The 63,412-nt window shown below is 42.7% G+C and overlaps 1 protein-coding gene and 1 pseudogene across 1 annotated transcript; one reads left to right on the plus strand and one right to left on the minus strand.

The window, feature by feature from the left end:
• Nucleotides 1-41,635: 41,635 nt before the first annotated feature.
• On the minus strand, nt 41,636-45,043 carry LOC114626175 (annotated as a pseudogene).
• A 6,518-nt stretch (nt 45,044-51,561) lies between these two features.
• Slc35g1 (solute carrier family 35 member G1) lies at nt 51,562-60,467 on the plus strand. The gene is made up of 3 exons (XM_028773492.1): nt 51,562-51,748; nt 55,301-55,481; nt 57,693-60,467. Exons 1-3 carry the CDS (start codon nt 51,562-51,564, stop codon nt 58,429-58,431), a joined length of 1,107 nt encoding a protein of 368 aa, XP_028629325.1. The 3' UTR covers nt 58,432-60,467.
• Nucleotides 60,468-63,412: the final 2,945 nt, after the last annotated feature.

Raw genomic sequence — 63,412 nt, forward strand, 5'->3', positions numbered from 1 at the left:
TATCTTAATCAATTAGCGTTTGTGAATGAATGAATGAATGAATGAATGGACGGACGGACAGACAGACAGACGGACGGACGGATGGATGGATGGATGGATGGATGGATGGATGGGAAATGGGAGACAAGGTAATCTTGAGACAGTTTTAGGCAAACTGTCCTGCACATCTTAGGTAAAACTGAATCTGTCACCCCCATGATTAGCTAGAAATTTTTGCATCCTTCAACATTTTTTTTTTTCAGCTCTGGAGGCTTCCCTGTGAGTCACTCATTCACTCTCAGAATTCTTTCTTCTGGGCTGCACTGTGGGGATGAGAATGTCGGTATCTACAAAAATATCCATTGTGAACCAGCTCAGAAGAGCCCTGTGGTGATACAGCATTGTAGGCCAGAGGCTTCCTGCCAAATCAGTGTAACCACCAATTCAGGTATTTATTGTTCCCCCTCAAGCAGAAAATAAGATTGCATGCATTTTTAATGTCTAGAACCCACACTGTCTCCATTTCTAGATCTCAGAGTTAGAGTGCACACGGAGATTCTCTGCCTTTAAGGAAAATGGATCCCTTCCCAGGAAGGACTTGCCTGGCTGCTGGGAATGCTATCAGCAGTCCCTTCAGCTGGTGCCAGAGTGGGTGTCAGAGCAAAGCGCTGCATCTCCGGTGGCAGTTTACATACAATGGATTGGAGCTGAATACAAAGTTCAGGTATGGAGCATCTTTGAGTTTTTCTAGCAGGCACCTATGATTGGCTGGGGCTCCGGGGACCAGAAATAAACTTCTTTCTCCAGTTTTTGACATATGTACATCTCAAGAGTGCCTCCCATAAAACCTTCAGCTCCATCTCAAGCTTGGCTTGCCAGAAGCCTTACATACAGCATCTCCTGTTTTGTGCCAGTTGTTCTTGCAAGGAAAGATAGAGAACACCCAGCTAAATGTGAATTTCAGATTACAATACATAATTTTAATGTAATCATGGCCAGTACTTCTTATGACTCTGAGGTGTTTGGCTTAAGCAACCGTTTGTTAGATGAACAAAGATTTTAGATTCTCAAAATAAAGCTTGTTATAAGAAGGAAGAGATGCTCCCCCACCACCACTCATATAAGCATCTCTCAAAATGTCCACTGATCAGTAGCACACTAGCACCCCAATTTACCTAAGGGTGCTTGTTACAGATGTAGATTTCTGGTAGTTGTTAGATTTCCTGAACAAGAGTCTCTAGGATGATCCCAGAGATCTGTATTGAGGTGGGAGCCCTAGGTAGATCTGCCATGTAAAGTCTGAGAACCTTTCTCACAAAACTGCAGCTTGAACTAAAGGCCTGTTAGGAGGGAGGAGGTACGAGATCAGACCTATCATGCCTCCTCAGAATCCCCCTTGGATAGGAGTAAGTACCTGGACCAGACTGGTCCTCGTCATCTCTGGGAGTTTTTTGAGAATGCAAATCTATGAAGTCAGAGATTGAAGGAAGTGGGCTAAGCTCTGCAAGGGCAGCGAGAAGCCTCCAGAGGACATGGATCTGTATCATCAGGAGTTCTTGGAGTGTGGTTCTGTGGGTTGAGCATTGTATAACACTAGAGTCTACAGCACATACAAGCATAAATCGGTTCTTGCAGTGTGGTTCTGTGGGTTGAGCATTCTATAACACTAGAGTCTACAGTACACACAAGCATAAATCCTTTGAGAAAAAAGCATGGTTATCTGCTCCTCTCTCCAGAATATACACAGACCATTGTGGGTCCTGAAATGTTTAAAAAGCCCCTGAGTATACAAGGTGATCAAGCTGTGGCACAGTACCTTCTGATTTGACACAGACATAAAAGCAAGGCAGTTTCTATCCAACATAAACCCAGAAGTAAGAAATATTTCTAACTCTTGCTTTTTAAAAACTCTTTAACATGAAGAATCTTAAGACAAATTAATGAATTTTCCTATTTTATTTTTATGATATTTCATGTCAGAAAAAGTATATTTGGGTGAGCCTTTCTAATAAATAAAAATCAACTTTCAAAAACATGTAATTCCGGTACCTGGAAGACAGAGGCAAGTGGATCCCTGTGAGTTTGAGGGCAGCCTTGTTTACATGGGGTGGTTGAAAACCAGCCAGAGCTTCACAATAAGACCTTGTCTCAAAATGAAACAAGAACAAAAGTGTAAGTAAAGCACCCCATAATCTTTGGTTGACAGAGAATTTTAAGTGGGAAGAAATTAAATTGTATTACCCACTAGAAACCCAAGTTGAGTTAACAATAAAGAGAATTAGAAAAAAAAAAGAATTGAAAAACTTTCCACACATTAAAAAAGTGAAGCTTGCCCACCAGTTTCCAATATAGAGATAATAGTGTTCGACATTTTACTTACCTGTTGCAAAGGGTCATCGCTCCACATCAGCAAGCTGTAGAGTTTTTCAAAAGTGAGAAAGAAGAATTTGTTAATTCTTTATCTTCTTCAAATCTATGTGTGTATAGTTATGACCTGGTGTGAAGAAGAAGGCAGCTGAATTATCTATGTCATGTAAAGAAACGTCTAGAATATGCTAGAAGGGCCTGGAAAGGCAGCTCAGTGACTAGGACTGCTGTTCTTCCAGAGGACCCAAGTTTGAGTCCCAGCCCCCCGGTCAAGGCTAATCATGATTATTTGTAATTCTAGCTCAAGGGGATCTGACTCCCTCTTCTGGCTTCCACAGGTACCTGGGCACATATGAAACACACGCACACACAAACATGTAAAAAAAAAAGTGTTTTTAAAAATGAAGAATATGATTAAGATATCAAATTTGTAAGGTGATTAACTAGCTTGACACAGGCTATTGTTCCTGTTTTTTTTATTTAGTCTTTCATTCACCTTTCTTTTGGAATTTGAGTTGTGGGTGTGTTGCTCATAACCAGATGTTATATCTAGTTAAAGATAAATTTCAGAGCCTCTGAATCCACAGCAAAATCTATACACATTAATAAAGATACATTTTCAAGACTATTTTGTTACTCTAATCTACATGCTCCAGTAGACAAAGATCTCTGCCTTTAGGGAACTTGTATGTTAGGGAATCAGCAGACAATAAATTATATAAATTAGGTCTGTGTCATGGTCAGTTTTCTGTTATTATTAAAAATAAATAAGACTCGTAATTTCTAAGAAAAGAAGTGCTGGGCATGGTGGCACACAACTTTAGCCCCAGCATTCAGGAATCAGAGACAAACAGATCTCTTAGAGGCTAGCCTGGTCTACATAGTTTCAGGACAGCCAGGGTTACTACACACACACAAAAAAAAACCTGTCTCAAAACAAACAAAACAAAACCATACAGGCAGTACTTGTCGCACAGTTGTAAAGGCTGGGCCATGAGGGCATGGTACATGCTTCTTCTCTACTTGATAAGGACATTCTTGCCTCATAACTTGGTGAAGGGCATCACTTAGGAAGCCAAAGCAGATTTGCTAGCTCAGGTCACCCTTCCTCTAATAAAGCCACGGATATCACTCTCCTGACCCACCCCCACCCCATCCCTCCTTCCCTCCCACCACATACTCCCACTCTCCTGACTTCTAACCTTGGTTACCTCTCAAAGGCTCCCACCTCTAAATACCTCTGCCTCTCTAAATACCTGTTTGAGGATTAGGCTTCCTGCATGGAGACTTCTGGATACAAACAATAGCACTCTGCTAGGCTAAGATGGGCCCATAGAAAACCTTTATGTGGATAGAGGGGGCAATTTTAGGTAGTGTAGCCAGAAAAGGGCGGTGGGGAGGAGACAGCTTCTGAATGAGGCTGGGAAAGTAGAAAGATATAAACACAGGTGTCATGTGTGAGAGTAACTGAAAGGCAGCAATGGGTTCTTGGCTCTTCACTGCTGAGCCAATGAGCTTATTTGTTGAAGTCAACCGGAAAGAGAATATCGTACGTATTGTATAGCTGCATCGCCTGTCAATTAAAAAGCCTATGGCCTATGGCTTAGGCAGGAAATAGAAGGTGGGGCATCCAGAAAAGATCCCCCTAGGGAGATGTGAGGAGACAGAGGTGGGGTACCTGAGCACAGGTAACCAGCCACGTGGTAGAATGCAGATTAAAATAAATGTGCTATCTTAAATTATGATTCTAGTCAGAGAAGAGCCTAGCTATATGCCCAAGGTATTTGTAAATATATTTTGAGTCAGAGTCTTATTTCTGGGAGCATGGGACGGGGCGTGGGGCAGGAAAGAATTGGACCATAACTTCTACAGCCGAGCCTTCCCAAAGCTTTTGGATGTGCTGTCCTTATTCACAGCCTATATATTGCACACGGTGAACCTGGAGGCAGTTGAACTTCACATCCCTGTCCTCAAGAATGAATGAGTCCACGCTGTCAGAATTCGGATAACCATGCAGGAGTTCTTGCAGCAGCTCAGATTCAGGAAACAGAAGCGACACCACCTGCAGCTGCTGGAAAGGGAACAGTGACTAGAAAGAAAATCGGATGGAAGGATCCCATGACTTCCAAAGACACAGCAACAGGCACACAAGTCTTGCCACTAGGAGCTGAGGGGGTTTTGCTCTGTAGTGTTTTGAGATACAGTGTTACTATGTAACCAAGCCAGCACACCCTCAGACATCTTGCCTCAGCCTTCCAAATGCTGGTCACAGAATGAGCAGCCACACCTGGGCTGGGTTTAGGCTTTACTCACAAAAACAGCGATTCTGAAGCAATGAGAATGACAGAGCTCTTTGCTTGTTGCTGGCAGCTTCTTGCTGCCAAGTCTTCTTCAGCCTTGTCTGATGGGTGGTTCTTTGTAACACTGCTGCACATGCCTTTGCATGTGCTGGGCACACCTGACCTTTTGCCTCCTGCTCATTCTCCCAAGACACACCTCGGAATTTAACCTGCTGTCTTAAAACGGGCTGTTCCAATACGGCCACCTATACTTCAAAATGCAAAAGTTATAAAAGAGAATTTATTTCTGCCTGTCACCACCTCCCACCCTCACCTGCACCTCAGCAAGGCCAGCCATGAAGCTTGGCAGTTCCGGGATCTAGGAGTGACCTTCCCAGTGAGTCAAGGGGGAAAGACAAGTGTAGGCCGTATCTATGTACTGCACACTCTCTTTCAAACCGCAGGCTCTCCTTGGGCTTTTGTCTGTCAACACTATCAAATTGCTAAAAACTAAACATAAGTTTAAAGTTTTCTTTCTCCTTGATCCCTTCTGGGAATAGTAACTCAAACTTTGAATAACAGCTCTGACATGTCTCTCCCTTTGTTGGTATTGTTACTGTTGTTTGTGTTGGGTACAGGGTCATGCAACATATTCCAGGCTGGTCTGAAACCTATGTATCCTAGGCTAACCTCCTAATCATGATCCTCCTGCCTCAGTCTTCTGATTACTACAAGTACAGGCATGTGCCATCACACCCCGACCCGTTCTCATATTTATCTACCTGATTAATTACACAGCCTTTGAACCCAACGACCTAAGCTAAAGCTGTGGCATCATAATATACCAGGCAACCTCGGACAATCTACTAACAGCTTCAAACCCAACTTACTCGTTATGGGGCAGTAATGATCTGTATTTTACAGAGCTTCTCAGAGAAGGAAATGAGTTCATGCATTTAAAATTATGTAATCACTACCCAGTATACAATGAGTGTTCATTGAAGGTAAAGTATTACTAATTGTTTGTTAATCTTTCAAGGCATTGAGTTTGACACCATGGAAATGTGAATAAGGTGAGACCCTAACTTCAAGGAGCTGTGCTTCTGAGAGAAGGCAGACAGACAGACAGACAGACAGACAGACCAACCAGGCTGGTGCCCTGATGAGGCAGGCAAGTCTAAGGGCTTGTGAAGCCACAGAGTGTGAAGGACTCATGGGAGAGCATTCAGTGAACGCCCCCCCCCCCCCCCAAAAGGCAGAGATCGTCAAGCCACGTCCTATTATGTGGCCCTTTCTGCTTGTTTTCCATTTCACCATCATGCTGAAATTTTTGAGTCTGGACTCTGCCATTTGTATTCCTATTTCCTGTCTTGGGTCCCCTGTGACTCCATAGCATCAAGCCCCACCCCACCCCCAACCCCAGGGGTAGGCTGAGAGGACTTCTGCTCTGGTAATATGTTGACCAATGCTATAGTCCTTGTTCCGTTCAAAGCAAAGTCCTTACAACAGCCTTCCCCACATCACCACTATCTGGTCTCCAGTCTCTTCTAGCATGTTCTCCCATCCTTACCTGTCATAGACCTTTCTGAGGTTCTTGAACACACCAGGCACATTCCCGCCCCAGGCCCTTTGCACATGTCCTCCGCTCTCCGCCACACTTTGCCCTAGATATTTTCAAGGCTTGCTCTTTCCCATTCAACTGTTTTCTCAAGACACATCTGTATTGACTTCACTATCTAAAATGGGCCTCTGTAAAAACTGTCTAATGGTTACAAAGTTAAGAGTTAGGAGTAAGAGGTCTTGGTGTGCTATTTTGCAGTAGGATGACTACGGACAATAGTGTACTATATGGTTTTAAAAACAGGGGGAAAGATTTTGAATGTTTTCACCATAAATAACTGATGAATTCTTGAGGATATAGACATGCTTAATTTGATTTAATATTGTATAATGCATCCACATATGGAAATAGTTCATGGTACCCCATTAATACACACAATTTGTATGTTTTTTACATATCAATTAAAATAATTTAAAATTTCTTGGGCATGGTAGCTCATGCCTACAATTCAGGAACTCGCAAGGCTGAGCCAGGAAGATAATAAATTCTAGGCTAGCCTGGGCTATATTCAGCATAGCTATAGCTCACAAAACAATTTAAATAAATAGCTTAATTTTATTTAAATAAGTAAGTGTATTTAATGTAAACAATTTTAATTTAAATAAACACATGGATAAAAGGTATCATCTAGCATATGGTCCTGCTATACTTTAGACCTTAAGCATCCTCCAAAGTCTACGTATTAAAGATGTGGTCCCAGCCTGAGGTGCTGTTTAGAGATGGTGAAATCTTCAGGAGTGGAAGAAAGTTTAGTTACTGAGGATACGACCTGGAAAGACATATATATTAAGAACCTAACCCTTCCTCTTTCTCTTTGCTTCTCAGCTGCCTTGAGGTGAAAAGGCCTCCTCAGCCATGATACACTGCGCCACTACAGGTCCAAAGGGACAGAGCTAAGTGACCATGGACTGAAGCCTTAAACCAGGGCCAACGCTTGCTCCTTGTAAGAGGGCTCATCGTGGACAGCGATTCAGAAATGGAAAGCTAACTAACATCCTGAGCTCCCTGCCGTGTTCTATATTCCCCTAATGTATACACTGTGTTCTATCATTCTACTTAATTTACTTATGTGTTGTTTCTTCCCTCACTGCTCCACTAGGCTGTAAACTTCAGAAGAGGAGCTTGGGCCACCAACCAGTCCACGTCAGGGCTAGCACAATGTGAGTACTCAAATATTTATTAAATAAGAGATCGTCCATCCAGGAATGGAGGCACGCACTTTTCAATCCCAGCATTCAAAAGCCTAAGACAAGAGACCAGGCAGGCATATAGAATGAGACAACTCCCCCTCCCACACTCCACTGCCCCATCCCTACCACCACCAAAAAAAAAAAAAGCTTGGTATTAGAAACCCTAGGGCAAGTTTAACTGAGGTCTCTCACATTAGGAAACACAGAGCTACCTCTTTGCCTTTTAATTATTAAGCTGTTCAAGTGTAGAAACTCATTTTCCTTTTACCCTTCAGTCAACAAAGCACTGAAGGTCCTTGAACTTGCTTAATGAGTCCATGAGAATGATAGCTAATTAACATGAAGTAGTCTAGCCACTAAGTGGCTCAGATCACCCAGAGGCCCAGTCAGGGAGCAGACCTTTCTCAGGGTCTCTGCATATTTGCCTACTTGTCTAAGCCCCTAGGGGCATTTGGGGTCTTCCAAGAAAAGCACGGGCAGATTCTCCAGCTCCCAGTGGTTCCCTTTGGCTATAAGTAGAAACTACTCTCTCAGCCTTGGACAAGGGTCCTGGTTTGCTAGATTCTCCAAATACTGGTCTCAGAGCCATTTAATTGGAATAAGTCCTGTGATTGTATCAGAGGTCACAGGATAATTTGGGTTAGTCCTTGGTCTCTGTTTCTTCCTCTACTGGTTTTTCTGGCTAAGGAATATCTCTGATTGTTCAGATTACAAAGCAAGAATGGATTATACCCAGCAGTCTGGATGTGAATCCAGCCAGGCCACTACCAGGCTGATTGACCTTGAACAGGTTACTCAACTGTGACAACGCTGAATTTTACTTGAGCTCTGAAAACACAAGAAATTCTCCTACCCATTGTATTCTTGAAAACAGCAAAGAGCTACTCTGCCCTCCCATATTTCTTCTTCAACCTGTCTCCGTCCTTCCTCAGAGCTCCTGTATGGCTCAGTCCTTCTTACTCTGATTCTATAAAAGCCTAAGTCCCCTTCCCTTTCTTTGAGATGGTCTTCAAACTGAACATTCTCACTATTGCAATAGCCCGAGTAGAGTTCCACGGGAGCATTCTTTTTATGTTTAAGGCTTGTAAGCCTTAATTTTCTCATCTATTAAAAGAGCAATCATAGCTACTTTTTTGATTAGTTGGTTGGTTTTTGTTTGTTCAGTTATTTGAGACAGCATCTCACTATGTAGACCAGGCTGGTCTTGAACTCACAGAGATCCCCCTGCCTCTGCCTCCAAGTACTGGGATTAAACTCAAGTGCCATCACCACTCAGCTTTGTTTTTTGTTTTTGGAGACGAGATTTCTCTGTATATCCCTGGCTGTCCTGGAACTCATTCTGTAGATCAAGCCTGCCTTGAACTCAGAGATCTGTCAGCCCCTGCCCCTGCCCCTGCCCCTGCCCCTGCCCCTGCCTCCCAAGTGCTACTTCTTAAAGCCAATTATGAAAAGTAAATAATGAACATAAAGCATAATAAATGCACAGTTAATATTTTGATGGAATTATCATTCCTGTTGTCATTTCTGCCCTCCTAGTCCTAGTCTTTGCAGTATTGTACGCTAACCCTGTCTGAAAGAAGTTTAGTTCACATTTTCCATTATTGACAGGATTGTTCTAGATGGTTCTGCAGGAGTTTAGTCACATGTAGCTGACTTACCCACTATGAACACCACATACATCCTAATACCACTTTCTAATGCAGGCCAAGACCAGTGCTTCCTAGGTCCCTGTTCACCTTGAAATAAGGAGACTGGAACCACTTCTTCACTCTGCCCAGACGGTTTTCTTTAAATGCAAGACCTGCCCCTGCTTCTTGTGACTTTGACCCCAGATGGTTTCTATAGCTCTGGTTGCTGCTCACCTGTTCTCAGTATAGAATAGGGCCACTTGGCTTTGAGGGAGTGTTAGAGCTAAGTGTGTCCTTGCTGGGTTTTTGCAGATCCTCAGGACTGGGATCTCCTGGGGAGCTTTTTAATGACACGCCTGATGTCCAGCCAGCTCTCCAGAACCCCTGCTGTGGATACTTCCATTCTTTGGAGCAAATGCCCTCTGGAAAAATTGTCTACCTTTTCCATTAGACCAAGACTCTTAATCTGCAATCCATAGACTACTCATGGCGATAATAAAATATGTATAACTAGAAACTACTAGAGTCATTCTTCCCAAGCCCAGGAACACCTTGAGAACCAACCCTGTGGCTTATCCACTGTAGTGAGCTCTGTGCTAACAACGCACATGATCATTCAATAAGACAGCATCATTCTGCAGAAAAACCAAGTGCTGGAAGACAGCAGCCCAGCAGGCATTGCTGAGACACTGTGGGGAAAATTAAGAACAAGCTGGGCAAAGTGGCTCATGTTGGTAATCCTGGCACTTGGAAGGCTGAGGTAAAAGGAGTAGTTTAAGTTTAAAGTCAACTTGGTATACAGAGTGAGATTTTGGAGGTGTTGTTGTTGTTGGTGGTGGTGGTTTTAAAAAAAGCATCAACAGCATAAAAGTCGGCGAGGAGAATAGAGAGTGTTTTAAAATTCTTTCTGTACATATGCACTAATGAACTGAGGTCTCACAGTTGTCCCTGACCGGGAGTACCACACAGACATCAAAGGCTTGGTCACATCCCCAGCATTTGTTTAGGGACCCCCTTCTGTGTTGAGAGGTGGAAACATTGTTACTACTTCCCTGAATTCTACAGGATCCACGGAGGTGGGAGGAGGGTGGGAGTGAAATCGACAGTCTGGAATCCAGCAAGCTGACTGCAGCCGGCTGTCTGCCAGAGAAGACATTCAGGACGAATAGGAACAAAAACAACAAACAAACAAACAGAAGCAAAGTTAGCAAGTTCACTGACGAACACAGCTGAAGAGTCAAGTAAGTACAAGCATTAGAAGAGATATGACCAACTGCCTCAACTGTTCTGTCTGTGTGTCTTGGAGCTTTAAGACTAGTTATTCTGCAACGGAGTTTAAATATCAGGGGAAATAGGCACTGCTATACTTACTATTCTTCTCTAAAGAATTCTGCCCTTGCAGAGGAGATGCATTAGGAACATTGTCATCAGGCAAAGAAGGGAATGCTAAAGACATAAAAATATCTTACTTGTACCAGGAGATTGGGTTTAAGATATACATATAGTTCCTTAGCCATTTTGACAATCTTGTTTGTGAGATGTTTCTCGATTCTTTTGCAGGTAATCTGACCAGTAATGTCTAAATTCCAGGATGTCATCCAGTGAAACGAATTGGAGCCAGAGTTAGATGTTAAGAGTAAGGGGCCCTCTCCGTCCTCATTCCCCCTCTATTTTCTGATTATCTAGTCGTCACGGGGAAGTTCACGGTAGCCAGAGCAAACAGTCCAGCCTCTACATTTTCTGCTGCCCCTGAATGGAATTTTATTTTTGGTATTCTGATACTTAGATACCTTGGCTCACTGACCCTAGAATGACTGCCCATCTGGTGCCTAACCAATCCCAAAGACAGGAAAACTCTCAGGTAGCATGCCCATCTTATGCAGAATAATCACTCCAGAAGTTTCCTGTAGCCATTCTGAGGTGTTCACACTCAGGATCACTATTCTGAAACGCTAAGCATTCTTAGGTCAGTTATCAAATAATCAGAGATAGCTCCCCTACATCCTAGGCTTTTGAGCCAGCCAAAGTTAGGCCTTTCTACCTACAATAAAAACTAGCATAGTGTAGTTCTGGGCACCATTCACACATATCCATAGGCCCCAATGACTATCAATAAAAGGACTGTCAATCAAACCACCATCTTTGGTGGTTTGAATAAAAATGGTCCCATAGGTTCATAGGAAGTGGCACTGTGAGAAGGTATGGCTTTGTTAGAGTAGGTGTGGTCTTGCAAGAGGAGGTGTGTCATTGGCAGGTGAGCTTTAAGTTCTCAGAAGCTCAAGCCTGGTCTGTGTGTTACAGATCACAACAATCTCGTGCAGCCAGCAGATGGAGATGTAGAACTCTCAGCTACCTCTCCAGCATCACTTCCTGCATGCTAAGCTTCATGCCACTATGCTTTCTGCCATGACGATAATAAACTAAACCTCTCAACTGTAAGCCAGCCTCGATTAAATATTTTCCTTTATAAGAGTTGCACTGGTCATGGTGTCTCTAAACAGAAATAAAACCTAAACTAAGACATCATATTACACCATCTCACCGGAAGTTAAAAGCATGGACCAGACTACCTTGCAGTTCCTACAGTGGCATATGTATAAACTGATGACATGCTGCTCTGAGGTGTGGTTAAGAAGAAGGCTTTAGTGTAGATATGAGGGAGAGACTAGCCAGAGGCATCTGGAAGGTTCCAGAGCAAGGAGGCAAAGTAGTGGACTGATCATGGTCAGCAGACCTGATCTGATCAAGAAAGAAGAGAGACAGAGAGTGTGTGTGAGAGGAAAACAAAGAACATGAGGGCAAAAGAGAAGATCAAAAGAGAGCATAGCCAAATATAACCGGGTTATAAGAGAAATGAGAAACTAGAGAGAGAGGAGGGGGAAGAATTGAGAAGAATGAGGATGCCAACAGATACTTCTGATGCAGATGGAGAGCAATATGCCCCTTAGTATGCTAATAGGTACAGCAGATAGCCATTGGTCCCTTCTGTCAGAGATAAGGGAGATGGTCCCTTTGGTAGAGGGGAACTGGCTTCACAAGTTCCTAAGGAATGCTGGGTTTTGTCTAACAGCCAGAATTTGGGGAAATGGAGTTTCCTTCGGACCCGACAGCATAAAATTAGAGCAGATCTTCAAGAGGTCTGCTCCAGCTGTGAAGAATGCCAGCTTTGAAAAATTTATGAGGAGCTTTGGTTTGCCTCTGTCTGAATGGGTCTTTCTTCCAAAGAGAGGTAGTTCATTAACCCAGGATTGCAGCAGAGAGGAGAAAGCAGGGGTGAGGTGAAAGGGGGTGGGGAGGTGAGGTGGAATGAGGAGTTTTTCTGAATCTGGTAGAGTGGTGTCTGGGCTCAAGAAAGCAAGGCTCACAAAGGGACCCTGGGGTGATCCTTAGTCCGTAAATAACTTAAGACCAATTGATGTCTTGCTTTAGTGCTTTCTTTTTCTGAAATCAAGAGTCCTCATGCATCTCAACATCTCAAAAGCAGCCATTTACCACCTGCAGGTTTGTATTAACATAAACTGTGCAGATAGCTTTTTTGTTCTGGGAGTGAGGGACTTTTTGTTGCTTGAGACAATCAGACATTCTCTTTAAGAAAGGCAGAATTAATTGACTGTGGAAAATAAAACCTAGGTTCTGCTGCAACAGTGCCCTTGGAGAGAAGTGATCTTCAATGGGTCTGTAACTCGCTCACTTACACTATGTTAATGGTTTTAAAAGATTCTGTGAGCTTTTGGGAGTTAGAGGCTGCTAAGTAATGAAGTCTACCCCGGGGTAAGATGTAACCATGTACACACACAAACATCGTCTTTGTTACGTGTTTCTTGTTCCCACTGGCTGTCGAGGGGGCACTAAACTATTACACTTCAAGTTGTATTTTTACATTTCTAGTTCATTTCACTACTCCCTCTTAGTAGAAGATTTTTGTAATTGACCCATCAGCTCCTTGTTAATGGGAAGACTACCAAGACAACTCTGATTTCAATACACCCTAGGATCCTAGTCTACTGGTTGGATAAAGGAAGCCCGGAGACAGTAAAAGAGAGCCTGGGATTAACAAAAATGAGCAGTGGGTGGTCTTAGAACTAAGTGGCTATGAGTTCAAGTGTGTCTCTGCATAAGATAGGGTAATCAGTTAATGTCTCATTCAAACAAGGAGACAACTGCCCTTAGATCTGAAGGCTCATCTAGGACTATGAATGGAAACTCTTGAAAAGAAATTATGTCTGTAGAGACTGATTGATTAGAATTTCAGTGTGTTAGATTGGAATGTTGAAGGGCCAGAAGCTAATTACCTTCTTCTTCTGTTGGGCTAGCTCTAGCCCTCTGGAACAGACATTCCTTACCAGTCTCAGGAAGGACGTTAACCTAATAGATTAACCTTTGAAGACCCACTGGCTTCCATCAACCCCAAAGCTAAGAATGCCATCAGATAGCATCTTGGGCCTAGAAAAAAGCCTACCCAGAGATGGAGAGATGGCTCAGCCGTTAAAGGCTAGGCTCACAACCAAAAATATGAGAGAAAAGCCTCCCCATCTTGCTGTATCTACCTCTCTGATGTATTTTAAACTTGCCTTGACTTATGACTTTCTTTGTTCTGCAAAACTAGGAAGACTTCATGAAACTGCTTCCACATTGGAACATGGGATTTGGGGTAATCTAAAGCTGTTCCTGGGCTATGATCATTCCAAATGGCTCCAAAATAAATAGTCTCTTCTTCCCTTTAAGATGACAGCTGTAGATTTTGTGTTGCAAGGCAGTACTAACTGAATGAGATGTCAGTCATGGTCCAAGACTTAGCAGCATTGTGACTTTAGGAGGTCACAGTGTAAGCATTTGGGGTACAGGTAAAAGAGGCACATCTTCTTACTGTTTCCCTTGGCAGTAGAGGATGGGAGTTCCCTTAGAGTCTTAGGAGTCTCAGCTCAAGCCAGACCAACATTGAAAAGAATTCAGGACTAGCCAGTATGGTAGAGCTGAGCATTTTATGAAAGATCTTTATTGTTACTATTATTTTATTATTATTATTAATTTTTTGAGACAAAGGGTCTTTGTATAGCCTTGGCCATCCTGGAACTCTCTCTGTAGACCAGGCTGTCCTTGAACTCAGAGATCTGTTTGCTTCCTCCTCCTGAGTGCTAGGATTTAAAGGCATGCACCATCACCAACCATCAAAAGAGTTTTTAAAAACAGACTTAAGAATGAAGATGAAGAGAAATGGAAGTCACGTTTAAGATTTTGGTAGAATTTATAGTCACTACCTTATCAGTGGGTGTTTTCACAGTGACACCTGACAGGTTATAATAGATTAACCAAAAGTCGACCCACCAGGCTATAGGAAGGTAGACTACCTTAACTATAGACAAAGTTGTCTATGTTCTAAACCAAGTGGACTAGCTCCCCCTTTAAAAGGTTCGTGTTTCTTCTCTCTGTCTTCCAGTCTCTCTGTCTGTCTATCTTTCTATCTCTGTCTCTCTCTCTCACATTCCCACATCTGGAAAGCCTTTTGTTTTCCTCTTCTCCCAGTAAACCTCTTACATTAGATCTGTTGCACGACATGATCTCTTAGTGACACATCTTGGCCACAACTGTCAAAGGTATCCCCACTGCTGTATCCTACAGTTTGAGATTCTCAGGCAATGATTGACAGAAAGGAATAAAGCCCTGCCCATGCCCATAGTCCTGAACATTCGAGACCTGAGCCTAAGCTGTTGCTACTTTAGCATAAAATAAAATTTATGTATATATATATATACACACACACACACATATATACACACACATATATATATGTGTGTGTGTGTATGTATGTGTGTGTGTGTGTGTGTGTGTGTGTGTGCGCGCGCGCGCATACATGGGATATGCCTACAGCCTTTACAGTGAATGTTGTTATGTGTTAGGATTCTTGCTTCTCAACTGGCTCCAATCCCTCTTGTGTCCCTCAAATCTCCCAGTCTTTCTTTCCTCCCTCAAAATGACTTCCATGAAAAGAAGAAAGTTGTCATGAAAGCTGTGCAGAGAGAGCTTTTCAGAGTCTAGATGCCATTAAGGCAATAGGACTGATTCATGTCTCAAGCTACCCTCTGGCAATGGGCATTCTTGGTTCCCTTCACCTTTGGCTACAGGCATCTTGAATGGCCGGCATTATGCTGTATCAGAGACTCCAGATGGATGCTATGGTGTTTCTGGAGGCTGGGGAGATAGCTCAATGGGTAAAGTGCCACTATACAAGCACAAAGACCTGAGTTTAGGTACTCAGTGCCCAGTGAAAGCAATGTGGCAGTGCATGTCTCTAACTCCTGTGCTGGGGTCAGAGACAGGAGGGGCCATGCCTACCAGGCAGTCTAGCTAAAAGAGCAAGCTCTAGGTTCACTGAGACCCAGTCACAACAACTAAGGTGAATGCATATCTAGCCTTCCTTTGTGTAAGCACACGTGTACACGCAGGCATCCACCTACATACATATATAATTTAAAAAGTTATTGGACTCTAGTAAGACATTTTTACTATGTGTTTGAATTATTTTATTGCTTTATTGATAATTGGTCTGTTGGTTGAGTGAGTGAGTGGGTCAGAGTCTTACTATTAGCCCAGGCTAGTCTAGAACTCAGTATGTACCCAGATTGGCCTTGAACGTGTGATCCCTTGTGATTCAAGTATCCTAAGCACTAGGATTTCAGGAATGTTCCATCATGCCTGGATTCTCTTCTTTTTGTTGTTTTTATTTGAGATGGGATCTTGTGACTCGCCTGGAGTTTGCTATTATAGTTCAGGGAGGCCTGAACAGTGTAGCAGTCCTCTGGTGTCAACCTGTTCAGTGCTAGAAATGGATGCATGAGTCCCATACTGGCCTGCCTTCTTCCTTCCTTCCTTCCTTCCTTCCTTCCTTCCTTCCTTCCTTCCTTCCTTCCTTCCTGTTTTGGTTTTTCAGGACAGGGTTTCTCTTGTAGCCCCAGCTGTCCTGGAGCTCACTCTGTAGACCAGGCTGGTCTCAGACTCAGAGGTCTGCCTCTTTCTGCCTCCCAAGGGCTGGGATTAAAGATCTGCCACCACTTCCCAGTCATACCTGGCTTCTTGTCCTTCATCTTACCCGTCACATAGCCCTGCCCTCTCTCCAGTATTCAATGGGCATTTGCTACAAAGGTAAATTAGCACTGCTTATCTCTATCGGCTCCCACACCCTCCAGTTTTCCTTCTGTAAAACTATTTACTTTTTTCTCAACCTGTGCCTCAGAATTTGCAATTCTAAGACACTCCGCCTCCCAACACATAACCAAAGTTTTTTCATAGTGCTTGGATTAATGTACATTTCTGACCCTACTCCTTAGCGTTAGGATAAAGACACAAAGTCTCGTATTACTAATCACAAGATAAAGACTTTATACATTGTACACACGATAAAAATGTAATGCTGAGATTACTGCTTACCATGGGGAGATGGAAACCTATGACAAAGCATATAACACATAGAAAACTTTAACCCAATGCCTGCTCAGCCCTGTCTACAGCAAATAGCTTTCGAAGTCAGCCTGTCCTACAACCCCTGATGGATTACTGCTACTAATCCCAGAAGGGAAGTCTGACAAGAGCACCTGTATCTACTGCCCAGGTTGCTCAGCACTGACACTTCCTAATCCTCTCAGCTGCCTGCTCTCAGTCCAGTACTGATAGAGGAAATTGAATGTGTGTCCCGGTCAATCACATAAGACGGCTTACTTCAAGGTCGCCAATTGAAGCTTCTGCATGCCAGCAGAATCCGTTTGGGACAGGCCCTTTTTCACTATTTAAAGTTTTCACAACTCCTTGGAGCACAGAAATGATAGTTCACTCTCTTGGGTTGGTAGGACAAAAGAAATAACTTTTGTTTTCCTCTTCTGTCTGCCGCCTGGAAACAACAACAGAACAAGAAAAAGAATAAACACCCAGAGACCACAAAACAGATTCGCTTTACATAACTGCAGTCTTGAGCTTTAACTTGAAGGCAGGTGTGAGCAATGGCTCATTTTGTGATCGATGCTGACATCTACTGGTCAAAGTTGGTAGTTAAAAGTATAATATGTTTTAGCCCAAAATAAAAGATGTGATCCGGATGGTGGAATCAGGAGTCAGGAGGGCTGGGAGTGGGTGCGGATCACAGTGCAGGAGGGTAAGAACATAGTCAGCAGGGAATAGAGACCTATGGATGAGGACAGAGGTAAGGAAAGGGATCATAGAGTGGGTTCTGGAATGTCACTGGAGTTGACCCCAAACTCTGCCTTGTTAGTCTTTTTTTTTTTTCGAGACAGGGTTTCTCTGTGTAGCCCTGGCTGTCCTGGAACTCACTCGGTAGACCAGGCTGACCTTGAACTCAGAAATCTGCCTGCCTCTGCCTCCCAAGTGCTGGGATTAAAGGCGTGTGCCACTGCCTTGTTAGTCTTAAGATTCTTAAGGATTGTCCTAGGATTTCTTATCTTGTTTTCCAAGTGGTTTTTTCTTCAGGTGTACAGTACATTTTCAAACCACAGGTGCTGTGGTTTCAATCCACCCCAGAAGGAAATGTTTCTTTTTTTTTTTTTTTTTAAGATTTATTTATTTATTATATAGGAATACATTGTAGCTATTTTCAGACACACCAGAAGAGGGCATCAGATCTCATTACAGATGGTTGTGAGCCACCATGTGGTTGCTGGGATTTGAACTCAGGACCTCTGGAAGTGCAGTCAGTGCTCTTAACCACTGAGCCATCTCTCCAGCCCCGGAAATGTTTCTTGATCACCATCATTGTCAGTATCACCAGCAGCTTCAGGGCGCCGACTCAGTACTTCTGGGCTAAGTGCTTTGTAAGTAGATAGACTAGAGGCAGACTACCCGGCACACAAACACTGGTTCTGTCATTCACAAGTTGTTAACTCTGAGTAAGCGCTTCATTTCTTTCCTTGTCTTTAAAATGGAGATGCCCATCATTTCTTTCATATTCATTCTTGGGAGAGGTTGAATAATCCACGTATGTAAAGTGCTCAAAACAGTAGCTAGGAAACCCTAAATGCTAGCAAGTATTAACAACATTACCTACATTTATCTTTACAACACTTTGAAATAAATATTGTATATCTTATACTAGGAAAGAGTAAGAAATGTCTGAGTAAGAAATGTTCTCAGCTTCAGGTAACAGAAAAAACATGACTGACTAATGGTGGCTTGTGTTTTTGCTTTGTCTGACAGATAATGAGCATAGCAAGGGGTCTAGGTAAGTGGCTGCTGGCACTGGCTCCTGCCTCAGAGGTGTCAGAGCCAGCCTCTCAGAACTTTCTAGGGCTTTCCTTCAAGGCAGTGAGGTAATGTTCCAGTTCCAAACATCACGTTTCAGCAAAAACAAGACCAGGGGAAGAAACTGGGGCCTTGTGTGTCCATTTGCTTTTTTTGCTTTCTAAACCATTTCCCTCTAAAGTCTGCTTTTGTTCTGTTGGCTAAAACTGTCACTTGCCTATGCCTAGCTAAAAAGGCTCATGGGAAGTGGGTCTTTAACTTCCCTAGTTTACACAATAGAAGGCAGTAGGGGGAGAAGGAAATTGGAGATGACTGTTGTCAGCTATCTGGCTATGTGCCACACCTTAGAAAAGGGTAAAGCATTTGATAAGATGATACACCTACTGGTCAGTGGCGCTGACAGTCCAACCAGGCAGGATGGCTTCTGGTGTTCTACTTTCTATACCATGCTAATGCTGTGTTGGGTAGACTATGGGATCGTGGAAGCCCACTTGACTAAAGCTCCAGTGCCTAAGCCTGCTGTCTCAGGCATCCCCGTGGCTCAACCATGGTGTTGAAGGTTGGGAGAGAGCATTCGCTCTCCCTGCTCTGAAGTGTGGGCTAGCAGAGGGTGGACTCCTCCACTGAAGGCCTGATAACCCTGCCCTCCCATTATCTAAAGGCAAAGCAGGTTGGTAGAGGTGACTTGTTGCAGATGCAAGGAAAGAAAACGGGAAGAGAATGAAGGCTACTAGACGTAGAGGCTTGGAAGCCAGCGGGAAAGGGAAGATGTGAAATACACAGTCAAGAAAAACCATGGGAATTTCACCCACACAGATTAAAAAGGTGAGTCATGTGTGAGGTATGCTGGGACAAATAACAGCAGATAAAGGCAGAAGACGGAGACTTCACAACTAAACTGTGTTAGGCCTGACTGTCAACAGAAAGCCTTGCCATCAGAATCCGTACGCCTCGTGGCTTCAAACGTTTCCAATTCTAAAGCGACACTGCGATGCCTGCGTTGATGGAGCATGCCATGGTGAGAACCTGCAGAGACAGAATGGAAGCAAGGCTCTAAGCTGAGATTTCAATAGAAAGGAGAGATATCCATAAAGTATACCGTAGGACACAGTGTATCAGTAAGGGGTTAGCCATGGTTGGGAGCCTGATGGGAAACAGATGGCTTTTGAGTGTTTCCGCCAAGTGTAGAATGAGCAGGGTGTGATGACCGAAGGAGCCTAAAGGTGGCGCTCATGGATACTAGTAAGAGAGGGGGCGGGGCAGGGGAAAGGGTGTAGCTCAGTTGGTAGCGCTTTTGCCTAGCAGGCATAAAGTCCTGGGATACAATCCCAGCATGACATAAAACAAGTCTGATGATTCATAACTTTAGCCCAACTCTTGGGAGGTAGATGCAAGGGGATCAAAAGTTCAAGGCCAGCTTCTGCCACATTACTAGTTCTAGTTTGAGACCAACCCGGGTTATATGAGATACACATACACTTCATTTGTAAGTGTTGACATTTTAACAAGTCTTAGATAAAGTAGATGTCATCGAATTCTGAAATAGCAATCACAGAAACAGAAGACTATTCTTATTTATAAAGCCATTTGTTGTTTTGGTTTGGTTTGGTTTTATTGTGGTAAAATACACATGACATAAAATTCATTTTAGCCTTGTTAAGTGAATAGTTCTCTGGCATTAAGTACTTTCACCATCCAATTCTAGAACTTTTCCATCTTCCTTAACTGGACTTCTGACCCATTGCACACTAAGCCCTCGTTGTAGCCTCTTACCAGGCTTGGCAACTGCCTAGTAAAATAAATAAGACTTCTGGCTCCTTATTTCCCTCATCCTGGCCCACAGAGACCTGGGTTTACAACCCTTGTTTTAGAGCCATCTTCTAGGTTATATTACTTTCTGGATAATTTTCACAGGACCACCTTGTTTTGTGCTGTTCAGAAGAATGAGCTTGGGTGACCTGAAAATGTTTCAGGCTGTCCCCTGTCTATGGATGGATCCATCACTGATAGACAGTGAGCTGCAGCCTGTAGCTATGTGAGTCTGAACCACCCTCTCTAAAGATGCCAAAGAAGGAGGTAGGCTTCATCAGGAGATGTTCTCAGCTCTTCTCCGGACTGATGGTTCTTTGATCCGTGAATGGAAGCTTAGATCAAGGAATACAAACTGTTTTCATTGAAAACAGGTTGGTTAAACTATTTAGCCCAGACATGAATCACCGGCAGTGAAAGCCAGGTTAAAGGTAATAATATTGCTGAAATACAGCCTTTTAAGGCCAATGTTCAACAAAAGCAGGGCTAATTAGCATAGGGTGGCAGTGATGGTGGGTGGTCGGCCCTAAAGCAAGAATTACAGATGGGAGACCTGGAGGCCAGACTCAGTCCAGATGGATCTTATTGGACCTGTGCACGATATTTTTAAATATGATTAGCTGGTGAATTCTAAAATCAAATTTCTGGTTTGGGTTGAAAAATTTGGCACCACGCCTAGGATCCTGCCTGGTAAAAGAAATAAGGCTTCCCAGACCTTACTTCCCTACATCCTTGTCCACAGGGCCCAGGGTTTGCAACTCTTGTCCCTTAGGGTTTTAGAGCCAACTTCTAGGTTATATTTAATAAGATATCAAAGAAACACTTAAGTATAGCTTCAAGATAATTAAAATAAGGAAACCTTTGAAAATGAACAGATTCTGCGGGTGTTATTAAAAGATGGGTTAAGCTTCAAATAAATTTGAAAAGTTGATAAAGTAATATAAATCAGTATCTGAAGAGAAAGAGTCAGTCGATATGTATTTGGGGGTACTTGTAACACGGTAACATTTTCAATCTGCACTCTGAGTTTTACCCCACACACTGATCACCAGTAAGCATACTATAGGGTACTTCATGCTTTAGTTACGGGTAAGATGTATGCCTTTGTATGTGTTTATCATTATAGCTGAATAAATATTATGTTCTGAGATATAGCTATTCATGATAACTTATTTTCTGTTTTGGTTTCATTAGAGTGTAAGTTTACAAAGAGTAGACGGCTTCATTTTATTTCCAGAGCTAAGGATGATTCCTGACACGATAGCAGAAATCCAGTGGCCTGAATGTATGTATGTGTATGTAGTCTTGTATAAAACCAGTAATCTGAGGTATGTTAGCTATGTAAGCCACCCTCTTCATATTCAGAAAGCTCATTAGAATTATAAAACAAGCTAGGAAGTAGTAGATCAGGCTTTAATAAACTCAGCCCTCAGGAGGCAGAGGTGGGTGGATCTCTGTGGGTTCAAGGCCAGCCTGGTTTACAAAGTGAGTTCCAGGACAGTCAGGGTTACACAGAGAAAGCCTATCTCAAAACAACAAAACAAAATTATAGGAACAAGACATAAACTGGGCAAGGTAGCGCATGTGTCTAATCCCAGTACTCAGAAGGCAGAGGCAGGTGGAACTCTGTGAATTTGAGACCAGCCTGGTCTAGACAGTGAATTCTAGGACAATTATGGTTACATAACAAGGCCCTGCCTCAATAACAAGCAAACAATGAAAAACAAGATATAAAATAGGAGACAATAAGGTAAGGTGTGTGTGTGTATGTGTGTGTGTGTGTGTGTGTCTTATTAGGGGTTCCTGAGCAAGTGACTTGTTTGTACTTCGGAAGTTCAGCATCATAACTGGGTGAAAGACAAATCCCTAGGACGAAGTTGTTGGGGCTCCAGAGAGAAGGAGAAGTCTGGGAGGTTCCACAGAAAATAGTTGGGAGTATCATCTACAGGAATGGAGAAGTCAGGACCTGTTTGACTGCAAGTAACAGAAAGCTAGTTTGAATTCCTGCAAGCGAAAGAGCTTTATTGGCCCATAAAACCGAACTGCAGAGAAACTAGATGACAGGAACACTTGGCAGCATACAGAGTTCACCCCACTCCCCGTCTGCAGCTGCTCCTCTGTATCCACTTCCTTTATGAGGCTAGAGCCACATCTGCCGCCTCCCCCGACCCTCATCCTCCTATCTGACCCCAGCCGTGATGAAACGTGCTTGCTTAGTGCCAAACACCCATCATGCTTTATTTGTTTTGATGCAGTAAAACTAAGAAAATAGCACCCATTGAAAGTCACAGAGTCACCTCATCTCAGAGCTCCATAAAAGTCATGCAATCTTACAACCTTGTCCAATGTATTAGTCATTTCTGGCAATATTCCCAACAAATGATCTTTCAGTGAGCACTAAACCGCTTATGCCTCATTCAAGCACTCCATGACACTGTAAAAATGTTCCACACTGTTACAGAGTTGTTCTTTACAGTCAGATAAGATCTACCACCAGTTGATAGTGGCCTTCCCCTTTGTATATCTCAGTACATCAGATGCTTGAAGAGGTTATTGGCCAGTGAGTTTTCTCAGATTAAACTTCAATTTACTGTCATTATTTCTTATGTTGCTCAGAGTTTAGATCCCCTTGGACTTTATCAATGGGCTCTTTTAACCTCCAAGAGGTATTTATTGTGCACTCCTTTTGTTCCGAGCAGTTAACTAGGCGTTAGGAAGGATATGCATGGGAAGGAAAGCAGGTTCTTGGCCAAATGGATAGTAGTAGACTCCTGAAGAACAGAGGGATATCATATGGGCAATCCCATTAAAGGGCGACTTACATATTTCTCTTAGAGTTCAGTGTCACAGTTAAATGTAATAGAATTCATGTGTGGTCCTACTGCTGCATTTTGGATCAGAACATCTTCCTAAAGCTTGGTTGAAGGTAATGGTGCTTTGGGAAAGAGGTGGTGGAGGTGGGGCGTCGATGGGAAAGTAGGTCATTGGAGCATGGCCTAAATATATTAGGAACCTGACCCTGCACACTCAAGTCCCCAGTCCTCCCCTCCTTCTCCCCCCTCCTCTCCTCTCTCCTCTTTTCCCTCCTTTGTCTTTCTCAGGTTTAGAAGATTAATGTCCTCCTTCACCACAGTCCCCAAAACAAGGGTACCAACCAACCAAGGACAAAAGTCTCTGAAGCCAGGAGCCAAAATAAAGCTTTTCTCTTCCAAGCTGAGTTTTTTGAAAATGGAAAGCTGATTCACTTACATGTGAACAGTCGGTGGTTAAACACACCCACAGGTTGGTGTTCAAAAGGTACAGGTCCTTTGAAAGAACTCTTGTTTTTGAAAGGAAGTCTGCTGGGCAGTGGTGGCACACGCCTTTAATCCCAGCACTTGGGAGGCAGAGGCAGGTAGATTTCTGAGTTCAAGGCCAGCCTAGTCTACAGAAGGAGTTCCAGGACAGCCAGAGATATACAAAGAAACCTTGTCTCGAAAAAAAAAAAAAAAAGAAAAAAAAAAAGAAAGAAAGGAAGGAAGGAAGGAAGTCCTTTTGATTACGAACTGAATTTGTGACTTGCTTTTAACCAATAGGGAAGAAGGAAAACGCGTCAAGTGACAGGATGCAAGCTCATGGACACTGTCTGGCCCCTCTTTCTGTCTGGCTCCATTTGCTGCTTATATCGCTCTGGCTCTTTTGGCTCCAGGTTCTGTAGGAAAAGATTTCTTCATCCTTTTCAGGGGAAGGTGTTTTTTAATTAGCATATATTAGCTAGATGTAATAAAGTCTTCATCTTGACATCTTCATTCAATGTATATGACATTTTTTTGATCACATCACCCCTCTGTTCCCAACTCTCCCTCTTCTCAAGTAGCTCGGCATCATTGTCTGTCTGTTTTTATGGCCTGTGAGTTGAGAAGAGTTGTTTTTCCAGGTGAATGGATGGAAGTTTGCTTACAGAAATGTGGACACCTTATCAGTGCTACCCCACTGAAGAAAATGTCTCCTCCTCACCAACCCCTAACATCCAGGCTCTTGAAAGGATTCCCTGTGTTTTCATCTAAAAGCTTCAGCCTTTCATGTTTTAAATTGAAGTCTTTGACTCATTTCAAATTAATTCTGTAAATTATTTATCTGATTCCATTTTTTTTTCTCCAAGTAGATATCCAGTTTTTCTAGCACCTTTTTTTTTTTGAATAGTGTCTTAGTTAGGATTTTATTGTCATGACCAAGGCAACTCTTATAAAGGAAAACATTTAATAGGGACTGGCTTATAGATTCAGAGGTTCGGTCCATTATCATCATGGTGGGAAGTATGGCAGCACCCAGGCAGAGATGCTAGAGGAAGGAGCTGAGAGTTCTACATCGTGATCCGAAGGTAGCCAGGAGACAGACGCTGAGCGTAGGACCTCAAAACCTACACACACAGTGACACACTTCCTTCAACAAGGTCACACATACTTCAACAAGAACACACTTCCTAGTAGAAAGTGTGGTTCAAACCACTACAATTAGATTGTTCCCCATTCCCCTTTTTTTTTGTCTTCTTTGTCAAAAATTAGATGGAATTGAGGTCGGGGCAAAGGCTCAGTTACTAAGTGTGCTTGCTGCTCTTGCAGAGGACCTGGTTTGAGTTCTCAGCACCACACAACCTGCCATTACTCCAGTTCTGGAGGATCCAATGTCCTCTTCTGACCTCTGAAGGCACCAAGTGTTGAGGGTAATATTTAAAAAGGTGGCACCCGGTCTGGCTTGTTCTTAAGCAGCTGCCATGTTCCCAACTAGACGCCGCCAGAGGCCAAGAGCGGTGGTGTGCTCGCTGCTCAGCTCAGACTGCAGGCCAGAAGCATCGGCCCTGGCACCCACTAGATATTGTGGTGGCTAGATCAGCCAATCCACCACGCTGTCCACAATGTTTGACTGAGCCCAGACAATACCCGCCATCTTGCGGTACCCAGTAGAATGAAGACTCTTCATACTTAATAGCTATCCAATATTTATATATTTAGAAATACTCAATTAACAAGATGCCCACACAATTAGTATTGTTAACCCAATTAACTAACCTAGATATGAATAACTACCTGAGACTGCTAAAGACACTCGGACATCTCCAGCCATGTTCTCTCCTTCGTTTCCTCCCCTTCCTCCCTTTCTATCTCTTCGCTCCTCCCACATTAGCTCCTCCCCCACCATCAGCTCCACTGCAAACAATGTAGCAGCAGCAGGAAAACTTCCTGCAACAACTAAGTGCACACATGGAACGTACATATACATACATGCAGGCGAAACACTTATACACATAAAATAAATGAATCTTCAAAAACAAACCTCTGCTGTCAGGTAACTTCTTGGTCCTCTAGCCAACCCCTCTGGTCTACCAGTCTGTTTTTATGCCAGTCCCAAAGCTGTCTTTATCACTATAGTTCTGTGTATAGTTTGAGCTTGGGTATTTGAGTACTTCCCACTGCTATATATTGTTTGACTACTTCTGGTCTTTTGTGATTCCACATGAATTCTTGGATTGTTTTTTTCCTAAATCTTTAAAATATAACACCAGCATTTTGATAAGTATCACATTAAATCTGTAGATTAATTCTGGTATCAGGATAAGAGTGACTTCATAAGATGAACTTGGTAGTGTTCCTTAATTTTCTGTTTTGTGGAATAATTTAAGGAGAATTGGTATGAGGTCTTCCTTGAAGGTTTGCTAAAACTCAGCAGTGAACCTATTTGGTCCTAGGCTTTTCTTTTCTCTTGGGGGAGGGTTTTAATTACAGCTGCTAGTTCATTGCTTATAATGGACTATTTAAATTACTTCTATCTTCTGCCTTTAATTCTGTAGATGATATGCATTTAGAAATATATTTTCTTGTTTTTTTTAGAGTGTATGTTTCATAGTAATCTCTATAAGAATGTCTGCACAATAAAGGGAACTATCAGACTAGCACACAGATGGCCCACAGAGTGGGAGAAAACTCTTTATCAGCTATATTTCAAACAAGGGGCTAAAAATTTAGAATTTACAAAGAATTGCAGAAATTAAATGAGGAAGTAAAACTGTCAATCAACAAATGAGCAAATGAATAGAATAGACAGTTTTATAAAAAGAAAAAAAGAAACATAAATGGCCAAGAACTACTCTTAAAAAGTATTCAACACCCCTAGTCATCAGGAGAATGGTAATTAAAATTACTTTGAGATACCACCTCACCCCCAGTGAGGATGGATGTCATTAAGAAATCTGACAACAAATATTGGAGTGGATGTGGAGAAAAAGGAACCCTTATTCCCTGCTGGCTGGGATGCAAATTAAAACAGGCATTATGGAAATCAATTCAGAGATTTCTCAAAAAAAATTAAAAATAGAAATGCCACATGATCCAGCTATGCCATTCTTGTGATAAATCCAGAGAACTCTGTACCCTACTACAGCAATAACTGCACAGTCATGTTTGCTACTCTATTCACTATAGGGGAATATGGAAACAGCCTAGGTATTCACCAACATCTATGTAGAGCGGATAATGAAAACCTGGTACACACATAAATAAGAATACTATTCAGCTCTAAAAGAAAAGAGAGAGATTACAAAACTTTCAGAGAAACGAGTAGCTCACTCCTCATCCCCACCCCAAATGCTAGAATGCCAAACTTCTGTGCAACCCTGAGGAATCAGGAAATCATGATTGACCAAGATTCAGTGGCTCCCACCCAAACCGGAAAGAAGCATGCTCACAACAGAAATTCAGTTTGCAGAAAACTGTTTTCATAGTTTTTCTGCCTGAGTTTGTATGTCAAGCTAAGATCTGAAAAAATTAATGTCTTCTTGTTTTTAGGGAATTGTGCAGGTCATTTAAAATAAAATTCTACCAAAAGGCTTCTAGTTTGTATGTTTTTAATTTCCTTAAGGGAACAGCTCTCAAAATCTACTGAAACCAGTGGTTAGTTTGTGAACTTTAATAACCAAAGGTATGGTCTCCAAAGAATACTGATATTTACAGCACTTGGGACCAGCAAGCTTTCATGAGCCATCATACTCATGGACAGAAAGTGATGTGTGTATTCGAAACAGGATGAGGAAGGAAGACCTTCAAAGGCAAAAAAGGAGCAAGTTATAAAGATTTTGAAAACCGGGCTCACTGATTTTGGAGAACTCAAGCAGAAGTTGGTGTCAGCATGCATGGAAGTGCCACCTCTGGGCAAGCACTTTGTCCAAGGCATCTTGTTTGTGTGGTTACAATCGTAGCACATGCAGAAGATAACCTTTGTTACAAACAAACTGTCCATAGATACCAGGTGAGCAAAACAGGGGGTTCCTGAGAATTTGAAAGAGTTCTTTTGTGGTGCCTGTAGAAAGTTCTTCAAGTAGTCCTTACCTTAGCCATTACTTCCCAATGATGGTTGTATCTAGGACTGAAAAGAATGACTTCGTGTTACAGGCATCAACTGAGCTTTCATAGCATTAGGGACCGTCGTGAACTTTCACAGCAATAGGGACCGTCATAAGCTATGCTGTTTATATACCCATACTAGTGTTTCACTGCTGTGACAAACCATTTTAAAGGAGCAAAGTTTTCTTTTGGCTTATGGTCAGGTAGCTTCACTGGCAGGCTGGGGGCTGCCTATGAGACAGACTACCATGGCAGATGGGTGTGGTAGAACAGTGCTGTCACCTCATGGCAGCCAGGGGGAACCCAGAACACGGAGACAAGAAGGGGCAAGAGATAAGTACTTTCTCAAAGGCATATCCCTAATGATGCATTTCCTCCTTATGAGGTCACAGAATTATGAATCTGTGGATTAATTAAAGATTGTTCCACAGTCCTCAGAATATAATTAGCTGGCCGTGATTGGAACCACCAGCTGGGGACCAGGTCTGCACCACATGAGCCTTTTGCATGGAGTGGCTGCCCTATTCCACAGTGGCCCTATTCAGAGTGAATTGATAACTCAACAACCATGCTTGTAACAAACAATTAGAGGTTATAAATTAGATCAATAGAGACATCTGGCCCCATTTGGACCAATCAGATTCACTCCTGGAAGTTAGGTCTGATGGCTACCAAATTAGTAATTTATGGAACTGAGCGTTCTCTCTCCCTCCCCCCCCCTCTCCACATACACGCACACACACACATACACAGGTATGAGTGTGTGTGTGTGTGTGTGTGTGTGTGTGTGTGTGTGTGTAAGAGAACCAGCCAGACGAGTCAGGGAGAACTAAGTGTTCAGGGACATATGGACCTGAGAAGAGGCCAAGGTCACCTTACTTGTGAGGACACTTCCTCAGACACCCAGCTGTGTTCCTGCCCTAAGATTGTGAGGTACTCTCTGTGTGTTCCTGAACCTATCCTTACCCTTTTCTTTCTGACACTAGCTCAAGTGAATTTCTTTGCTCGACAGAGTTGAAAGATCCTACAATGAATAGTTGTGTTTGTTTGCTTCCAAGTGGGGCAGCCGGTAGCAGCTACATGCCCAAGCAGTGAGATTACGAGAGTCAACAGGCCAGTTAAAATGATCTGATATTTAGCAGGCATGCTATGACTCAGCAGGTTTTTCCCCCCAAACCTCTGCAAAGTCCTGGGAAATCTCAGAAAAAACACTTCCCTCTCCACATTCACTTGTACAGTCTCAGAGCACAGACAAGCCAGTCATCTAACACCAGGATTTGCTGAAAGTCCAACCAAGCCTCTACCTGCCCCAGACAGCTAGCTAGTGAGGGACACAGGCCATTAAGCAAAAACTTTTAATTCCCTTTCAATGCTGTCTAGACCTGGGGAGGGCATTACAGAGGCACAGGGTAGGGTACTTCTAGTCAAGGGAGTGGAAAAGACAGTTATCTTTCGATAGAAAAAGAGATCTAGACTCCATCAAAGTCATATGTGTGGTTTACTATGTACCACATGTTGTTTTAAGCTATATACATGCATGTCATATATATGTGCACACACGCTGCTTTAACCCTTACAAGTCTAAATGCCTCTTTGTTCTAAATTAACAAGTGTCTACAATATGCGACTAGTATCAGTGGAGCCGAGCTTCAAACTCATATTAATAATGAATGTTTGTTTATTGATTATTAGCTACACTGTGGGTAAAGTACACAGTGCTTATCTGCCCTCCCATCCCCATGGAGGTTACTTTTATTTCCAAACTGTAAATATCTTTAGGCTTTGAAATGTACATTTAGTATGACACAACTTTGTTCACAGGGTCAATGTCAAGAGGGCTAAAAAGAACATTTCTAGGCAATTTGACCAGGTTATCATACTCCAGAAAATAACGAGCAGCCTCAGAATTATTTATTGTCTGCAATGACCTCTACACTTCAGGGAGCAAGGAAAACAAACGGATCATTTCAAGGTTGGACCAGCTGCCAACAGCAATTACCCTATTAGGGGGAAATCTAGAGGAGGGTTGCTGGGTAACAGGAAGCTTGTTTACATGAAATGTTCCCTTTTGATTAAAAAAAAAATCTCCCCACGAAGATTTTTATTCCTATATTCTAAAAGTTGATTTTGTAATTTCATCAGAAAACATTTATGTAGTTAATCTATCTAACAAAATGTATTGCTGCAGTTACTTATAAAGATATTGTCACTGGTTGTTCTGTGTTTGCTTTTAATCAGAAAAATTGTGTGTGTGTGTGTGTGTATGTGTGTGTGTGCACGAGCCACAATGTGCTATGGCAGGGGACAACTTTCAGACTTGGTTTTATTCTACACTGCTCAAGGTTTCTCTTGCTTCTCCTCTTTGCTGTGTTGTACTCTAGGCTAGCTACCTCTGAGCTTTTGGGCAAGTCTCCTGTCTCTACCTTCCATAGCAGCAAGGTGGAGGGATTGTAGCTGGGTGTTAATACACCCAGCTTTTTCATGAGGACCCTGGGGACCAAACTTAGGTCATTAGGCTTTCCTGGCAAATATTTTTACTCACCCAACCATCTCTCTGCTTATAGTTTATGTTTTTGATATAGGGTCTTCATACATAGCCTAGGCTAGCCCAGAACTCTTGATCCCCCTGCCTCAGATTTCTGAGTGCTGAGGGTAGAAAGGAATACTCCCACATCTGGCTGACAATTTAAGTTTGTTACTGCTTTTCTTTCTTCCCTTCCCATGTCCCTCCATTCACATCTGCAGCCCACTTGGTGATTTTCTGCTCATTCACTTCTGGAGACATTGTAGTATTTAAGTAAGAGTCAGTACACTTGTTTGCGCTCATGGACTTGCAGTTAAGCAATGAGCCATATTGATGCCACTCCCTGGATAGCAATTATGCGGTTGTCATTGAGGCTCCTCACACATATCTAGCACCCACCCTCCACACACACACACACACACACACACACACACACACACACACACATGTGACAGGACTATATCTTCCACATGTCCCAACAAATTCCTTTAATCACATGACTTGCTTTAGCTACTAAAACATGAGGAGTGGTATGAATGTATTAAGAGCGCACATAAGCCGGGCAGTGATGGCGCACGTCTTTAATCCCAGCACTTGGAAGGCAGAGGGAGGTAGATTTCTGAGTTTGAGGCCAGCCTGGTCTACAGAATGAGTTTCAGGACAGCCAGGGCTATACAGAGAAACCCTGTCTCAAAAAACAAACAAACAAACAAGAAAAACAAAACAAAAAAGAGCACACATAAATTGTTTTATTTCTTTCTCTTGTATGTATATGAGTGTTCTATCTGTGTGTACACTTGCATGCCAGATTTATTGATGTTTATGAGCCACCATGTGGTTTCTGGGAATTGAACTCAGGACCCCTGGAAGAGCAGCCATCTCTTAACCACTGAGCCATCTCTCCAGCCTGACACTAATTTCTTAGTGGAAAATAACAAGTGGTGATGAGGCTATAGAAAGATAGAAACCTGTCTTTCTGTCATCTTGGCGCCTGTGGAGGCCTGCTGGGAACAGGACTTCTGAAAAAAAAAAAAAAAAAAAAAAAAAGTTAAAATGAATGTGTTGGGAGGCGGGCGATTTTTTTTTTTTTTTTTTTTTTTTTTTGTCTACAAGCGAGATCTCTGGAACTAAAGAGAGCACACGGCACTTCTTAAAATTGAAGGCGTTTATGCCTGAGATGAAACTGAGTTCTACTTAGGCAAGAGATGTGTGTACAAAGCAGAAAACAACACAGTGACTCCTGGAGGCAAACCAAACAAACCCAGAGTGATCTGGAGACAAGTAACTTGGGCCATGGAAACAGAGGTATTGTTTGTGCCAAATTCAGAAGCAACCATCCTGCAAAGGCCATTGGACACAGAATCCGCGTGATGCTGTAACCATCCCAGATTTAAACTAATGGAAAGTAAATAAACAAAAGTAAAAAAAAAAAAAAAAGAAGAAAGAAAGAAAGGAAGGAAGGAAGGAAGGAAGGAAGGAAGGAAGAAAGAAAGAAAGAAAGAAAGAGAAGGAGGGAGAGAGAGAAAGAAAGAAAGAAAGAAAGAAAGGTAAACACTCGTATACCACTGGAGGGGATCTAAAATGGCGTAGACACTTTGGGAAACATTTGCTAGTTCCTCACAGAATTAAATGTGAAGCTGGGTGTGGTGGTGCATGTCTTTAATCTCAGCACTTGGGAGGCAGAGGCAGGCAGATCACTGGAAGTACCAGGCCAGCCTGGGTAGACTGAGACTATGTATGTCTCCAAAAAGGAATTGTCATGAAGCCAGCAATTCTGCTCTGGGGTAGGTACACACCTGAAAGAGAAAATAAGCATTCACTACAACACAAGTATCCATAGCAGCTCAGCTGCCATACTCAAGTACAGAAAGACTATTATCTATAAGCCAATTAATGGATAAATAAAATAATATATATATAAAATGAGATGCTATTTAGCCATAAATAAGAATGAAGTATGGATATATGCCACAACAGAAATGGAAGTTGACAACATTACACTAGTGAAGAAGTTAGTCACAGAAGGACCTTAGTGTGTATGTCTGTTCATATAAAATGCTCGGAAGAGGAAAAGCAGATTGCTAGCTGTCAGGTGCTAGGGGAAGTAGGGGTGGGCGTGACTGCGCAGTAAGGAGGGTATTTCCATCTGGGGTTACAAAGGTTTTCTGGCCCTACATAGTGGTGATTGTATTCTATAACTGTGAATGCAATTAATTCCACAAAATTATAATTGCATTTTGTTAAGAACAAAATTGGTTTAGGTTATAATGTATTAGATCACACATTTTTTAAAAAGAATGTGCACATGAGCACACAGTTCTTCAGAGTGATCACAGACACGTGTGGATAAGTAACCTTCATCAGCCAGACTGACACCAGTCTGAACAAAACATAAACTTTTCTGCTAAGTCATTTGTCACAGCAGCATGACCTGGCCCATTCCCGCTGTAAATTACTGTATTGGACCTGGTTCACTGAGCCTTTCCTTATGCCTCCTTTGTACCAGATAGTGGGAAAACAGAGAGAATAAGCCTCAAGCTACTTATAAACTAGCAAAGGAAGTAAACATATAAATCAAAAGATGTTCTCCAGTGTGATGGCACTGTAATAGAAGTAGATTATAAGTTATAGTGAAATCACAGAGTAGAGGATATTATGAGTTACACAGGGAACACATAATAGAGTGGATTATGTGTTCATTACAGAGAAGACACATAATAGAAGGGAAAGTATATAATACAGTTGGATTATGAGTCACACTGGCTTGACTGGCCAAGTCCATCCTAAAAACCCAAAGAATCTACCCAAGAAGGCTAAACTTGAGTTAAAAAAAAAAATCAAAAGAGGTGTAAAAATTGCCAGGTAGAAAAAAAGAATTCTCTTCAGGTTGGTGGAAGAGCTTGGCCCCTGTGCAACGAGAAAGACTTGCAACAGCTCGGTGTGCAGGGGAAATGGCAATCCTGGTGACAGGAGACTGGAGATGAGACCAGAGAGGTTGGCAAGGATCCGGATTGTGGACAAAATCTTGTTACCAGTTCTTTCTAAGTTTCTGTTCTCTCCATCCACAGGAAGTAAATGCATATACAGAATGCTAGCCTACAGCACACTGCGAAGCTGCGCATACCGTAGTTCATGACAACAGTTAGAGGATGCCCTTGGGAAAGACTACTATGGGTGATGGTGGACATGGACGGCATTTGTCAGGGTTACTATTGCTGTGAACGCCATGATCCAAAGCAACTTGGAAAGAAATGGTTTATTCAGCTTACTGTCCCGTATCACTTCCATCACTGAAGGAAGTCAAGACAGGACTTCAGGCAAGACAGGAACATGGAGGCACAAACTGATTCAGAGGCCACAGAGGGGTGCTGTGTGCTGGCTTGCTCTTCATAGCTTGCTCTCTGCCTGCTTTTTTATAGAACCCAGAACCACCAGCCCAGAGATGTCACCACCCATGATGGACTTTCCCCATCACTGATTAAGAAAATGCCCTACAGGACTTTTTACAGGCTAATCTTATGGAGAAATTTTCTCAATTGAGATTCCTCCTCTCAGATGGCTATACCTTGTGTCAGGTTGACAGAACACTAGCCAGCATTGTACTTAAGCTTAGAATCAGGATAATCAGAACCGTATTCTAAGGCATGCTATACAAGACAAAGCAGTGTGAAAAATAAGTATCAAATCAGAAAGATCTGAACATGTAGGAAGAAGAAGGGTTTAAAATGGCTCCCAGTCCGAGTGATTGATAGGGGTAGGGACAGCCTGGCTTCCCACTATTATAGACCTGTTGATTGGCTCTGCTAGTGTATTGGATAGATACTTAAAAATCAAGGTACTCACATATGATTCTAGGAGAGGACTGGGTAGAATTAAAGATGTAGGCATTATGAGATAATTAAGGCCTAGAGGATGGAGGGCTGAGAGACAATAAGTAAGAAATTAAAAGCACTGAGGGCATTTAAGGGGAACACACAGGAAGGAAAGACTCTGGGAAACAGTATTGACATTTCTTTGATGCCTAAAGGGAGCTTGTCAACTGACTGAACACTGAGAGTCTTTGAGTGAGTCTTTAATCTGTGTGGAGACTGCATGAGAGCACTTCTGAGAACTCCAGAACAGTGGTCCCTGGTGCAGTCTCACACTTTTTGTTAGAAATCGAATGTTTAAAAGATTACACCATTTATGTCATTTTAACAAACTCCTAGTTATCTCAAGTATTAAAGTATATTGTCATTATTTATTTATCTTTCTGCCCTTCTAACCGGGCTGTGAAATACTTAAATGTTGTTTCATAAACAACAACAAAAATCCCAAGCCATTCAATTTTACCAAAAAAGACTCAGGAGACAGATTCTGGGGTAAAAACCTGCTAGCTCAGAGAGGCAGAGAAAGCTCCCAGCTGATCTCCCTACTCGGCCTGACATCCCAGAAGAAAGGTTTTCTTATATTCACTCCCTGATGGCTGGTTACTTGCTCCACCTCTTGACCTAGGGTTGACTTTATTTAGCTCTTAGGTTAAAGGTGTGTGCTAGGGCTGAGCCACACCACAAGATTTTTCCAGTTCACAATCTTAGGGGTTTACAATGTGATCAAACATTCCAATATCCTGCAACACTTAAAGGCCTCTAGCCTTCGTATCTGATTTGGTTTCGACACATAGTAAACACACAGGTGACATGTTTGTGGGTAAACATGTGAGTTTTAGAGTTCGGTCTAGATAGAGACTGTGATAACTGTTTTGGGAATTCAGGCCCAGGCTCTCCAAGGTTTTGCAATGAAAATGTGGTAAGTGGAATACACACACGCACGCACACACACACATTCTAACTATGGCAGTGCCCTTCATGCTAGTCAACATTAGTGATGATGCACTAACTATGCTTAGAATGTAGTATCATATAGCAAATGGGATGAACCAAACAGAACCCCAGTTACATAGACAAATCCCACAAATATTGGTGGAGGAACATGCTCTTTTAATCCATTTTGTGCTGCCATAACAGAAAACTCAAGACTGGATATGTTTTTGAAGAATAGAATTTGTTTTGCAGTTCTGAAGGTCCCTTGGACCTTAGGAAGGTCCAAGGTCAAAGGGAAGGATTTCTTGCTGCCTCACCCCATGACAGAAGGCAGGAGGGCAAGAGGGCACATGCATTGGAGGCACAGACGAGGGACGGCAACTAACTCACCTTTCTTAGGAACCTATCCTTGCAGAGACTAATGCACTCCAGGATAATGGCATTAGCCTACTCAGCTGGTCAACTGCAGACCAGCTCATTTCTTAAAGGTCCCATCTCTCAACACTGCAACATTGAGGATTACACTTCCAATTGTCGGGGCTCAGGAAATTGCCAAACCAACCAGTGTACACCAATCTCAGTTAAGCAAGAAAAGTTTATTGAACACACACCATAATACTGGATGTCCAGGTCCACAAGAAGGAAAAACCTAATTGTGGCACTAGTCTGATCTTGGGGTAGGCTTTTTGTAGGGAAAACCAGGTTCAAACCTTTAAAGGGCAAGGAGGGGAGCCGTTGGCTCACTAGGCAAAGTATTATCAGCTAACCTTTAAGCTGATTGGTCCTGAGTAAGGTAAGAGGGGTGGTGGATGGGTGGTGAATGGGAATTTCAGAGCATTCAGCTAACAGAGCATGAGTATTATAGTCATAACATTTTGGCTTATTAGTAGCATTCTTCAGTGTCAGCCACAAAAACCACAGTGAGCTCATGCATAGATGCAGGAAGGGCTGCCCTGTGGTTAGCTCTGACTCAAGATATTTTAGACATAACAGTTCATATTGACCTTTGATTTGATGGGTCCTACAAAATGCTTTGTGGAATGTCTTAAGATTATCGAACCTCATACTGCACCTTCAGAGCATACAGAACAAAACAGGGTATGTGGGGTCAGCATGTCCCTGAGCCAAGTCACTTCTCTGTGTCAGTGACTGGCAGGCATGTCACAGCAACAGTATGAAACGGCTGGCAGGCATGGAACAAATGGCTACACCTATGGTGTTTGGGGGTCAGGCCAGTACACCGTATGAACTTCTGAGGGCACACTCAAAGTATAGCAAATGAAAACCACATAACACTTGAAGTTTAGATATAGGTATATAGGACTAAGGTATAGTTTAGAAGTCTGGAGAGCTTATCTTTGGAGGGCATAGTGAAGAGAGATCCATGGGGTGGACATTTTGGGAACTGTTCTCTGTTTCTTAATCTGGGTCGTGTTGGCATGAGCATGCTGAGTGTGTGAGCTTTCTTTGAGCTGTTCATGTCCGTGGCTTGTTTGTTTGTTTGTTTGTTTTTAACTAAAATATTTATAGCACATAATACTATGAGATATGTAGAAACATTAAGGAATAATTTTGACACGACTGTGGCATTACAGCAGTAGTTGAAATGATAGTGGATTTAAGAAGGCGTTGGAGACTTGGTTGATTTATAGGCTAAAGGCCCAATATTTCCTGGGTGGGTGGTGTATCTCCGTGGTCCATACTTGGCTGACAATATAGCGAATAGATAAATAAGTAGAATCAAGAAACCATTGATAAATGACTCATATATAATTATAGATTTTGTCAATATGGTTATAAAATTGTTTTCCTTCATTTCAAGAAGAGTGAGGTTTCTCAGAGATACCACAACCCTAATGCAAACCACAGAGTATCACTATTGTAGCAATACTTGGCAAAGGATGGGGGCCGGCTCAGTGGTCTCAGAGTTAAAGCCAAAAAATCAGGTGAAAGAAATTACTCTAATGAGGTGCTCTCAGAAGCCTGAAATCCTATTAACTGCTCTGCCTGAGAAGCAGGGTGAAATTGTTCAGACCACCCACTGAGGTATCTAAAGTCTTGAATTCTAATCCTCTCTCTCCCCTCCCTTTTAGTGTGTAAGCAAATCAGCTCTCCAAGCTTCATTTTTTCCGCATCTGTAAATTGAAGATAAAACACACACTTTAAAGAAAAAGAGTGCTTGCATCTGGTGTTCGTAATGAATCCTCTCGTCTTCCAAGCAGCTAGTTTTCTTTTATTTTATATAGGAGAAAACAGGAGCAGGGGAGGGGATGCTCAGACGAGGGTCATCACTCTCCTGAAGCTACACGGTTGGTAAGTGGGACAGACAAACGGGACTCCAGAGCCTTGCTTTTAACAATTACTGAACTGCTGAACTGCCTGGTCAGTTCCCCAGGAGTCAGTGAACCGATGCACCTAATTGTGCGTGGCATATTTGGAGCATTTCATAAACGTTAATAATTAAAAGGAAAGCGGAGAGGAACCCAGATATCTAACACCATAACAAATCTGAGGTTAAGGTGGATCACCTTCGGGCATGCCCAGTCTCCAAACATAGAGAAGTTCTCAGAGGAAAGTAAAGGTTTCCGTGGTGTTAGGAATAAAGTATGTACGTACGAGCCACAGTTCTCAGTTCCCACTGCTCCCAGGAACAGATTGGAGAGGCCGACAGAAACAGAGCAATAAGGTCTGCAGGGTGCCCTTTGCCCAAGATACTGCAGGGGCTGGGGTGGGGGTGGAGGCAGCCCTCCAACTCATTGCTGAAGACATGGAGGCCAGAAGAACTAGGGGAATCAGCTAGAGCTCCCCAACTACGTATACCTCCCACCTCCTATCCCCCTCCCCCACCCTGCTCCCTGTCTCCCAGGCCAGTTTGTCAAACTGGGAGCAGAGAGCCTAGGTCTGGATCCCCTAGTCTACCTGATAGTAGGAAATGCCAAGGCAGGTGTTTGTACACCTCCATCCTCTCTCTTCCCATCCTTGAGAGGTCGGGGGCCCTGTCTCTTTCGGTTCCCACTTCATCTCTGTTGTCCAGTGTAAACACTTAGACATTAGTCAGATCTGCTACATTTTTAAAAAACGGGATGAAGATAAATCTATCAGGGACTAGAAAGGAAACCTGACATAAATATTTCAGGTGGAACACAGGACTTCAAGGAAACTTCTAAAATCTTATAAGGGCTGTACACTCTGTCTCCACTGAATAGCTTGAGAGGCACTAAACCAGGGTTTCTCTCCCCTCTTAGCACTTCTATCTTTGGTGCTCACATCGTTAGATTCCCAAGTCAGCTCAGGCTGCTGCCCAGAGGTCATGCTCATCCCTAGCATGGAGGGGAGGGAGAGTCTCTCCCCTCCCTCACAGCGGGTTTTCACACAGGTCCCAGGTTAATATACTCTCTTCAATCCCATTTGTCACACAGCAATCATAGACAGCCCGGTGGCCAGCACTGTATAAAGGATCCATCAATCACACGGCATAGACCCTCTTTCCTTCTTCTGAGAAAGGAAACTACCACCCCACTATACCACGTGGGCCTAAACCCTCCTCAGAGTCCCCATCATGTCTGTCTGTCTGTCTGTCTATAGTGTTAATTACCCTCTGAATAAATCTTATTCAAAAAGACAGTCTGTCTCAGTGTCTCCTAAACCTAGGATGTTTTTCTCTTCTCTGTAATTAGGAGGCAGAATTGAAGAGTGGCCAAGGCTGGTGCTAAGGATCACAGCTCATGTGTTTTGGTGGGAACATAGACCCAAGTGAACTGCAGCTCTAGCTCTAGGCTCCTGTGGAGCCTTTTGCTGATGTTTGCTTTGTATTATTTTGAGATAGAGTCTCCCAGTGTAGCCCAGGGTGCTCTGTGCTGCCCCATCCTCCTGCCTCAGACTCCCTCATATGGGGAATGCAGGCATGTGGCCCCTGCCTGGCTACACTGCTGGTTTATTAGCTGACTCCTATATACACTCAGAAGGGTTTTCTCTGGGAATTTTTACCTTTTTAAGGATAGTTGGTCTGTGGGATGGGGTGGAAATGTAGTTTAGTTGGTAGAATTCTTGACACTGACTAACTTGGAAAAAGCCCTGGGTTTGATTCCCAGCACTGCATAAACCAAGAGTAGATAGAGGGGAAAGGACCAGAAGTTCTTGGCTACACAGAGAGTTCAAGGGCAATCTGAGATATATGAGACCCTGTCTCAAAAAATTACTCATTAAGTAGTTATAGAACTAAAAAATAGACATTCCCATAATGGCTACAATTTTCACCATTTTGAATACAGAGCTCGGTGGCGTTCATTTACATTACCACTGCTGTCTATCCACAGAACTCTTGTCTACCTAAACTGAAACCATACCTGCTAAGCACTAGCCCCCATTTCTTCACCACCCCACCCCACACCCTGGCAACCCCGATTATACTTCCCATCATTATGAATCCGATCATGCTAGGCCCCTCTAACAAGTGAAACCATACAATTTTGTCCATTGTGTTTGATTTATTTCATTTGCATAAAGTTATTAAGATTTATCCACATTGTAACTTTGGTCAAAAATTTCCTTTTGAATGTTGAATAATATTCTATTACATGGGGTATATCATATTCGCTTTATCTATCAGTGGACATTTGAGTTGTATTCACCTTTTGTTTTTGACAGTGATGCTTCTGTGACCCAGGGTAAAACAACATACGAACAGGTATGTTCAGGTCCCTGCTCAGTGGAATTTCTGAATCATGTGGTAATTCTCAGTGTAATTTTTTGATAAGCTACACTTATAATCTTCTTTGCTTCTTACATTTCCAGAGCTGGTTACCTATTTGAGCGATATAGTTTTGCCTTTCAGGTATATTAGTGTACATTCATCCTAAGTGGCCTCTCTTTTGCCTGTTCCTTCTTTAGTAACAAGGTTATTTGAAAACATGATCTTAGTGTTCCACTCCACTAATTTCTTTCAAAACAGAAACATTAGGCTTCACTCTTTAGAACAAATTGCTATTTCCTAAGTCCTGTGTATATTTATACTGAAATTAATAAGAATCTATACTTTCATGTTGAGTGTAGGGGAAACAGTCTTTGAAATCAATATTAAGATGCCAGTTTTCGGGGCTGGAGAAATGGCTCAGCAGTTAAGAATACTGCCTATTCTTCCAGAGGTCCTGACATGGTGGCTCACAACCATCTGCCACAGGAATCTGATGTCCTCTTCTGGTCTGAAGACAGCGACAGTGTACTCACATACATGAAATAAATAAATAGAAGTCTTTAAAAAAAAAGATGCCAGTTTGGTCTGGGGACATTAGGCTGTTTTGGGGCATGCCCATCATCCCAGCTCCTCAGGAAGCAGATGGGGATGACTGCTTAGATAGATGAGATTCAGATCAGTCTGGACCACATAGTGAGATTATTACCAGTTTTAGGGTCACAGCCTGGGCCAGCAACAAGCCAGGTTTAGATATCTTTACTCAAGCCAGTTAAAATAGAAAAACAGAAAAAGGATTCAGTGTAGCCATTAAAGAAAGGACAAAGAAATCCAGTGACTTCTAAGTCCATCTTCAGGCTCCCACATGAGAATGTATTAAAAAACAAAAGCAAAACCAAAAACCAAAACAAAAACCAGTCTAGCCTAGGTGTGATTCCCCAATCCACTACCCACAGCTTCAAATCTCTCTTGCAAGGCTGACAACTTCTAAAAGCTTTTCTAAGGGAAAAGTTCCTCCTCCCCACCCCTCCCCAAGCTCCATGGCATCAACCTTTTGTCCCTGCAAATCCTAGTTTCTTAGGGTTCATTGTTTCAGTAGTGTGGTAGCCAAAGGGAGGGGCACAAACAACATTTCTTTAGACTATATTCATGCATCCAAGGCAGGCTGGTTCCAAGGCTCATATCAGCCTGGGCGACAGAGTGAGACCTTGTTCCCCTACAAACAAAATGCAAAAGAAGCTCCCAGTCTGGTGTGCAGTGGGTGATGCACTAAGAAACACAAGGTTCTTAATGTATACCCATCCCAGCTGGGAATAGGCTTTAGTGCCAACAGTAATGGGAAACCAGGCGTCCAGCTCTTGCAGTCCTGCGTCTCCACCTGCTGTAACTGGACTGTGAGGAGGTTGGACTTCAGGTTGTTGATGGGGAGAGGCAGGGTCTATTGTTCCTCCACTCTCCTCCTCTTCCTCACTAAGACTCTGGATGTCACCCTCTTTGCTTACTGACATCGAAGGAAGAGCTCCTGTTTGCCCTGGAAGATAAAGTCCTTCCAGGCACAACAGTTTCCCAAGTAGTTAATGGATCCTGGTCACATCCAAGTCCACTCTTCCTTGCTACTTCTACCTGGGATCAGAACAGCAACTGAATTATTGCAGCAGATCTGAGCTGGTCTCCATGAACCCTTCTTCAGACTATAGAGAATGGGGATCCACTTCTCACCAGCTAAGTGTCTTTACCCCTAAAGCCCTGGAATAACAAAGCTCAATGGAGAATTTTAACCAGTCCATCGCTCTCTCCTGGGTAGATAGGCAGAGAGCCAGGCTCACATGAATTGGTTGCATTTTATCTGTATGGCTCTTGTTTGTTGGGTTAACGGGAGAATGACTATGGTTGATACTATTCATATAGCAAGGTCAACAGTGGAGAAGGAGACAGTTACAGAGAATAAACTGTAAGCCTGGAATTGTCTCAGCACCCCTTAGTCATTCTAGTCAGTACCCGTGTGGTGCCCATTTTCTTCTCTTACAATTGTCTCTTTTCAAGGATGGTATTGTAAGTATGGTAATCAGAGTCTTTTCCCAAAGCACCAAACTTCTTTTCCCCTCTTCTCACTTCCCAATCACCATCTCAACCTCTACACCGGAAGATTCCTTTTGGCTTTGCTACATCAAAATCCCAGAATGCAACGTGAAACTGCACTTGCCTTTCTGGATACTTGGAGAAAGCTTCTTCATTCTTAACATCATAATCGTCTTTTTGGACTTTTAGGTTGCATTCACCTTTTAGTTCTGTGGAGTGCCTCGGTGAGTACAAACACCTGTTAAAGTTCATGCTGCGTGGAATTGCTGGATCCTATGGTAACTGTAGACTAGGTGTGAAAAGCCTTGCTTCTCCGTGCTAAATCCTGCACCATTCCAACCAGAACCCCTCTGGAACACAGGGATTCCATCTTCTTCCTGTAAGAACCGAAGGCCTCGCTTTGATCACTCGCCCTCAACATTCCCTTCCTGGAGTTTTCCATGGAAGCAAACACAAAAATGTTAACTCCATGCTTATTGCATAAAGATCTTTATCAAGCGTATGAATGTGAAAGGGATGAATTCATAGTAGCCACTTGAAGGCAGTATTTCTCCTCTCAAGTAGTGATTTCCATGCTGCTACCCACGGTCCAGCCCTGCCTTTTGTTTTACAGTGGTCACACCTTTATTTCATTTGAATAAATGAAATGAATTTGAATAAACAATTGTGTGTGGATAGACATACTGCAACAAGTAGCTTTTTTTTATTAAATGAATGTTGGCAAAGGTTTATTAAAGGGAAACTTTCTTTTTTCCCCCTAAGTCTGTGTTCTGTTTCTAATAATATCAGAATGACCTGTGTCAATGAGGGCCAGTGTGCATACTCTGTAGTATTTTCCTCATGCTGTGCCTAACTCAGTATTATTACCTCCAATAATGGACACTGGTTTTAACCACCATGGCATAGTATCTTACTTCAGATTTCCTCAAAGCTGGCAGCTGTCGGCAAGGGTAACCGATTTCACCCTGTCCTGTCTGATCACCCTCAGTACCTGTTTGTATCCCAGTACATACTTTCCACTTCTCATACCAAGATGGCGCCTAGAGTTGATTGACTCCAGAGACTTTCTCCATCTTCTTTGTGGCCACCATCTTCCTGTCTTAAGTGTGGGATGACTCCCCTCCCCCAACCCAGAGCAACCACCAAGATAACCAGAGAGCAAGAAAGGCTAAGTAGCTCTTAATACTTGTTTATTCTGTTTTATTCAGATGAGACTAAGATTTCTAACATGTTTGCTCTCCAGCACCTATATGTTTCTTACGTAATCGTTCTGATCCTTAAGTAAAAGCATCTCAAACTCAACAGTCAATTGATAGCAACTATTCCTATCAAATTGTGATCCATCCAAATCCTAATTCTCATGGATCTTTAACATATCCAACATACATTATTTAATCTAAGACTGAGAAATAGTACTTCATTTAAAAGGATAAGCTACATCAGTTTAATTTTATATGTATATTTCTATTATATGTTTAATTTATTAAAAGTTATAATAAGTATAACAATAAACTAGTGATCCAAACTTGGGCTGAGGATGGGGAAGACACTATGAGAAGGCACAAGAGATTGCCTTGTAATAAGAAACCTTCTCCAGAGGTAGAGAAATAAAAGACAATTTACTGTACATGTTTTATTTACAGTTTTGTACATTGTGTTTGTATGAGTGGGACCCATTTCCTACTTGAGCCATTTGTAGCCAAAGCCAAACAACCTTAGCAGCACAAAGTGTTAAAGAAAAACACAGGGGCCTGGAGAGATGGATCAGTGGTTAAGAGCACTGACTGCTCTTCCACCGGTCCTGAGTTCAATTCCCAGCAACCACACAGTGGCTCACAACCATCTGTAATGGAATCTGATGCCCTCTTCTGGCGTGTCTAAAGACAGCAACAGTGTACTCGCATACATAAAATAAATAAATAAATCTTAAAAAAAAAAAAAAAACCCAAGACTACACAGAGAAACCCTGTCTCGAAAAACCAAAAAACAAAACAAAACAAAACAAAACAAACAAAAAAAGAACAGCACAGATACAAAAGCAAGACAGTTAGGAGTGTAATGTCAGTGCTATATTTTATTGCTCACAGACATGTTTAGGGAGTCAAACCGACAGACAGATCATTGACTTCAGGTGGATACATTTGTAGCTATGTCCTTAAAAAAAATTATCAAGGAATGTACAAGTTTAATTTTTACACACCTTTCTGTCATTCTCCTGAATCCTTCACCAATGTTACCTGAGGAAAAAACAAAAGCAAAATAAATGAGAAACTGAAGTCAGAATCACTTAGGGTTGTCAAGACAGGAAGCTTACTGAAGTCTGGCATCAGCACCAGGAGAGCAGAGGAAGACTGAACTCACCCTACTCTCTCACATGCAAAATCCACTCCTGCTAACGTAGCAGAAATGCAAATTGTTTTCAAAGTTGGAAATGTGTGTCATGGTGATTCTAACCAGCTGTTACAGAGCAGGCCAGGAACACATCTGCGGGTTCTGGGGATGAGGTGTACTGGAATTCGTTGACTGGGATAGTGGACTCTAACAAAACAAAATAAAATATAAAAAAAGGAATGAACACAGAAGTACAAGACAAAGGCGAATGAGACTCCTCTTACATCTTAGCAACATTTAGATGGAATCAGCTTCAGTGCAGTCCACTCTGAGGGTTTGATGAGGGTTTGGTTTAGATCCCAAACTCAAGTGCTTGACGGATCTCCTGAAAGAACACTCAGAAGATGGCTTCCTACACAACAAACCTCTTTTTAGAGGTGTGTCTGCAATGGACTGATAACAGGTCATCAATTTCTTTGGAGAAAGTCCTATCGTTTCCTGTACACCCTCCCTGTGTGCACAGTGGCTCCCCTCTGTTAACCCTCCCCGTGTGCACAACGGCTCCCCTCTGTTAACCCTCCCCGTGTGCACGACGGCTTCCCTGTGTTAATGCTCGGGAGTCCACAGTGCTCTCTTACCATCTTAGCTCTAACACTGACCACAGCATTACAGACATCATCGCTGTTGCCATCCAAAGATTCCCAAATAAAGCACACAAATGTCCCTAGCCAGAAGTGATAGAGGTCACTCCGTCTTTGCTATTAAATGTAACTAGCCATTGTCTTCTCCATTTGTTTTTTTTCTCATCTTCCCACATAATTCAATATCATACTTGAATTAAGTTAAGTAGTAGTCACAGCCAGGCATTAAACGACTAGGCAACTAGATGTGGTTGTGTCGAGCCCCAAGGTCTTCTACGGGATCAAAATTACACATCAGTCAAAAGTTTGCTAAGTTTTACTTGTATCATTTAGGAAAAGAATAGAGTGCCCACTTGTGCTACAGACAATGGTTAATATAGTGGTCTAGGTTAGCAACCTCCTGATTAGATTTTGTTTTTTCCTCTTCCATAGGTGGAGGTTGGGGGAGAGTTGGGGGGAGGGTCCCCACTTCCACAGCAGCCATCTTAGCTATGTGTATTCTTGAAAGCAGTCTTGAGTTATTTTTCAGTCAAGGCAAAGCTATACATAGTCAGGTGAGAATTGAGGCAGCCACTTGCCTTACTTTGCTTCAGACAGTCCCAGGGAACCCCTTATGCCCTGCAATTTTTAAAAGAGCTCCTCATCCTAATGTAATTTCAAAATATAAAGACAGTTCCAGTTTGGAGGATGAATTCTCTGTTCAGTTCAGGTGAAATACATCTTGGTCTTTCAGAGAAGTTTCCATGTTCTTCTATGAGCCAGTTAGTGCACTTCATTTACTAACAGCTCCGCAAAGTAGTCAGAGGTGAGTTTCATCTCCATTCAGTGAAGGAGGTAACCTAGGCTAAAAGGATGCAAGGCCACGCCGTCAGGCCAGAACTAAGATTCTCAACTTCAAGTCCAGTATTGTTTCTGCTATAACTGATATGTGCCAAGGTATATAAAATCTATCTTCACTCCCTCGTTTGGTAACTTGGTTGGCTCCTGGACCTAGAACAGTTTAGGCATGTTCATCCTTGCCCAGAATCTAGTCAAGCATTTAAAGTAAGCAAAGAGATGGAGAAAAGAAGATAAACATAAAAAAGTGTTTTAGCAAACCCAGAAAGTGAATGATGTAAACCTTTAGCTTTACTGGATTGTGTCAGGTTATCTGAATCTTCTATCTGGCCAAATTAAGAATGGAGTGTCAAGGCCTGGCGGTGGTGGGACACACCTTTAATCCTAGCACTTGGGAGGCAGAGGCAGGCGGATTTCTGAGTTCGAGAGTTCAAGGCTAGCCTGGTCTACAGAATGAGTTCCAGGACAGCCAGGGCTACTCAGAGAAACCCTGTCTCAACAAACAAACAAACAAACAAACAAACAAACAAACAAAAAAGAATGGAGTGTCAAGAGGCAGGAAGAGAAGAGGGGATGTGGGGGAGATTCTGAATTTTGAAGAAAATATAATTCAGTTCTACTCTGTCTTATAGATGTTTTTTTTCCTTTGTCATATGGGTCAAAGGTATGTATTCATCAAGTTAGAACTATAAGAAATATCAAATACTATAAAACTTATATTTAGGATAAGGAATTCAAATCTTTTTATTGCCCCACCTTGTAAGACCTCTATGCAAATGTTTTAGTCCCCTAATCCAGTAAAATCTTTGTTCATACAAAGGCCCCTTGCTGTATTCCAGCGAGTGGAGATATGTAATAATGGTGACAGGTTACAGATGTGAAGAAAGGGGAATGTTTAAAGGAAATATTAGAAGTTTAACTCACAAAGGAGCTAAATCCATCCCTGACTTATACAGTCATTAAAAGCTGACTGATTTTGCTGGGCATTGTGGTTCATGCTTTTAATCCCAGCATTTGCAAGGCAGAGGTAGGTGTATCTCTAACTTCAAGGCCAGCCTGATCTACAGCCAGGGCTACACAGAGAGATCTTGACTCAAAAAAAAAACAAATAATTTTTTTTAAAAAGCCCAAGAAGAAACAAACATAAAAGTTAACTGATGCCAGGCAGTGGTGGCGCACGCCTTTAATCCCAGCACTTGGGAGGCAGAGGCAGGTAGATTTCTGAGTTCAAGGCCAGCCTGGTCTACAGAGTGAGTTCCAGGACAGCTAGGGCTATACAGAGAAACCGTGTCTCGAAAAACCAAAAAAAAAAAAAGTTACCTGATTTCTTTGACATGTGAACACACACACTCCAAGAGAAAATGAATAAAGTTAAGAACTCTAGTGGGGGTGGGGATGAAAGTGGGGGATGGGGGTGAAAGATGGGAGATGGAAGTTGGGGGATGGGGAAGTGGGGAGTGTGGCACACACCTTTAATCTCAGCACTTGGGAGGGAGAGGTCAGCCTGGTCTACAGAGCTAGTTCCAGCACAGCCAGGTCTACACACACACACACACACACACACACACACACACACACACGCACACAAACCCTGTCCAAATAAAATAAAATAAAATAAAATAAAATAAAATAAAATAAAATAAAATAAAATAAAATAAAGTAGTTAGGGATACTCCAGAAGATGCTCTCTCTAGAGAGGACAAAGAAGATCTGGAAGACATTCCAAAAATCTTTTGCATCAAAGATGGGTACCTTCCCCCTCACTGCATTCTTACCCAGTGGGTAAGGCTGGATCTTTCATCCACTGGCCTTAAGAAAGAAATGTTTGATATATTTCTATACACAGATCAGGTTTGAATATAAACTAAAGGATAAAATGTGTCTTCTATAGAAAAATAACAGAAAATTTCCTAAAATTCGATTTCTATATAAGAAGGAGGGCACTTACCATGATTTCCAGGTTCTCTGTCTCCATTTGCAGATACATGTATATTGATTGTGGTATTGGTCATGCCAAGTCTAGGCAGGGAGGGTCCTAGTTTGACCCTCCATTTGTAAAAGCAGATAACTCTGTTGCCTTGATCCTCCTTGATCATGGATTCTAACTGCCTCTCACGAATAATAAAGGTATCAGAGGGTGTACTGGCTGGCTTCGTGTGTCAACACGACACAAGCTGGAGTTATCATAGAGAAAGGAGCCTTCCTTGAGGAAATGCCTCCATGAGATCCAGCTGTAAGGCATTTTCTCAATTAGTGATCAAGGGTGAGAGGGCCCATTGTGGGTGGTGCCATCCCTGGGCTGGTGATCCTGGGTTCTAAAAGAAAGCAAGCTGAGCAAGCCAGGGGAAGCAAGCCAGTAAGCAGCACCCCTCCATAGCCTCTGCCTCAGCTCTTGCTTCCAAGTTCCTGCCCTATGTGAGTTCCTGTCCTGACTTCCTTTGGTAATGAACAGTAATGTGGAAGTATAAGCTAAATAAAGCCTTTCTTCCCCAATGTGCTTCTTGGTCATGATATTTTGTGCAGAAATACAAACCCTGACTAAGACAGAGGGCGACCCTTTGAGCAAGTGTTCTTCTGTTGGTGTAGGATCCAATATCTATATCTTGACCTGTATTATCTATATCTAACTATAGCTATATATTTCTTTTTCTGTCTCTTGTTAATTCCTATTCCAAATGCACGACCCAGCAGATGATAAGATTCATCTGGACAAATTCATTCAGGTCATAAGGAAGACAGATGTTTTCAGTCCAGCCTGTTGTCACTGGACTCAACTGCAAGTCTCTTGTCCGATGTAAACCAATAGGTTCAGTTTCATAAAGAAACAATGCTTTTGTACACACTATATCTCACAGTATAAAGATGTCTGTAGTAAAAACAGCTACTGGGATGTTCGTTCACAGAGAGTATAGAGGGGACCCTCTGTGTAAAGATCTCTCAGTAGTAAGTCTAACAGCATAGTTTTAACACGGATTCACTGGTGAGCTTTATTGGATGTTTTAAACATCAGTTGGATAATGTTTTACTATGTATGTATTTACTGCTTCTTTGTGTCTGTGACACATAATTACTCAAAAAGCACAGTTGGGATAGTGGCTCCAGAAACTCTACGAAGACTGTCTTATGTTTTCTAGAAAGCTTACCTGGAAATGTCCGAAGCCTCATAGTGTAATGGTATATACCCAGGCAGTATCATATTAATTTGTTAGATTATCCTATGTACACAGCTTTCTTTCATTATGGTGGTATTGCACAACCTTATCCTAAGACAGACAACTGCCAACTGCTTTATAAGATCAGATGTGTCTGCTTACAAATGATGACTACATCTGGGCTTGCTGACTACTGATGCTCCTTCATAGAAGGAAAGGATGTGTAAGGAGAGTCACTGGATCCTCACCTGAGTACCCAGCCTCTTTCTCAGCCAGTTATATGCACTTCTGCCCTAATTACTTGTGGCCTCATGGTATTGGGAAGGAGCTAGAGTATACAGGCTGGGAAAGACTGGGAGCTGGGGTCTTATGCAGCTATGGAAAAACTGTTAAAACAGACTGGGTAAAGATGTTCCAACATGGCTGCTTTTGGGTGCCCACACCCCTGTGAATAACCCCCACTCATGCAGAATAAGTCCAATAAACTCTTGGTTCTCCCGGGTGAAGTTTGATGAAATTGAACTTTGGCTTGTCATTGGGAGCTTATGATGAAAAGAAAGACATTGCCCCTCTCCTTTCAGGAAGAAAAATTCTCACATTAGATAGTAAATTCATTTGTTAGTGTCATTATGTCTCAAGGTATCGAGAAAGAAAATCAGTAAATGAAATAACATGCTAGAAGCACATATACATGGAAATTGTTTTAGTAATGAGGGATTTATTACATGTGATGATTAAGATGGTTAGATGTTTCCATAATGAAAAAGAAGACTGGAAATCATTTGCCAGTTACGGAGATTTGAGTAAGTCACTTAAGGTACACGAAGGATGAGAATTTGAGATGATGTATATGGTATTAAAGTTTCTAATGTCAATGATCAACAATTATAAGGACTGGCTAAAATGTATGTCTAATCAAAGTTTATTGTTTTTATTATTATTTTAATGCATTGATACCAACATATCTAGGCATTAAAATATTATACAGTAGTATAAAGTATCAGACATTTGTAACTGACCTTCTGGGTGTTTAATAACCACAGTTGGAGGCTATTCTAATACCATCTTTGATCTGGGTTACCTCTTTCGGGATGAGAAAGTAGCAATGAAGGCCTCCTAAGGGGAATCCCTGGTCAAGAGAACAGAATCTCTGGCCTGGGCACAGTCCTAACATTCCAATGGGGCCCTGCCAATCTCCTGGCCGAGGAGCTAGCCCTTGTAAGCAGGCTCACCTTAAAACAAGTTAATGAAATACATGGAACCATTAATTTTTGTTCCAGGGGACTAGTCTCACTATTGCAAATTCTTACTCCAAGATAGGACAGAAAAAGAGCCAGCATCGTGTTTGTTTGTTTGTTTGTTTGTTTGTTTTGAGACAGAGTTTTTCTGTGTAGACCTGGCTGTCCTGAAGTTACTATGTAGACCAGGATGGCCTTGAGGCAGAGATCCACCTGCCTCTGCCTCCCAAGTGCTGGGATTAAAGGCGTGCACCACCATTGCTCTGCAAGAGCCAACACTTGGTTGAGTTTTAAAAAGTGTATTTAGGAGAAGGAACCAACGTCTTTTTATCTCACTTTGTAAGGTTCTTATGCAAATGTTCTCACCCTTCCCACCACTCATTTAAATGCTTGTTTACACAAAGCCCAGTGCTGTATTCCAGGAATTGCATGACCAAAGAAGGGTGACTCCTTTCCCCTTCTTCCTTCATTTCCCGAGGGCTAATTCTTAAAAGATTGGCTGTGGAATAAGACTGTAAGGTCTTGTTTCCCCCCAACCAACAGGGGGGGAAAAGACACAGTCCCATCAGAGGCCGAATGAAAAACAAATGCATTTCCTGTCTCTACTTGTTCCTAAGTACACCCACCTTAATCAAGAGTAAAATTTACCCTGCCTAGGTCTTTCAGTTGGAGTGGTAGTCTCTTTCTTTGCCTTCTGGAACCTAACTTCTAACAGAACTGAGGTGGCTACTTGTCTTAGTTTGCTGAGACAACCCCCTTTGCCCTGAGATTTTTGTTTGTTTGCTTGGTTTTGGTTTTTTGGAGACAGGGTTTCTCTGTGCTGCCCTGGCTTTCCTGGAACTCACTCGGTAGACCAGGCTGGCCTTGAAGTCACAAAGATCTGCCTCAGTTAATCTGCCACTACACCCAGCTGCCCTGCTTATTTATTTATTTATTTATTTATTTATTTATTTATTTATTTATTGGTTTTTCGAGACAGGGTTTCTCTGTATAGCCCTGGCTGTCCTGGAACTCACTCTGTAGACCAGGCTGGCCTCGAACTCAGAAATCCACCTGCCTCTGCCTCCCAAGTGCTGGGATTAAAGGCGTGTGCCACCACCGCCCGGCTGCCCTACTTTTTATAAGAGCACTCCTTTTCAAGCTTATGTTTTAATCTTCATGTTCACACCTTAAATTCTTGGTCAGGTTGAAGTGTGTTTAAAAACTGACATGATATTTAGAAGTCCTCGGGGCATCACAGAGGTGCTCCGCATCAGTAAACAGACACCCAGTCCCTTTTAATTTAATTTAATTTAATTCAATTTAATTTAATTCAGTTCATGTATTTATTTAGAGATGGCGCAGCCTTAGCTGGCTTTGAACTCAGATCCACATGCCTCTGTCCCTAAATGCTGGGATTAAGGGCGTGGGCCACCACGCCCAGCTCAGACACAGTCTTTCTTAAAGCAGCAGAAGGCCCCAAGACCCGAGGCGCCAGGGCTGAGAACCAAGCGTCCCTCCCTGTCTGTGTCAAGACAGAAGAGGACCAGTGTGCAGTCTAGCCCAACTGCACAGGGGTGGGGGAAGCGTCACTGCGCCAGCTGTAGCCACCGCAGCCCGAGTGCACGAGCACAGGCGGCGGGCTCCCCGGGGCGGGAGGGCAGCAGAGGACAGCCGCGCGGAGCCCGCGCACGCGCACACGCACCGGCTCGCCGGGGGCCGGAAGAGCCGAGCGGCCCGGCGGCAGCTGCGGGCGCCAGAAGGCGCGCGGCTGCGGGGAGAGCGCGGGCTGCGGGATGGGGCCCCCGGAGAGCGCGGCGGAGCTCGCAGCCGAGGCGGTGGAGCTGCGCGAGCCGGAGCTGCAGCTCGCGGACCCGGCGTCCCCCGGCGAGGAGCACGTGGACGTCGAAGCGGAGGGCGACCCCGGCAGCCGCAGGTGCTGGCCGTGTGGAGCCTGGGTGTGCGGCTCGCGTGGGGAGCCCGGTGAGTGCGAGCAGGCTGGCGGGCGGGCGGGGCCGGTCCCGTCCTCCGCACACCGGCCTGAGCCGAGACCCAGAAAGTTTCCGTGTGTTCGCAACCCAAAATTGGTGACGGGGGTCAGGACCTCGCGGTCCAGTGGCAACCGGAGGTGAAAGGTCACCGAGAGGGCCAGGCAGCGGGTGGCAGGAAGGCAACTTGGAACCCACATCGTGAGTGTAAACCGCTCTTCCTGAACCAAGTTGGAAAGACTAGAGTTCTGAAAATGTTTGTCACGGAATCTCAGCATCTCAGAGAGGAGAGTTAAGCGGACTACTACTGGCCCTCAAGCTTTTGGGGATAGGAGGAGTTTTTAGGTACTGTCATGAGACGAGGTACACTTGGTTAGAAGCCTCGGTGAAGAACCCTTAACTTTCGTTCAAATTCCCCTAACAAAGAGGTAAAGAGAGGTCGTGGAAGATGAGGGTTCGAGGTTGGGTCTCACCCTCACCTTCATCTGCCAAGGTCTGGGTAGGGCAGGTCCAGACAGTACTAGGTAAGGCTCTCTGCTTTTGCCAGAGACTCCGCCTAGGGCTCTTTCCACTGATTGGCTTTCCCTCAATAAGCCCATGCAGATCTTTTAGAGTTAACTTTTTTCAATCTAATCTCCTGGGTCTCTTCCCCAAAATATGCCCTGGGGCTTCTGTGCCTCTTGTCCCACCCAGGTTTCTAACTTCTTAGTTGTGTTTTTACTGAGTCTAGAGAGAAGTCCTAGGGAGATGAGTATTACTACATTTCTGTCCTGAAAGCAAAGAGAAAATATCGGGTTTCTGATTTTGTTTGCATGGATTTGCCTGGGTTGCCTCCAGAACAGGGTTACCCTATGCTGGGCTGACCAGCCTGGCAGTTCCTGAACAGTTCAGTTTCTCTCCAATCACCCTATGGCTGAATGTCATTCTGGCCTAATGTGGAACTGGTCCTTGCAAACTCTTTAGTTTTCCATTTGGGCATGAGTGTAGGGGTCTGTATACTTACTCAGCCAGCACATGGCAAAACGTCAAGACATCGTGAATGCCCAAGAATCTTGCCTTTCAATTTCAAGACAAGTTTCTAACCGTTAAAATCACAGACCACTATAAGCCAAAAGTTGGCATTGGACATTCGACTGGCTCATTTTAGACTCTGTAGTCTATGCTGGCTCACATGCTGTTCTCCTGCCTAAGCCTCCTCCAGTGCTGGGATTAAGGGCATCCAACATCATGCCTGGCTTTGAGACTCTTGATCTTAGTGGTTTCTTCCGGACAGTGTGGAGCTTGTCCTTAAGGGAGAGAGTTGTCTTAGCCCTTTGCTTCCCATTTTCCTGTTGGAGTGAACACTCTAGTGCATTAGTGTACCACTGGACTTCCAACCAGCTCCTACAAAGTTCCAAACGTTTTGGAGTGGGGCCTGGAAACGGAAGGTTTAAAAGTTAACCCCAGTGAGGTAATTCTCAGCCAGGCCCAAGTTACTGGAGTGTGGAGAAGCCAAGTAAAAAAGGTTTTTACTCTCTTGTGGAAGTTCTGGTGATCACTTAATTTGAGTCATTAAAACTCTCAACTTGTTTAGAGTGATTAGATATACTTTCAGTCGATGTTAGCGTGGAAGTGGTATACGTGAGAATGCCTTTTTAGAGTGCTTTGCTGGTCACCGTTTTCAGAGGGAATTGAAATTATCATGTAAAAATAAAAAGAAAAAAATTATCATGCCATAAGAAACTGAGGTCTGAACAGAACTATTCCTTGCCTTCACTAACAATCCAGTTCAGGCCAACCTTCTGTTACCTGCCCATCCTTCGTCAGAAAACAAGAACCTTAAATATTTGCAGGTTTTTGATTTGGGCATGGTGGCACAGGTCTTTGGAGAGGAGGGTTGGAGGCCAGCCTGATCTAGGACACCCAGAGCTACATAGGGCGATCCTGCCTCTAAATATGTAAATAAATCAATGCACATACATACATATACCATACATACATAGAAAATACTTTAAAGCAAAAGACCCATATTTTGAAGTTAAATATTGTACTGTAATAATTCTTAAAGAAAAGGCAGTGGGTTTACATTGGAGGAGATCCTTGAATTAATAAACCAGGAAGATGTTTTCTGTCCTAGGACTCCTCATTCTGTTCTGTCTGAGGGCGGAGGTTTCTTTTGAGAAAACTTGTTTTATTTGGATCTAAAATTTGTAATTTCAGAAGCCCAACTCTAAGGCTGACCACAGCCAAGGCGTGTGTTTTGTGGTGCTTCACTTGGCAGTCTCAGGTCTCCTCCTGGTGCCCCAGTGGCTCTTTATAGTTCGTTCCCACGGTGTTGGAGCACAGGGGTACAGGGTGGCCTGGGGGAGTGGGCTCTGACACTTCTCATAGAATGACAGTCCCAGGGTGGTCTCTCCAGGTGTAGACCCAGAACAGGTAGTTGTCTAATTCAGATAGTATGACTGATGCAAAGATCAGGCACTATGGTGTTGCTAGAAAGGCTGTTATACTTTGGTCACGATTTGCAGTCACTCGTGGCCAAAGGTATCTGCTGTGAGGATGTTGAAATATATTACCTGGTGTATCATTTATCAGCGAAGGGCATTTAAAAACGAGAACATAATTATGCAATACTGTCCCATAGCTGAGTAACACTGTACGTTCTGAGAGTGGAGTGGTTGTTTAAGCTGTTGAAAGCAAATTGCAGCATCCACAGGCTTTGTGTTTCCAACAAAGTCTTCATTGACAAGAGTCAGTTGTTTTCCTTATTGCTGTGTTTTCCCTTCCGTGTCCATAAGGAGAGAGGGCTGTGGGTATGTGCATTGAGTTTGTGGCTTAGTCTTAAGATGTCAGGAAGGGGTTAAATAGTTGAAGACTTGGAGAAAGCACACATTTCCTGGTTCAGATTAAGGTGGGAAGTAAGAAATTAAGACAGGGCAAAATTATCAAAGCATCTCATGAGTACACAGCCTTTCAAGATCACGTTCCTGCCAGTAATGTTAGACCCCGTGCCTTCCTATGGAGGGCTCAGATTCTTTCCCTCACTAGGTAGTTATTCAGGTTGTGTGTGTTCCAGGGATAAACAAGCTGAGGTCCTAGCCCTAGAAAAGCTCATAGGCTTATAGGAGGAGTCATATAATTAGCAAGTGACCAGATAACACAATTGATTGCAATTGATTTTCTGCAAAGAGACTTTCTCCCTGAAGCTCACCAGTGAGAGTATGAAAGGTTCTATGGGTGAGATGTAAGATTTCTCTCACCATCTTAGCAAGATATTTTGTTTTTTTTGCCTTGTAAAGTGAGGAGTGATTTTTTAGTGAGCCAAAAGGTTCCATTTTTTAATTGGGAGAAACAACAGATCTTAAATGCTATTTTAAATCGTTACCCATATCTATGGCTTCTTCATAATGGATAGGGAAAGTGATAGATACAAGACCACAGGTATGTTTCAAAGGAAGGTCTTACCTGTAGTCTAGCCATTGATACCGTTCCTCTTTCTTAATTTCTAAGTGAAAGTGGTAAAATACGTGCTTGGAACAAGGACTAACCAGAATTTAATCTTTTTCAGAAGCCAAGAAGAAAGCACCCTGCCCCGGACTTGGCTTGTTTTACACAGTGTTGTCTGCCTTCCTTTTCTCAGTGACCTCTTTATTTGTTAAAAAAGTGCAAGGCGTCCATGCTGTAGAGATCAGTGCGTTTCGATGCGTGGTCCAAATGCTAGTTATTATTCCTTGCTTAATATACAGAAAGTAAGTACTTTTTAGAGTGAATAGAGGAGATTAATAAGTGTGTGTGAATCTTTTGAACTGCCTTCATATTTTCTCCAGAGGTTGACCAGTCTGTTCCCCTTCACTCTGATTAATGATGTGTTCTCAGGGTCTGCTCACAGAAGGGTCTACCGTAAGCACACACCACATGCCCATCAAAGGAAAGAAGGGTAACATGTAGCTGTCCACCACCCTCCTTCCTTCACTCTGGCATAACTGGTATTTTAAGATTTATTTATTTACTTTATGTATATGAGTACACCGTAGCTGTCTTCAGACACACCAGAAGAGGGCATTGGGTCCCTTTACAGATGGTTGTGAGCCACCATGTGGTTGCTGGGAATTGAACTCAGGACCTCTGAAAGAGCAGTCAGTGCTCTTAACCGCTGAGCCATCTCTCCAGCCCATAGTTGGTATTTTAGAGATAAAAAATAAACAAAGCAAGTTAAGTGCGTCCTGCTGTCAAAGGTGCTGTAAGTGGGACTGATGCTTCCCTGCCAGATCAGACCAGTAAAACTGAAGTCCTCCACAGAGCGCAGCAGGCAGGACCTTGAACAAGGTCTCTCACTACCTTGGTATCCAGGTTCTTCCCCTGTAAACTGGAGGGAGTGGCACTTTCTGAACTCTGCCCCACAGCAGGTTGCCAGGGTCAGATAAGAGTTACTCTTGGTTAGAGTACTTTCTTTTTTTTATTTTTTTATTTTTTATTTTTTTATTTTTTTGTTTTTTGTTTGTTTGTTTTTCGAGACAGGGTTTCTCTGTGTAGCCCTGGCTGTCCTGGAACTCACTCTGTAGACCAGGCTGACCTCAAATTCAGAAATCCGCCTGCCTCTGCCTCTATCTCCCAAGTGCTGGGATTAAAGGCATGTGCCACCACTGCCCGGCTAGAGTACTTTCTATAAACTTCAATATAGGTACCATTTTTACTGTCCCCGCTCTACCCTCCCTCCATACTTGATCCCGTTTCTGTGTGGAATCTATCATCTCTTAGTAGGGCTGAAATTAACCCCCATCCCCACACACACCTTTGTAACTTACACATATTTTTATGTTCTTTGAACCCTGGGAGGAAACTAGTTGGGCCCTGACTGACTGGCTATCTGGCTCTTTGTTTTGGAGTTGAAGATGCTTAAATCTCAAATCAGAAGTTGCCAATGCCTGCCTCCAGAGCCTCTTTTTATCTCCTGCTGTGATGCAGATTCATTTGGAATAGTGTCATTCTGTATCCTGAGAAATTGGTTAGAAAGTGACAGTCTGCAAGGATTGATATTGCCAGAAATCCCCATGCAAATGTAATGTGCAAGCCAGTGTGCTTTGGGAGATGGTGAGATAGCACCAGCTTCTAAAGGAGGTAACAACACTGAAGTTAGCAACCACATCCCCCGTTTTTCAATAAGAATGTTCAGAAAGCTACAAAGTATTTTGAAAATCTTTGGCTCTGATCTGTTTTGATGTTGTGTTCACTGTCGTCGGAGATCCATAGTTTTTCCATATACCTATGGGCCACAGATTTGTTCTGACTCCAGATACCCATGAGTGTCCATGTCTACCCAGATGAAGTGTGTCCTAGCATGAGTCAGTGAGTTGTATGTAGCTAGGTTCTGTCAAAGTAGGTTCTAAATAAATGAGTGATTGAAAAAAAAATCATTTTTTTTTTTTTTTTTGCCTCATATTCAGTGACCAAATTCTAGCACTGGTTCAACTTTTCTAGAACAATTGATGCAATTGAATGTACATTAGCCAGGATTAAGTTTCCTTGTGTAGAGACATAAAATCTTGAGATTATGTTTATTATAAAATGATGTGTTTTCATCATAGAAAATTTGAGGAAAATTATGTGATTCCATGTACTAGGATATAATGTCTCTTAAGATTTAGTCTTTTTTGTCTTTCCATTATTTTTTGCAAGACTATACATATGGAAAATGCGTATCTGTCTTTACCGACTGTTTACCATGCTGTTTATGAGGTTCTGTGTTCTTTTTGCTCCTGCTATGGACACTTTGAAACATCAGTACCAATACCTAGAAGAGATATTTTTGAAGGATTCATACTATTCAATGCCAGAGGGATTACTATTCCCTTATTTTTAATATAGTGTACTTTTAGAATAATGTCTGATTAAACATTTTGATTTAAAAACAATGCCAAATTCATTTCACATGCATTTTTTTTTTTCATTTAAATTTGCAGAACTGGGTTCATAGGTCCCAAAGGTCAACGACTTTTCCTCTTCCTCAGAGGGGTCTTTGGTTCCAGTGCCATGATCCTTATGTACTATGCTTTCCAGACAACATCCCTCGCAGATGCCACAGTTATTGCGTTTAGCTGTCCAGTGTTTACGTCCATATTTGCTTGGATATTTCTCAAGGAAAAGTATAGCCTTTGGGATGCTTTCTTCACCCTGTTTGCGATCGCCGGAGTGATACTTATCGTGAGACCGCCATTTTTATTTGGTTCGGACACTTCAGGGATGAGAGAAAGCTATTCAGACCACATTAAGGGAACGATCGCAGCGGTCGCACACGCTGTGCTAGCTGCGATGACACTGGTTATTCTGAGGAAGATGGGGAAATCTGTGGACTACTTTCTGAGCATTTGGTATTATGTCATACTTGGACTTCCCGAAACCATCATCATCCTCTTCATCATAGGAGAGTGGAGTCTGCCGTACTGTGGGCTGGACAGGCTGTTTCTCATACTCATTGGACTCATAGGTTTGGGGGGTCAGATATTCATCACTAAAGCAGTTCAAATAGAAAAAGCAGGACTCGTAGCGATAATGAAGACGATGGATATCGTCTTTGCTTTCATCTTTCAGATTGCTTTCTTTGATAATGTACCAACGTGGTGGACGGTGGGCGGGGCTCTCTGTGTGGTCGTCAGCACTACTGGAGCGACCATTCGTAGATGGCTACAGGGTTCCAAATGAAATGTCACTGCTGAAGTCTATTTTTTTCAAGTACGCCATCACCCAGCTCAGACATCTTACACACCTACACACATACCCGGAGAATCTGCATTATTCATTGGTTATATTTAATAAATTTCATAAAGTACCATTTTTTAATACAATGTTTTTAATTAAGAGTAGCTAGCTAGGCTAGCCTAGCAGTTTCTGGATAGCTTTTATTTTTTGCTTTGGCTTGTTGGTTAGGTTGCCGTTGATGAGGAGGGAGCTCATTTGAGGAATTTCAGAGATTTTTATGAGTACAGTTTTTAAGATTTATTTTTGACACAGGATGTGGACGGGAGATACTCTATTTTAGCAGTGTAGATAAGATGCTTAACGTTGACCATGCTGCTATAATTAGTACTGTGCTAATCCTTCGGTTGCAGTATAATCTCTCTTAGGATGCCAAAGCTGCAACTTGGTACAGGTGCCTACTTACTGATAGGGGTATACGTGAACCAGCCTTATTTTCCAGGATCTTAGAGATGATTATTACACTTTTAACTCATTTGTGCCTTTTGGTTTTGATGCTGGAACTTTTATATGTACTCTGAACAGAGCCTCCAGCTTGCCACACATGGTTAGCAGTTCTCTCTTTCAGTATATTAGCGACTCTGGCTATTGTTTTGAATTTCAATTGTCTCCTGTTTTACTGAAATTACACTTTTTTTTTTTAAACATTCCAAGATTTCCAATCTTAAAATGAGAACAAAATCTTGGCATGACCAGTGTGTTCGTTCCCATCCTGAGGTGATCTCACTTCAGATGCGGTGATTTTTCTACAAATTCTCTTTGAATTCACAGTGTGATGCCAAATGCAATTTTCTCAGGATTGTACTAGGCTGGGCCATTATCAGAGCGCCCAGATTCTACCATTTTCATTTACAAAACCTGTATTTCTAGAAGGTTCATCCTGCAAGCACCCTTTACATTAAACCAAATATCTGTAACTTTACAGTACATGTCTGTTATTAAACTTTATAGTCTTTTTCCATTTTTGGAATGGTATATTATAATGCTTGTGGCATATGAAAAATGTAAAGACCTGTTAATCCACAGTTGATTGGCTTTTACAGTTTTTTGCATATACAAAAAGCATAGGTACATGCTAGTCTTTGACTCACAATACTAGTGTGAACTTAGAACATTCTAACTGTGGAGCAGCGGCACGCAGGCCAGTACTCCTCTGTGAAAAGATTGGGAATATGTGACCATGAGTCTATGGCGCTTTGGATGCCTTTGTGGTGAGGCCATAGTGGCTGCCACCTCTTACTTTGTCAGACACTGTCCATTGTTATCATTAGCTGCAGAGTTGAGGGGCTGTTGTTCACTCTCAGGCTCCTCACAGCTCTTCTGAAGGAAGGGACTGACTGGTCTCCTGGGTCTTGATTCAGCTATAAAAGGATCTTCTCCTGTAGTTCCTAAGAGGACCTTTGAGTTTGGTGGTCCATCATGTTTACCACCTGACATGCTAAATATTTATTTAGCTGAGTCACCTCAGTTGCATTTGACCCCTCATAGATTTGTCAATGGTGCCATTCTACCAGCATCCTAGAAAATAGAGTCAGCAGACCTTTAGAATTTAGAGGGGGTCTTAGAGATCATCCTGGGGGATGACAGGAGGGAGGCCTGCAATAGCTGGTTTCCATAGCAGCCTCCTCTCATTCAGTTCCACTGGAGCTATACCACCAAACTTACACAATAGAAGAGTTTCTGGGACAGTGGAAGATAAATCCCTTTGGAAATACATTATATTTCAACTGTGTCTTAAGTACTTGAATGTCAGGATATGTGGCTGACATTGGAGACAATGATTCTTACAACCTTTACAGGGTATGATTTTTAAACAATGTTCAAGTGTTATACAAGGCTATGTGTTGTAACAATTATGGGGGGAGGCTATGTATTTTCCAAAGATTGTAGTTTCTATATCTTGCAAAGGAAATATTTTTTCCTAACATGTTTTTATTTTGTAAGTAATAAAATCATAAAAGATGTTGGTTTTTATGACTATAGAAAATGTCTCACGACTCATTTCTCTTCTCTACTGGGTGCTTCAAAACTCATTTTCTATAGGAGACCTGAATATAGGGCCTCTAGCCGTTTTGGTAGGCTGAGGTCTTAAATGTTCAAACTTTATCCGTTCCTCAGACACAGCAAATATAACACCTCCAAAATAAAGATAGTAATCTGTTAAGAGACTTTCCTAGACCCTCAGAGCTCGGAGCAGCTTGGAGCTATGCTGTCTTTATAGATTCTTCAGCTAGGTTCTGGAGTGTCCTAGGAACTCATTCGACCCTCACAGTGTCCACTGCCGCCCACAGAGTCATTACACCTGAGTTTTTACAGCTGTATTCTAAGCTACCTACTTAAGACTTTGACCTTGACCCAGCTGTCAAGGTCAGGAGAGTCTTCTCGAAGCCCTGCAACTGTCACTTCAGTTCTTAGGAAGCCACTGTGGGGGCTAGTAGTTCACACCGTCATGCCCAGGAGGTGGCCCCCACTTCCTCTTCACCCTGGTTTCCCACATTCCAGCACAAATGTGATCCTGGGATCAGCCTTTCCATCAACTCATATTTGCCTGAAAAGTCCTTCCTCTTTTCTCTGCTTTCTTCTCATGTGTCCTTAGCGGCCTGGGCTTCTGGTGCCTGAGCTGTGAGCTGTGCTTTCTGATTCTTCCACTTCCTCCGGGTTCTCAACTTCATTAATCCCTTTGGAGGAGGGGATTAGTGCAGGGTTAGGCAGTGGGAGATAGGTGTAGCTTTTGCCACTTTACATTGAGGCAAACTATGTACCTAGGCCATTTTCATTTGTTATAAATAGAATATTACTCTTCTCACTAGTGAGTGGCATAGACTTTAGGCCAAAACCAAAGCACAAAAGCTTAAACGTTGAGCTGTGGTTAAGATTATTCACCTTCCCCTTAAAATTGATCTCCCCCACCCACACACACACACTCTGGGCCCTTCCTCCTGAGAAGCCTTACCAAGAACTGCAGGTACAGTTGTCTCCAAATGCAAACCTCACTCAGCCTCTCCTGTAAGTGCAGACTGGGATGGATGGGCACTCTTCTGTTCAGGCTGAGCTGTCCACAGAGGGCTGCCGAAGGCCACCGCTTCTCTTACCAATGCACAGGTATGACCATTTTTTTCCAGTTGGCTTTAGTGCTTTTCCCCTGAGGGAAGATGTTTGATTTGGGGAATAGTCCTATCCCTCCATGCACTTCCTTTGAACTAAACATGACTCTTCTAGCTTCTTTGCTTATCCACTAAGCACGATATCTCATATAAGTGGTAAGAGAGCTAATTTTTCCCGATACCACCCTGTCCTTTCCCCCAGGTATGTACAAGTGGTTGTGGTTGGCATGAGAATTGGTTTATTATGGTATTAGTTGGGCATGTGGTGCCTGGACACTACCCCCAAGCTTGACTTTTTTCTTGGTCCTTTTGATATTCTACTTCAAATCTAGATGATGATGCTGCTTCTTCTTCTTCTTCTTCCTTTTTGTTTTTTTGTTTTGTTTTGTTTTTCGAGACAGGGTTTCTCTGTATAGCCCTGGCTGTCCTGGAACTCACTCTGCCTCTGAGTGTAGACCAGGCTGTCCTCGAACTCAGAAATCCACCTGCCTCTGCCTCCCAAGTGCTGGGATTAAAGGCATGCGCCACCACTGCCCGGCTTCTACTTCAAATCTAATATGGCCACCATACTCACCTAGAATTCTGCAGGGTGCCTTACTAGCGACTCCCTATGATACCCAAAGAAATACTCGCTGTGATGTCATGGCTAGACAGGAAACGTGGCAGCCTTGCCCACAAGAGTAGATGCACTGAGTTCAGGAGATACCGTTGCTGGAGAAAAGAGCCTGGCTCTTTCTAACATTTCACGACTTGTAAATTGTTCATAGCCCTAAGAAATGTAGCCATAAAGCGTAGGAACTAATCCATATTTCTGACGAGTTGCTAGGCCGAGGTTGAAAACATACAGCTCCACATTTGAGAAAAGGTAAACACAGGCTGGAGAAAATGTGTTGATGTGATCAGGACAGAATCAAAGGACTAAGCCAGGGTCGGCACTGCAACCAGAGACTGGAAAGTCAGGGCTAGAGAACACGTGAGCCAGGGCCCTTTTCCTGATGACGTAAGCACCCAGCCATTCTAAGCACGGCTGACCACATTCAAAGCCCATACTGTATATGCCAAAACACACCAGAGAGAGATGGAAACTGAAGATTTAAGTCATTTGGGGCTCTTTACGATCACACTGGGTGTTACCATGCTAATAGTAAAGTCATGTTCAAAGCATAAAGTGCAATTCAGGAAACACTAACCATTTTTCTCATGTGACACTCCCCCTGGGAACTGAGTTACACTGCTGAGAGAAAGCTGGGGCCACATAAAGAGACCCATGTGAAGAGGGTTCTCCACCCCTCAGGCCCTTCTGCACTCCAGCTGACAGCTCACACTGGCTGGCCAGACGAATGGATTCTCTAGCCCTCAGGTAGGTTACCCCGACTAATACTGTGTAGAGAAGACACAAACCTAATGCACTTCTGGGTGATTGTAGACTTGTAAGAATAAAAAATTATTGTCGTTTTAAATTACTCAAAAGTTAAGGATATAGAAAACATGCTCGAATCTGTATGTACCCAGTTAGTTGATAACAATTACAAGAAAACACTTCGTTGTAAAAAACAAAATAATGAAAAAGGACAAGTAAATAAATGCAGTTGTCAAGAGCTAAATCTAAAGGGATAAGAATAATAAAGTTATCTAAATCAAGTCGTCTTCAACGCTAATAAACTGTGCTAATAATGACACTGAGAGTGTTGGTCGGTTTCACACACTTTCATGGGTATGCAGTACAGTTTTTCCAGAGGTTACAAGATGCAGAAAAGGCAGCTAGCTTGTAACTGCAGGTCTTTCTTTCTTTCTTCCTTTCTTTCTTTCTTTCTTTCTTTCTT

This window comes from Grammomys surdaster, unplaced genomic scaffold (assembly GCF_004785775.1).
Source record: "Grammomys surdaster isolate TR1022 unplaced genomic scaffold, NIH_TR_1.0 229, whole genome shotgun sequence".
Classification (NCBI taxonomy): Eukaryota; Metazoa; Chordata; class Mammalia; order Rodentia; family Muridae; genus Grammomys; species Grammomys surdaster.

Coding starts and splice junctions, on each gene's coding strand:
- Slc35g1 (XM_028773492.1), top strand. CDS start 51,562: ATGGGGCCCCCGGAGAGCGCGGCGGAGCTCGCAGCCGAGGCGGTGGAG. Junction 51,749..55,300: donor CGGCTCGCGTGGGGAGCCCG/GTGAGTGCGAGC, acceptor AATCTTTTTCAG/AAGCCAAGAAGAAAGCACCC. Junction 55,482..57,692: donor CCTTGCTTAATATACAGAAA/GTAAGTACTTTT, acceptor TTAAATTTGCAG/AACTGGGTTCATAGGTCCCA.